Raw genomic sequence first — 66,306 nt, forward strand, 5'->3', positions numbered from 1 at the left:
ACAGTGTTTAGAGGGACTGATTTCTCCCTCAACAATACAGAAGCGCGGCTCCCATAGTGACGTATCAATGCTTCTCCATGATCCCACATCTCCAGGGGCCGAGGTCGTCCTGTTACACAGAAACCTACTTTTTTTTAGCTCCTATATTAGAATTCAATCCAGAGCTCAGATTTCTAGTTATTGTTTATTAGTACAGAATGTACAGTAGGTATTATACATGCACATGATGGAGAATGACCTTGTTGGTTATTATTTCAACAGAAGAAACATGTTAACCATTTCCCAACACCGTTAACAACACTGTATAAAAAGATTACTTTTAGAAAAATGTGAGTTTACCTGCTACTTGGAACTATTAAGTTGATTTAATTTTAACAATTATGCACAGAGTTCATTTAATTGAGGCAACAGATTTACTCAGTTTTTAAATTAAAGTCAACAAATCGCTTCACAAGCAACAGATTTACAAATTTTTTAAAAGTAAAGTCAACGAGTAGTTTAAAATCAACAGGTTTACTCACTTTAAGTAAACCGTTTTAAAATTAAGAGGTCACTTATTTTAGGTTGCCTAATCACTTTTTTACAGTTCATGTACCAACAATAATTCATAATTTGTAAAGTTTAGATCAGTGAAATCTGCTCTCCTTTTTTAAAACCCCCTTTCGTACATTCGTACAGTTCTTATGGCTTCCCTAAATGAAATAATATAATACTTATAAATACTAGAATGATCATTTCTTGCCCATTTCAGTGGACTTCAGGTCAAAACTGTTAAAATTAAATTAAATTTGGACCACAAAACCAGCCGTAAGGGTCTTTTATTGGTATTATTATTATTTTTAAAGTTTAAAATCACTTAAAAGCTGAATAAATAATCTTTCCATTGATGCATGGTGTGTTAGGATAGGACAATATTTGGCTAACTATTTGAAAATCTGGAATTTGAGGGGGAAAAAAAATCTAAATATTGACTAAACAAATTCCCTTTTAAGTTGCCTAGAGTGCTTCGCAATGCACAATTCTAATCATAAATTGTATTGTACAGTTGGACATTTACAAATGTTTATGGAACATGTTCTTTACCTCTAATGATTTTTGGCATAAAAGAAAAATCAATAAATTCGACCCATAGAATATATTTTTGGCTTCCAGAAATACCTGTGCATCATAAGACTGGTCCAGGGTCACAAATTTACACTTGCAGTTTCTTCTCAATGTAAGAAGCTTTACGGTGTAACATTTTCAGGTTTTTGTGTTATTTATTCCACATTTATTTATAGCAGTGTTTATAGTTCTTGACCTTCTAATCTGCACATTTTGTATGTCTCTCCAATCTGACATGCACAGTTCATTGAGTTCTGCTAATTATTTGCGTGAAATTATGAAGTCACAAAATGTGCAGCCCCACTGAATCTGAGAACCACAGGCTCAATGTAAAATGCTGGGTTTATGTAACCCAACATTGAGTCAGATATATGGACAAACGCAACCATTTGGTTAAAAGGTGTCATTTAAATGTATTTTTAAAATGTACCCAGCATTTCAGTTGTCCAATTTGATCAAATGTGGGGTTATGGGGTCCAGGGTCGAACTTAGTGATTTGGGGGCCCTAGCATTGAAACTGAAAATATTCTCTTTCTCCATATGTAGATATTTTCTTTTTCTTTTTTTTTTTTTTATAAATAGCATGTTTAGGTACACAGTAAAACCCAAAAAGTCAAAGTAACTCAAACCATTTGAGGAAACTGATTGCAACAATCCATTTGAGTAAATGAAGCAATTTGAGCACAGTAAAACCCACTAAATGAAGAGAACTCAAACCAACTGAGTACTGTAAAGCCCAATAAGTTAAGGCAACTAAAAAAAAGTTATTTAAAAAGTATTTAATACTTAATAAATATATGTATAAAATATTTAAAAGGAACTTTAATATTAAAAGGAACCTTAATCTTCTAAATGTAAAACTAAATGCAATAAATTCACAAATTAATAAAAAACATGTTTTAATAAGATTTTAATAAAAATAAAAAACAAACATTTAAACACATTTTATTCACAATCAATCAAATATTGATAATATTGTCACCATTTTTTATATGAATTAAATAATTGCTGTTTTTGGTAATCATTGGTTTTGAAAAGAAGTAACAGCATTAAAATCTTAACACTAAACACTCTAACATATGATAGAATATTTCTGAAAGAGCTATGTGATTAATATAGGCTTCTTGGCATCGGTTGGAGTTCTCTTCATTTATTGGGTTTTACTGTGCTCAAATTGCTTCGTTTACTCAAATGGATTAAGTTCACAGTACTCATTAGGATTAGTTTTTGAACTTAAATGGTTTATTGCAATCGCTTTCCTCAAGCGGTTTGAGTTACCTTAACATTTTGGATTTTACAGTGTGTAGAAACAGGGTAGATTCCTACAAACCAATCAATATTGCTATGTCACTGATTGTGCAAACTTCTATTTTATGATATTTGCTTTATCCATTGCAGATTTGTTCATTTAGAACACTAAAAAATGCTGGGTGGTCAAAAACATGGCGTCAAACAGGGACTAATTGCAACGCTGGATCAGTTTTTTCTATTTAGATTCACAAATTTAATCTAGATTACACTTTTTAACACAAAGTTTGCATTTGTCCATATTTGACCCAACATTTGGTTACAACAAACCAGAATAAGCGTGTATTAATGTATACACACCTGAGATACATCCACTGTTCAGAAACTACATGTTCAACAATTTATCCGAAAGCTTGTTTATTCAGAAATCAAATTATGTAATAAATCGTAATTTTGTTTTTAATAATGTAAAAAAGCTGATTTTGTTGTAATGGATAACAAATAAGAAAAAAAGAACTGAAAATGTGTCTTGCTTATTGCCCCAGCAAGCATTTTTTTGTTTTTAAAAGATGTCTAATAGATGTCTAAACATAGTCATCTTGGCTAAAACAAGGCTAAATTTGGGCTGTCAGTGAAAATCTAATAGACGTCTAAGAATCGGCCAAAACTAGACTAGTCATCAAATAAACAGAAATGAATGACTACACATATAAAGTCTGTCTAATCGGTCTATTTGACGACTAGTCGCGTTTTGAGCTATTCTTAGATGTCTATTAGATTTTCACTGACAGCACAAGTTTAACCTTGTTTTAGCAAAGCAGTCTACATTTAGGTGTCTATTAGACGTCTATTAAAACCAAAATTCCCACCAAGCATTTTTTGTTTTTAAAAGATGTCTAACAGATGTCTAATAGACGTCTAAACATAATCGTCTTGGCTAAAACAAAAGGCTAAATTTGGGCTGTCAGTGAAAATCTAATAGACTACTAATAATAGGCCAAAACTAGACTAGTCATCAAATAAACAGAAATGAATGACTACACATATAAAGTCTGTCTAATCTATCTATTTGATGACTAGTCTAGTTTTGAGCTATTCTTAGATGTCTATTAGATTTTCAATGACAGCCCAAATTTAGCCTTGTTTTAGCAAAGCTGTCTACATTTAGGTGTCTATTAGACGTCTATTAAAACCAAAATTCCCAGCAAGCATTTTTTGTTTTTAAAAGATGTCTAACAGATGTCTAATAGACGTCTAAACATAATCGTCTTGGCTAAAACAAGGCTAAATTTGGGCTGTCAGTGAAAATCTAATAAACATTTAAGAGTAGGCCAAAAATAGTCATCAAATAAACAGAAATGAATGACTACACATATGAACTCTGTCTATTTAACGACTAGTCTAATTTTGGCCTATTCTTAGACGTCTTTTAGATTTTCACTAACAGCCCAAATTTAGCCTTGTTTTAGTCGTCTTGGCTATGTTTAGATGTCTATTAGACATCTTTTAAAAACAAAAAAATGCTTGCTGGGGTAATAAGCAAGACACATTTTCAGTTCAAAAGACACAATTGTTTGCTGGGGCCATGCTTCTCTTGTTGTTATTACAACATGCAGAGCCATTCAATTGGATGAGAAATGTCCGATCTTATGGAATACAACTTTAAATAGGGTAAAAACAAGCTGACAAATGACATCTGTTGAAATGGATGCAAGGTCTGACGCAGTTAATGAAGCGCGCACGCCTCTGCCAGGGTGTAAAATGTAATTTGGCAGGAAATCATCAGATGATCATCAGTGACGACAGTACTCACGTCACACCAATCCCCCAGGACACCGAGCTCTTGCCCTCCGTTGTGCACCAACCAGAAAAGCCCTTCCCTCAGGCGCTTGATTCTGATCTCCAGCCTTGTAGTTTATGGCGAGGGCAGCAATAATTCAGAAACAAGACGGACTGCCTGAGCCTTCATAATACGGGTGGCACACAGAGTACAAATCAAAGTGTATTAGGAAATGCGCAAGAGGACATTGTGGATCAGTAGCTGCTGGCTATCCTTCCTGTTTTTATATTTAGTAAATAAAGACAATATCTCATGCTTATAATGCAGCCCTAAATGATTAAAGCCCTTTATTATTGTTATATAAATGTCATACACAGCCTATGCATCTAAAAGTACACTAAAAAGGCTGACTTCCACACAATTGCCTCATGTTGTCCCAACTCAAATTGATTAGTTGACTTAATTACCTTATAGAATTTTTCAGAATAAGTCGTATACACAGCAATGAGTAGAACATAAACAGTATACAGTATTTTTAAGGGAAAAAAGAAATAAAAAAATAATACAAACAAACAGCAGTGTGATCTAATTCAAAACAGTACTACAATATCATAGTGAGCACAGTTAAGGATAAATAGTAGACTTATAATCAATGCCAAGACTGGTCAAAGGAATTTCCCATAGCTTCTGAAATCATTTGGATTTTACTTTTAATATATGTCCGATCTTTTTCATAATTATGGTTTCTTTAATCAGGATCAAGTCCTTGACAAGATTAGTCCAAGAAAAGACCGAAGCTGATGTGCATCTGTAGGAATTGGTGCATGAAGCATGGCATTAATATAATTATGGCATTTAGCTCTGAAGCTAATAAAACTTCTTGATCATGAAATCTTCTTGACTCCTTATGCTTGAGCAACCATTACAGAGGGTTCTGTCCCGAATCATTTCTTCATAATTAATTTCCTCCTCAGCATCAGCAGAGGTTTAAAGACATTTTATTTATTTATTTATTTATTTATTTGTTTATTTATTTATTTATTTATTTGTTTATTGATTGATTGATTTATTTTTATCTGGACACTGAGGTGAAACAGTGAAATTTATTTTACTATATTTGTTTAGGGATATATAAGCTCTATATACAACATTAAATTGCATTTCTTTATCATGAAGTAAAATTTGGAAACAAAGTGCTTAACTTATTATAATGAAAGAATCTGTCCAAAAAGAAATCGGAGGTAATCAAGGTAAGACTGCCGTGCCTAGTATGAACAAAATGTCTTTTCTGCAGATGTTTAAAGAAATCATTTTTAGGGATATTATGCTTTAAATGTAAATCCTCAAATTACATAAAAATATCCTTATGGAAAAGATCATACAGGTGAATTATTAGCCCCCCCTTTGAATTTTGTTTTCTTTTTTAAATATTTGCCAAATGATGTTTAACAGAGCAAGGAAATTTTCACAGTATGTCTGATAATATTTTTACTTCTGGAGAAAGTCTTATTTGTTTTATTTCGGCTGGAATAAAAGCAGTTTTAAATTTATGATCCATTTTATGTTCAAAATTATTAGCCCCTTTAAACTATAATTCGATGGTCTACAGAACAAACCATCGTTATACAATAACTTGCCTAATTACCCTATCCTGCCTAGTTAACCTAATTAACCTAGTTAAACCTTTAAATGTCACTTTAAGCTGTATAGAAGTGTCTTGAAAAATATCTAGTCAAATATTATTTACTGTCATCATGGCAAAGATAAAATAAATCAGTTATTAGAAATGAGTATTGGGTATAGAATTTGGGTTTTCTGGTCAAGGAAGTTGAAGTTTTTACAAATTTAAATTGATTGAACATAAAACAAGGTTCTCTCAGAAAATTCAGGGACTCTCAACACTCAATTGTGTTGTTCAACTCATTTCATTTCAAATAAGCCATTTGAACAAGCAGCTAAAGTCATTTTTTTAATGTGTATAGGCCCTATATTTGGACATGGTGAATCTTTTAAACAAATTAAAATTTTCAAAGAATTAAAAATATTAATTAAACGTTTTTTTTTTTTTTTGCTGTCTAATAAGTAAGTTAAACACATCTGTTTAAGTTTTGATGCCAAAACTTATTTTTTTTAGTAATGTCAAGTTATGTTAACTTAATATCTTTATTAATGACAACAGTGGGTTTTGTTTATAAATGCACTAGCTAGTTTGCTACAAATAGACAATAAAAGTTTATTTGAATTAATAGATTTTTATTTGCCAAGAAGGTTTTCAAGGAGAAAAAGAACCTCCATATCATTTCTATAAGTATTATTGTCAGAATTATTATTATTATTATTATTATTATTATTTAATCACACAATCACTGGGTTTTTGCTTCATTTCAGGTCATAGCCTAAAGCAAATTTTGCCAAAAAAGCAAATAAACAATAATAATAATAACTATTATTATTATTTTTTTATTATTATTATAATTATATAATCTGATGCACACACACAAATGGGAACCAAACAAGAAATAATGGTGTCTGCTAGGATTTTATATAGCCTAAAGCAAATTTTGCCAAAAAATCTAACAAACCACAACAATAATAATAACTATTATTATCTCACACACACAAACAAATCGTAACCAAACAAAAACCATAATGGTGTATTTAGGTCAAATAGCCTAATTAAAGCAAATTTTGCCAAAAAAGCTAATAAATAATAATAATAAATATTATTATTAATAATAATAATATTATTATTATTATTATTATCATCATAATCTCACGCACACAAACAAATGGGAACCAAACAAGACCCCAAGGGTATCTGCTGCGGTGTTATCTTGTTTCAGGTCAAATGAAGTAACTAGAAAAACAGCATTACTGATTCGAAATTAACGAGACATTATTGATTAACCTTATAGTTAAGACATTTTGCTAATCCAGCGCTTTGCGTTTATGGGATCAGTGATTTATAGACTAGGTGTTATTTATTTAAAAAGCGGTTACCTTGTCAGCATTTAAAGTAACCAAAAAAGTCAAATATTCAGAAATTAATGATCAATTAACCTTCAAAATAACATCAGAATCTCTCCGACGAGGCAAACAACGTAGCATTTAGCTAATCAATCGCTATGCCATCAGATGCCGACAGAATTATTCATGTTTATTTACTGTAACGTTAGTGACGTTGATGTTGGTCAGCTGAAGTATTTCAAGCTAGTTAATGTAGGAAAAGTTCCTTGATCAACGCTTTATGTTTATATAGTTTATTTTGGACGATACTAAGACAAAACCTTTGAAAAAACGTATTTTATTTTATGTACGCTTGACAAAAACAACCTTCGTGTTTACTTAAAGTAAATCGTGTTTAACGTTAGCTACATTCAGAAAGCCAACTCAGATAATGTTGCTTTCAGTACGTAACGTTGAATATACACAACATCTGCGTTTTACTTTAGTGTCGTCTAAATAAATGTAGATGGAGAGAGTGTGTAGATGGAGAGAGACTTCCTACTTAAACACCTCCCACTTCATGATGCCCACTCGAGCGCAGGTGAACTGTCACTAGTGCGATCAGTCTGTGCTAAAGGACGGGTATTTGTCCTTTATATGCGTTTTAATCTGCGTCTCTGAGGCTGGCAGGACATATATAAGTTAATGTTCGTTTATATTGGTAGCTGTTACAGCTAATCGGTTATTCATATGGAGTTAACGTCTTAAATATAGCGTAATTTAGAATAAAGCTTTCATGGCAATCTCAAGATGATTATTACCTAGCCAATCCATATTTTTTCTTCAGCTTTTTTGTGTGTTGGACTTTTATGATTATTCGTGACAGGATGGAAAGGATTATATCATAATAACGTCCAGAAATGGGAAAATGGGAGCTGACAATGGTAAGAAGATGAGTGATGTGTAATGCACTGTGTTAATGTGAATGTTTACTTTTTATTTTGCACATAATGTAAGTGTTATGAATGCAGTTGTATGTGTTGAATGTGTTTCTGTGCCATGAATGCACTTAAAATAGAGCAACAGATCATGTTCAGTAAATGTGCTGTCCCAGCACCTGACAGATATACATCAGTGCTGACAGACCCGGCCATTCAATGTGGGTCAGAAAGAGGGTCTAGACGATACTGTGTTCAACTAAACTGTCATTAATCACAGAAAAACAAGAAGAGAGGCTGGATATCAAGTGAAAACCGTTTGTAAATTTGGCTATATGTGTCGAAATCGAGATGTTTCATTATGATTTCTGCATTATTTTCCAAAAGGGATTTTATTTACATTAAAAGTAGTCTATATTATATCAAATAATGTTTAAAACAGGCTAGCTTTTTGTGAAAATGTGTGATATAATTTTCCATTCTCATTCAGAACAACCAATAGGACTATATTCAAGGATAATTGAAACCACATAACCTGTTTGTACTTATTCTTACATACCTGCTAAAATATGTAAAAAAAATTAACATACTGTATATTTTTTGTTTATTTTTCAAGTAATACCATATAGAAATCTGATACATGGAAATGTTTGCAAATAACATATATGGCATAAAAGTTCATATTCGGATTGTACATATATAAAATATGTCATATATGCAAGGTATATTTTGAAATATTGCACAAAATGTCCACTTTGATATATTTACAAATATGTGCATGTTCATCTACATTAGATATAATTTTTTAACATATATGTACATATCTGTAATTCCAGTGGCTGAAAAAATATTAAAAAAAATTTTTGTTTTTGCAATATTTTGAAATATATGTTGCATATATGTTGTATTTTATATATATGAGATCCAAATATTAATTTGAATGTCATATACATACAGCGGCCACTTTATTAGGTACATCTTACTAGTACTGGGTTGAATCCCCTTTTGTCTTCAGAACTGCCTTAATACTTAATGGCACAGATTCAACAAAATACTGGAAATATTCCTCAGAGATTCATCCATTTTGACATGATAGCATCACGCAGTCTCTGCAGATTTGTTGGCTGCACATCCATAATGTGAATCTCCCGTTCCACCACATCCTAAAGGTGCTCTATTGGATTGAGATCTGGTGAATTGTAGCCACAGTTTTCTGTTCTTAGCTGATAGGATTGGCACGTTGTGTGGTCTTCTGCTGCTGTAGCCCATCCGCCTCAAGGTTGGACGTGTTGTGCATTCAAAGATGCTCTTCTGCATATCTGGGTTGTAACGAGTGGTTATTTGAGTTACTTTTGCCTTTCTATCAGCCTGAACCAGTCTGGCCATTCTCCTCTGGCATCAACAAGGCATTTGCGCCCACAGAACTGTTACTCACTGGATATTTTCACTGGACCATTCTCTGTAAACCCTAGCAATGATTGTGCATGAAAATTCCAGTAGATCAGCAGTTTCTGAAATACTGTACACAGACCATGTGTATGTGTATGTAATTTGTTGTATAGTGTCATATATCCGATTTCTATGTGGGATTAAAAACATAGGTAAAATCAACTGGTTTTGTGAATCGTGGCAAGGTACAAATATTTAAAATGACAATTATTAGTATTTTGGGGCTACACTTTAAATAGTGTGTGTGCTGGTTTGGTGGTTTATGGGGACAATCCCTGTGTCCTCATAATTCAGACTTGTTAAAAATCATACTTAATGGTGTTTTCACTTTATAATTTACAACAGGTTTCCTGTGAGGGTTTGTTTTATGGGTGTAGGGTAAGAGTAAGGCGATATGATAAGCAGTTTTTCAAGTATAAATTACATTACGCCAATACATGAGCCACCAAAACGTATGTACTGGTTTTGGTGGTTTATGAGGACACAAGTTTGTATAATGGATAATGTGTAATGTATAGTTTTGTTTTAACCCTAATTAAACACACCTGATTAAACTAATTGAGTCCTTCAGGTTTGCTTAAAACCTACAAGTAAAGCTGCGGTCACACTAGAGTTTGAGCATGCGAAACTCTGTCGTACGTCGCTGCGAATAGAAGCGAGATTAAACAAGATGATTAGAGAGAGGTCCTGTTTTGATCCTCGATTGGTCTCATGCAGTCAAGTGATGCGATTTTGCAGGTCAGAATTCACCAAGCTTGAACTTTGCACCACAGCAACCTGCAAAACTTGACGCATGACCCTGCGTTTCCTGTCTGACGCATTCGATTGCGTATGAATGGAAGTCTATAGGGAGAAAAGCCCAGTGTGACTGCAGCTTAAGCGTGTTGAACCAGGGTTGGAACTAAACTGTGCAGGGCTGTAGCCGTCCAGGAACTGGCTTTGACACCTGTGGCCTAGTATAAGCTTGATTAGCTAGCCCAGGTGGGTCTGATTGGGGTTGGAACTAAACTTTGCAGGACACTGACCCTCCAGGACCGAGATATGGCACCCCTGCCCTACATGTTACAATGTTGTGGTGGTTTATGAGGACTTGTCTTGTGTCCTCGCAATTCAAAACTGTTAAAATTCATTCAGGGTCTTTTCATATTCCAAATTTGACAGTTTTTTTGGGGTCCGTACGCACTTGGGACCCCTGCGAGGGGGGGGGGGGTTGAATGCTGATATTGGAGTGTCTATTTAGGCTAGGTGTAAATAGTGCACCTCATTGACATAAGCTAGTTGAGTGATTCCCGCCCATCACCGTTTGATTAACAAAAACAACATAACTAAAGAGCACAACGGATGGCAGCGTGACTGGCGTAGCTCGTAAAGCGTATGGCTGCATGTTTTGACGCGAATCCAGCGTCTGATGAACACGTTCTTCTTTTTTCCCCACATATCAGATTTTGCCTATACTCTTCATCTCGAGGGAGACAAGCAGGAATCATTAATAAGTGTGTGTATTACGGAAGACTCAGATTCATAGAACTAGATTGGACAGGTGTTATATCCAAATCATATGCATTATAAGTTTGTAGAACTATACATTAAAAATACCCTTAAATATAAAGTTTTAGTACTGCTTCAGTAAACTTAAACAAGTATATTAAAATCCATAAATTCACTAGTTTTATTAGTATTTCTTTTTTTCAAGGTATGCTTTAAATGCTTTAAAAATAAGTTAAATCTTTGTAGACTAGAAATATATGTAGCCTACTGTATATCATTTATTTAAAAAATGCGGGCAATACATTATAGATCAATTTTTTTTAAAAAATATTATATTAATCTTATTTTTTAGTTTAACTATAGGGGTGCGGCCAGCTAGGGGGCCCTACAAGACATTGTGCCCAGGGGCCTCTGAACTCTTAATCCGGGCCTGGTCCTCATAAACCACAAAAATCAACAGGTGTGAGAGAGTATTTAAATTAGGCAAATTTAAACACTTTTATCCCCCATTGTTAATTACATGTAATTGTAATTTAATATAAGGTCATTTAACTAATTTCAACTTAATTTGTGTTGTTTTTTATTCAAAGTCAAATTTAGTCAAAATCAGTTGTCCGACCAATTTTATTTAAAGAAATAAAACTAAAGTAGAACGTTTCTACAACTACATACAATTTTAAACTTCAACACTTCGTACAGTTCTCTGTATTTTTTGGTCATATTAATGTTATGCGTATATAATTAGCTTATTGTGCGCAGTCTGTTCTGAACTGATTAATCAACAACAGCCACTGGTTTATACCCGGGGTTGTGTGTCATGTGCCTCTATTTTGTCTGCTGTGAGATTTGGGTCGCTCAATGTGGGCAACAGACTTTAAGCCAGCTAAATGACCTAGTCAGCAGCAGTTCCAGTACAGCTTTTGTTAAATAGCTCTTTTTATTTGTGTGAGAAAACATGTTACCGACAGCAGACACGGCACTGGACTGTTTGTAGGCCATCATTGGATAGAAAGTAGACTTTATTATTTTCTTTGTCCTTGAATAATAGCCAGTTTTGTTCGTGTGTCATACTATGAGGTGGCAAATGCCCATGACCCAATGCGATCAAGTCAAAAATGTTATGAATGTGTCTATTAATAACATGCAGTTTAGACAAGACAAAGCTGAAAGAGTAATTAAACAGTGATGCTTTAGGATTTATTTAAGACAATAAATAAGAAAAAGGCTTAGAAATGTACATAGGAGTTGCTTTTGAAAAAAACAGAATGATTGTGCCTCATACAGCTTTAATCAAATGCTTTGTATGTATAATGACATGTTTTGTTTCTCAGGCTGAAAATGCAAAGTCCCAGGTGTGTGTGCTTTGAACTGAAGAGCTCTGCCTCTTGAGCTGTGGACAGGTTCTCATTACCTGTAGTGTTCGTGCACTGGAATAAATCAAAACACTCTCCATTTTTGCTATTCAGACTCATGTTATATTCAGAGATAGCGATTGTAAGTAGCTGTAGATATTATTAGAGATCGAAACTGTGATTTTTTTTAAATAGCCACTGCTCTAAAACAAGAGTTAATGTTTTTTTTCTTGGCCACCAGAACACGTGGTGACATCTTAGTTTAGTTTAGTTTAGTTTAGTTTAGTTTAGTTTAGTTTAGTTTAGTTTAGTTTAGTTTAGTTTAGTTTAGTTTGGTTTGGTTTGGTTTAGCTTAGTTTGGGTTTTAGTTTAGTTTAGTTTAGTTTAGTTTAGTTTAGTTTAGTTTAGTTTAGTTTAGTTTGGTTTGGTTTGGTTTAGTTTAGTTTAGTTTAGTTTAGTTTAGTTTAGTTTAGTTTAGTTTAGCTTAGCTTAGCTTAGTTTAGTTTAGTTTAGTTTAGTTTAGTTTAGCTTAGTTTGGGTTTTAGTTTAGTTTAGTTTAGTTTAGTTTAGTTTAGTTTAGTTTAGTTTAGTTTAGTTTAGTTTAGTTTAGTTTAGTTTAGCTTAGTTTGGGTTTTAGTTTAGTTTAGTTTAGTTTAGTTTAGTTTAGTTTGGTTTAGCTTAGTTTGGTTTAGCTTAGTTTGGGTTTTAGTTTAGTTTAGTTTAGTTTAGTTTAGTTTAGTTTAGTTTAGTTTAGTTTGGTTTGGTTTAGTTTAGTTTAGTTTAGTTAGTTTAGTTTGGTTTGGTTTGGTTTGGTTTAGTTTAGTTTAGTTTAGTTTAGTTTAGTTTAGCTTAGTTTGGTTTAGCTTAGTTTGGGTTTTAGTTTAGTTTAGTTTAGTTTAGTTTAGTTTAGTTTGGTTTAGTTTAGTTTAGTTTAGTTTAGTTTAGTTTAGTTTAGTTTAGTTTGGTTTGGTTTGGTTTGGTTTGGTTTGGTCTGGTCTGGTCTGGTCTGGTCTAGTTTAGTTTAGTTTAGTTTAGTTTAGTTTAGTTTAGTTTAGTTTAGCTTAGTTTAGCTTAGTGTGGGGTTTGGTTTGGTTTGGTTTAGTTTAGTTTAATTTGGTTTAGTTTAGGTGGGTTTAGTTTAGTTTAATTTGGTTTAGAATCAAGCCAAATCAGTCAAATCCCTGACTTAAATTTTTTGTTCAAATCTGGGTTGGTGATGATGATCATGAATTGAAAACCGAGGGGGGCGGGATGGGCTGGACAATCGCAGACTGAAGAGCGGGGGGCACTTTTATTCATTTTTGAGGACCTCTTGGAAGTTGGCAACCTCCAATGTTACAGTGTCGTGCAGGTGAACTTTGGAAAGACTTTTCAACTGGCAACCAACCAGTACACCTTAACAATGTCCTAGCAACCACTTAGAACCCTCAAGCAACACGTTAGAAATGCCCTGGCAACCTCCAATGCTATAGTGTAATGCAGGTGAACTTTAAAAACACTATTAATCTGGCAACCACCCAGTACACCTTAAACACCATCATGACAAGCCAGTTTACTTAAGAGGCAGTCTTCACTTGGCAACTACCATAAACACTTTAGCAACACTCTAGCAACCACTTAAAACACTAAAGCAACATGTTTGCAATATCCTAGCAACCAACAATACTACAGTGTCATGCAGGTGATCTTTGGAAAAACTTTTTATCTAGCAACCACCCAGTACACCTTACAGTGGACACTGTCTAGCAACCACTTAGAGCCATGGTAAAGTCCTGACAACTCTCAACACCCTACTGACAAGCTAGTGAACTTTGGATACAGTTTCACTAGGAAGACAACCACACAACACCTAAGCAACCTTCTAGCAACCACTTAGAACACTAAAGCAACATATTAGCAATGCCCTAGAAACCTCCAATGCTACAGTGTAATGCAGGCGAACTTTAAAAACACACTTATAATCTGGCAACCACTCAGTACACCCTCAGCACCATCATGACATAACAGTTTACTTAAGATGCAGTCTTTACCTGGCAACTACCAAGAACACTTTAACAACACTCTAGCAATAGCTTAAAACCCTAAAGCAACCTGTTAGCAATGATCTGGCAACCAAAAACACCATGTTTTCATGCTGGTGCACTATGAATACACTCTTTACCTATGAACCATCTTGGAACACCAACTTTTTTTATACAAACATGTCAGCCACAAGTTCATCCACGTAATGCCTTGGATTTGAACAGTAGCCTCTTGTTTTGCGTGTTTGCCTTTTCACATGTTCAGCTCTCCTCTTGTTTGTCCTTTTACCTCATCAATAATGGCTGTAATTGATGGTCTTAAGCGTCACACCGGCTTATAACAGTTGTTTACAGTCAACACACACAACCCGTACTCAGCAAGAGGACTAATCCGCGCTCAGAACCACTCAGGTGTGCTGGTGTGGACTTGCCCTAATGTTATAGTGGCATCAGCTGCTATAGTCAGCCGGCTGAAGCATGTCATAATGACTCTTTGTCCTCCTGTCTGTGGTTTGCAAATCCATGCTGCTTTTAGCTGACAGGTCAGTACTCAGTGATGCTTTACAAACAATGCATTATGGGGTTGATGCTGGTAAAAACATGTGCAGAGGGTTTGATCCAGAATGTGTGTGTGTGGTTTTTTTGTTCGTGTTTGAGTTTGCGTGTGCTGTTTTTATAAAGGAAGCTGATAAATGAGCTTCAATGTTTTCAAAGTTTATGTAAATAAGATGTACACTAGCTGGCAAAAGTCTTGTCCAAGTTTTAGGAACAACAAATAATAACTTGACTTCTAGTTGATCATTTGGTATCCGAAGTGGTTTATATGAAAGGCAAAGGTCTCTAGATTACGCTTATTTACCAAAATAAAATATGATCATGCCTTGATTTGTAATTATTTAATTAGGACAGTAAGGTCTTACTTTGCTTAGACAAAAGTCTCATTACAGAAATAATGTCCAGTATAGAATTTAAAGTCATGCTGCAGTGGAAAAAGAATGAATATTGTGTATGACTCCCATGAGCTTGGAGGACTGCATCCATACATCTCTACAATGACTCAAATCACTTATTAAGAAAGTCATCTGGAATGGCAAAGAAAGCGTTCTTACAGGACTCCCAGAGTTCATCAAGACTCTTTGGATTCAACTTTAAAGCTTCCTCCTTCATCTTACCCCAGACATACTCAATAATATTCATATCTGGTGATTGGGCTGGCCAATCCTGAAGCACCTTGACGTCCTTTGCTTTCAGGAAGTTTGATGTGGATAGGTCTTCTTTTATAAGTTATTAGTTTTATTAGGCAAGGCAAGGCAAGTTTATTTTTATAGCACATTTCATACACAGTGGCAATTCATTAGAGCAACAAGTTTTTTTTAGTTTTTTTTTAGTTTATTAGAGCAACAAGTTACTATTTGTTGCTCTTACAACTGGGATTGACTGCAAGACTTTTGTCAGGTAGTGTATGCATGTATGTATAAGAGAAAGTGTACTACCGTTCTAAAGATCGGGAGTTTCATTTAATTTTTTTAAAGAAATCCAGGTTATACTTTATTTTAAGGCTCAGTTCTTGCTGTTAACAAAACCTTAAGACTTTTAGCACAATAAAGTACTAATTTGCTGATTGTTGTTAGTTAGTAGGGTAGAAGTTGGGTTTGATTTAGGTAGGATGAGTGATGTAGCATAAGATCATGCACAATGTATATCACAAGTAGGCATGGGGCGATAATCGGTTTTAAGGTTTACCACGGCTTTGAAAAGTCAAGGTTTTAAAACTGTTAGAATTTTCTATTATACCTTCCTAAGGTTTTTGTAAGTTTTTTTGTTATTTAAGACAATTTTCTTGAGTTTTTTCAGTTCATGATTCAGGAAACAACTGAAAAACAAATATAAACCAACATCCAGCACGCTGTAGAGCTGACCAGTGCAGTGGCTTACTTTATATCCAAAGAAAAGAAAGATATCCAAAGATGCCTTTTCAAGTTGAAAAGAAATCTGTTTTTGAAACTAATTAAGACAGCAGAAGTCATTTAATGTTTGCTGATGTTTATTGTTTTAAAATATTTTAAATGTTAAAAAAATATATACCAGATTGAATGGGGAAAAAGTTGTTGTTTTTTACCCAGACATTTAAAATAAACATATTTTAGAGCAGTGATTACAGTACCGTGATATCGTGAAACCGTGAAATTTTTACCCAAGGTTATCAAACCGTCAGAATCTTATACTGGCCCATACCTACATAAGTACTAATAATCGGCCATTTTCTAAATAGTAAGCATGCTAATATAAGCAAGTTAGCAGTGAGAACTGGTCCCTATGCTAAGGTGTTACCCAAATCAAAACTTTTATTCAGCAAGGATGGATTAAATTGACTGTAAAGTGGTTTATAATGGTACAAAATTTACAAGATGTAAGATGTTACAAGATTTCAAATGCTTTATTTATAAAAGCGTCCTGGGGAAAACAATACCCTTAATTTAATTTAAATCATTAATTATTTAACATTTTATAAGTATGGATTTGGAACATTCATTCATTTTCTTTTCGGCTTAGTCCCTTTATTAATCAAGGGTCGCCACAGCGGAATGAACCGCCAACTTATCCAGCATATGTTTTACGCAGTGGATGCCCTTCCAGCTGCAATTTATCACTGGGAAACACCCATACACTTTCATTCACACACATACACTACAGACAATTCAGCTTACCCAATTCACCTATAGCGCATGTCTTTGGACTTTGGACTGTCTTTGGAGGAAACCCATGCCAACACAGGGAGAACATGCAAACACCACACAGAAATGCCAACTGACCCAGCTGAGGCTCGAACCAGCGACCTTCTTACTGTGAGGTGACAGTGCTAACCACTGCGCCACCGTGCCACCCTTGGATTTGGAACAATACAGTAAAAACAAAGATTATTCAGACAACAAATATTTATTATTATATATATATTTTTTTTACTTGTGATATAGTTAATTTATGTAAGTGAGGATAGCGAATTAAAATAAACGGTGACATATTATACCCTATATATTTGTTCATATAGTGGATTAAAAAATTCAACATGAACTGAAGAGTGGGAAAATATTGACCTTCGGGTTTGCATGAATCTGGTTACAGACTACAGGCTGACATTGAGTCTCAGGGTGAACCAACTAAGGATTGATAGCAGTGTAAATATTGTCATACTAACAGTTAGTGTTTTTGGTTGATTGTACTCTACATTGTACTGCATCTTTTTGTTTAAGTTATCTGACATTATAAACATTAGATTGTTCTGATGCAGTTTAACTGAGGGCTTATAATATTTTATGACCATTTTCAAAGCTAAATCCTATAAATGTGGTAATGTGAGAACTGTTGAAGATGTCTGAAGTATTTTGGGTTTGAATATATGTAAAAGGAACACTTCGTTTTTGTGAATATATTCTCATTTTACAAGTCACCCAGAGTTAAGCAGTTGAGTTTTACCGTTTTATAACCCATTCAGCCTGTCACCGGACAGCACATTTAGCTTAGCTTAGCATAGATCATGGAATCAGATTAGACCATTAGCATCTCGGTCAAAAATGAGCAAATAGTTTAGATAATTTTCCTTCTGTAGTTACATTGTGCACCAGGAATGACAGAAAATGAAAATGGAGCACTTTTAGCTTAGCTTAGCATAGATCATTGAATCAGATTAGACCATTAGCATCTCGGTCAAAAATGAGCAAATAGTTTAGATAATTTTCCTTCTGTAGTTACATTGTGCACCAGGAATGACAGAAAATGAAAATGGAGCACTTTTAGCTTAGCGTAGCATAGATCATTGAATCGGATTAGACCATTAGCATCTCTCTCAAAAATTACCAGAGTTTTGACACTATTCCTATTTAAATAGATATGATATTATGCAGTACCTACAAATAGCCTCTTGCTTGATAACTAGGTAACAGTGCTGCGTAATGTCATTGTATCTGCTGATGTATATGGTACAGCAGTAAAGTTCCTTGATTATTAATCCAAAATGAGCATATGGTTCCTACTCATATTAACCTAGAAAACAGCAGCTTTTAATTTTCTGTCCTGAGATGGAAGGAAATTGAAAACAGCTCTTTTCTACAGAAGAGTCATGCTTTATTTATTTTTTAAACGGCTATCAATGTGTCACTGAATTATTCTTCAAAATGGATTCATCTAGTATGAAGCATGAAGGTACATACATTAGTACATGCTTAAGTTAAGATCATAATCATCATTTAATAAACAGATATTGGGGTATTTAGAAATAAACGTATCACAACATTTTGATATAATTTGAAAGACCCTATCCCAACATCCTTGTGGATCAGTTTATAGTCTATAAGTTGATAGGCTGGGTTCCTAAGCAGGTCGCACACCAGAAGGGCCGCTCGGCGACACACAGCATCGGGTCACGCAGCGCCTTGCATTTAGAATTCAGGGTACACACACCGGCGCCGCAAATCGGCAGCTGTCCATGGCGCCCAGCCATGACTCAGGACACTGTTCATATTTCTGCCGCGCCACAAAGCGCCATCTGAATAGTTTCATTTTAAATATCATGCGAATTTGCGCGTCTGGTGTGCGATACTTCCAGCGGTCATCTGTGCGCCGTGTTGCGGCAGCGAGCGGCGCATCCGGTGTGTGACCTTCTTTAGACATCACCTGGATACTTTCCCACATCCAGTCCCAATTCAGTTTGTAATGGGGCAGTTCCTTTTCCCATAGTGTGATGATAGGGAGTGCAGTGAAGAAGATTTTTTTTTAAGAAAACCTGTAACCATTGGCTTCCATAGTATTTGTTTTTCCTGCTGAATTTCAGCGTTTACAACTTTTTAGCTTTCCAAATATCTTCTATTGTGTTCAACAGAAGAAAGAATCTCAGCTTTTTATTTTTCAAATGTTTCCCAAGTGATGTTTAACAGAGCAAGGAATTTCTCACAGTATTTCCTATAATATTTTTTCTTCTGGAAAAAGTCTTATTTGTTTTATTTCATCTAGAATAAAAGCGTTTCAATTCTATTAGTCCCCTTAAGCAATATAATTGATAGTCTACAGAACAAACCATCGTTAATGACTTGCATAATTACCCTAACTCGCCTAATTAACCTAGTTAAGCCTTTAAATGTCACTCTAAGCTGAATTCTAGTGTCTTGAAAAATATCTAGTCAAATATTATTTACTGTCATCAAACTATTGTGTTTAGAAATGTGTTAAAAAAAACTTTTTGTTGGCGACAAGATATACAGGGCGGCTTTAAATTCAGCAGGGCTACTAATTATGACTTGAACTATATGTTTAATACAGGAGCCTGTTCAGGAATGGGGTGAGGAGCATGAAGATGGGGCGGTGTTTGGGGTCACCCTGCGCAGAGAGCCGGTCCAGCAGTCCGCCGAGCCCACGGAAGCTTTCGTTCATTACCGCACATGTAAAGTGCGCAGGTTAAAAGCAGCCACTCTGGACAAACTGGTGTCTCACCTGCTGGACCCCTGCTGTCAGGAGCAGGACTACGGCTGCATTCTGCTGTCCACGTATCGCTCTTTCACCAGCACCAACAAGCTCATCGAGACGCTCTTCCAGAGGTCTGTGTTTAGACAGGCAAATGTGTGTTTGTGAAAGTCAGCCGCATTTGGTTATCTGGAGTTTGTGTGTGCCGTATTTTCACTGTGTCATGAGATCCAATCGATCATTCTATCTATCATTACATTCATCCATCCATCCATCCATCCATCCATCCAACCATTCTATAGTTCAATCCATCCAGTCTATCATTCTATTGTTCTGTCTATCATTCCATCCATATAAATCATTTTATTGTTCCATCCATCATCTATGGTTTTCTCATTCTGTCTTTTTCCATCCATCCATCCATCCATCCATCCATCCATCCATCCATCCATCCATCCATCCATCCATCCATCCATCCATCCATCCATCCATCCATCCATCCATCCATCCATCCAATTTATCATTATATTGTTCTATACATCATTCCATCCATCCATTTATCCATCCATCCATCCAACCATCCATCCATCCATCCATCCATCCACCCACTCACCCATCCACCCACCCATCCATCCATCCATCCATCTAATCTATCATTCTATTGTTCTGTCTCTCATTCCATCCATCCATCCATCCAATCTATCATTCTATTGTTTTATAGATTATTCCATCCATCCATCCATCCATCCAATTTATCATTATATTGTTCTATACATCATTCCATCCATCCATCCAGCCAAACATCCATCCATCCATCCATCTAATCTATCATTCTATTGTTCTGTCTCTCATTCCATCCATCCATCTATCCATCCATCCATCCATCCAATCTATCATTCTATTGTTTTATAGATTATTCCATCCATCCATCCAATCATTCTATTGTTCCACCCATCATCTATCCTTTTCTCATTCTGTCTTCTTTCATCCATCCATCCATCCATCCATCCACCCATCCAATCTATCATTCTATTGTTTTATAGATTATTCCATCCATCCATCCATCCATCCAATTATTCTATTGTTCCATCCATCATCTATCCTTTTCTCATTCTGTCTTCTTTCATCCATCCATCCATCCATCCATCCATCCATCCAATCTATTGTTCTATATATTATTCCATCCATCCATCCATCCATCCATCCAATCTTGCATTCTATTCTATCATTCCATCCATACATCCAATCATTCTATTGTTCCATCCACCATTCATCATTCTCTTATTCTGTCTGTCATTCCATCCATCCATCCATCCATCCATCTCGCCATCCAATCATTCTAGGGTTCCATCCATCATCTATGATTTTCTCACTTTGTCTTCTTACATCCATCCATCCATCCATCCAATCTTTCATTCTGTTGTTCTATATATCATTCCATCTATCCATCCAATCAATCTATTATTCCATCCATCCATTGTTCTCTTGTTCTGTCTATCCATTCATCGATTCAATCTATCATTCTATTGTTCTATCATTCTATCCATTCATCCAATCATTCTATAATTCCATAAATCCATCCATTGTTCTCTTATTCTGTCTATAGTTTCATCCATCCATCCATCCATCCATCCATCCATCCATTCATCCATCCAATCTTTCATTCTATTGTTCTATCATTCCATCCATCCTTCTATCCATCCAATCTATCATTCTCTCTTTCTATCTATCATTCAATACATCCATATATCCACTCTATCATTCAGTTGTTCATTCTATTGCTCTACCATTCCATGCATCCAATCTATCATTATATTGTTCTATCATTCTATCCATCCATCAGTCCAGTATATTGTTCTATTTATCGTTCTATCCATCCATCTATCCACACTATCATTCAGTAATTCTATCTATCGTTTTATCCATCCGCCGACGTATCCATCCATCCATTCATCGTTTTATCTATCATTCCTTCATATCTATCTATTAACAGAGTGACATGAAAAATAATCTTGATTGAAGGTATAAAGTACTGAAATGGTGTTAATGTATTTACATTTTTGTTATCAGTAAGAAGTCCTAATATTGAGATACAGTTTCATGTCAATCTTAAAACAAAAACTGTTAATGTTTACATACAAATAAAATATATAAACAAATATATGTTTCTGCTTTCTTACAGGAAGAACCTGGCTTCTGTGCTTGACAGCATTAATTATCCTAACAGGTAATATATATACACACACTTACAGTCAAATGTATGGTAACCCTTGATTAAATGATCAACGATTTCCATTTCCATTAAAGCTGATACGAAATGGAGTAAGAGTATTATTTTGCTAATTTCTTACATTTTTAGTGGCACTTTAAATGAGTTTTTTTTCTGTGATACTATTATGAAAGGACAGCTTCATTTTTTTGCTCATATCGTCTCTTATTCCCCCATATAGCTATTTGTGGACAGTGCTTCAGCTGTGGCTGGACGAGTACAGTGAGGATTTCAGGGATTCTCCTATGCACTCTTCACTGCGTCTCATGTGTTTACAGCTAAGAGGTCACCCGCCTCTCTTCCCGCTCGCTAAACAATATGAAGCTCTCCTTAAGAGATTCCAGACTGAAGGTCATTACTGGATTAATTTATTTGAATTATTGCTTTTATATTGAGATGCACGTTTACGTTTAAAAGGGATAGTTTGCATATAAATCTATCTATCTATCTATCTATCTATCTATCTATCTATCTATCTATCTATCTATCTATCTATCTATCTATCTATCTATCTATCTCTCTCTCTCTCTCTCTCTCTCTCTCTCTCTCTCTCTCTCTCTCTCTCTCTCTCTCTCTCTCTCTCTCTCTCTCTCTCTCTCTCTCTCTCTCTCTCTCTCTCTCTCTCTCTCTCTCTCTCTCTCTCTCTCTGTCTCTGTCTGTCTGTCTGTCATTTTATGTATTGTCCTATCCATCCAATTTATTATTTAATTTTTTTGTTTGTTGGTCCATCCATCCATCCATCCATCCAATCTATCATTCTATCATTCTTTCTCTCGTTTTATTCCATTGTTTTCAACATCTTCATTTTCTCTCCATTCACCTCTTTTCCATTCATCCATCCATACATCCATTCTCTCCATCTATCACCCATCAATCCATTGATCCATCTGCCCTCCATTGTTTTCATCATCTTTATTTTCTCTCCATTCATTATTTTCCTCTCCATCCATCCCTCCATCCATCCATCCATCCACCCTTCCAGTCTATCATTTTGCCATTGTATCTATTGTTCCATCCATCCCTCCATCCATCCATCCATCCATCCATCCATCCATCCATCCATCCATCCATCCAATCTATCTATCTATCTATCATTCTATCATTCTTTCTCTCGTTCTATTCCATTGTTTTCATCCTCTTCATTTTCTCTCCATTCACCTCTTTTCCATTCATCCATCCATACATCCATTCTCTCCATCTTTCATCCATCAATCCATTGACCCATCTGCCCTCCATTGTTTTCATCATCTTTATTTTCTCTCCATTCATTATTTTCCTCTCCATCCATCCATCCCTCCATCCATCCATCCTTCCACCCTTCCAGTCTATCATTTTGCCATTGTATCTATTGTTCCATCCATCCATCCATCCATCCATCCATCCATCCATCCATCCAATCTATCTATCATTCTATCATTCTTTCTCTCGTTCTATTCCATTGTTTTCATCCTCTTCATTTTCTCTCCATTCACCTCTTTTCCATTCATCCATCCATACATCCATTCTCTCCATCTATCATCCATCAATCCATTGATCCATCTGCCCTCCATTGTTTTCATCATCTTTATTTTCTCTCCATTCATTATTTTCCATCCATCCCTCCATCCATCCATCCTTTCAGTCTAGCATTTTGCCAATGTATCTATCGTTCCATCCATCCATCTATCATCCCTCCATCCATCCATCCATCCATCCATCCAGTCTATCATTTTGTCATTGTCTCTATCTTTCCATCCTTCCATTCACTCTATCATTCTATATCTATTTATCTATCTTATACATGTACAAATATGTAATCTATCAGCTGTAAAATATGTTGTTTGTAGGATTATATCATGTACTCTAAATGATCACTTTTTAATCAATTTGCATGTCATTTTAATTTTTTATTAATAGTAAAAGAAATGTGTATTGATGTATCTCTGACTGTCTTCTGTCTTTTGTATATCCAGATGTTGTAGCAGCTGTTTCAGCCGATCTTACAGAAGAATCCAACTTGAATATGGAGATGAGAAGCTTTGAGTTTGACAACATGGAGGATTTCCTGGATTTTTCCATCCTGGGTGTTGCTGAACAGCTCACACGAATAGATGTTGTGAGCCTGAGTTTTATTGCTTGCTTCTGATTGGCTCTTTATGGTCATGCAGACTAATAATCTGCAACACTGCTTCATCTGATGTTGTAGGATTTATTCATGAAGGTGGTCCCTTTCCAGTGTCTGGGCTGTGTGTGGTCCCAACGAGACAAGAATGAGAACCTTTCGCCCACTCTCTGGGCCACCATCACACAGTTCAATGCGGTCACCAATCGGGTCATCACGTCTCTGCTTCATTCCCCATCCTCCACCGCCTCACAGAGAGCCAGAGTTATAGAAAAATGGGTTCGAGTCGCTCAGGTAAACACTTCAGCTCATGGAATTCCTGGATTATCTATATATAATACAGTGCTTCCCACACATAGGCTTTACTTGAACGGGCTGCCCAAGTATATTAACGGCTGCCCAAGTATTTATTTATATTATTATCATCCTTTTACACTTTTTTGTATCCATTCAATGTAAACAAACATCCACGAGCGATTAAGTAGTGGAAAATCGTCTCTCCTTTACCCGTTTCATAATGCTTGTTCTGTGTGCGCGAGACCCGTCAACACCACAGACAGTCACGTGTTCTGCAGACCCACAGAGCCCTGCACCTTTTTGCATCCCGCCGGGGTTTCTAAATCTACTAAAATGTCCGAGATTTGGTTTTGCTTACGTTTTCTAAGCTGTCGTAAATTTCATGCGCATAGCCGTAAGAGCGAGAGAGACATTAAATTATTCATTATTTAATCTAAACGACTCTTTACTAAAAAGCTTTACTTTTCTGAAAGTAAAAACAACTTCACTAAATACTCTGAGAGGACGAAATTATCTAAATTGGTTACAGAATATTTCTACGCCTTTAGAAATGGGTAATCAACTCATTTGCCTTATTTAAATAATCTACACATTTTATTATTGTAAATATTATAATTTCGGTAATTTAGTTCTCATTTGCTGTATATTTTATTAATTTGATGGTAATATATTATATATTTTATACATCTAAAATGCTTTGGCAATACTGTACAAAATGTCATGCCAATAAAGCAAGCTGACCTTGATTGAGAGACAGAGAGGAGAAGATTTGACCTGTCAGTAGGTGCACACGACTCCGAAATAGCATAAAAGTAGGTGAAATTTCTTTTTTTTTACTTTAACCCATTGAAAAGGAAAGGTTTAAAACAGATCCCTAATAAATAAAAATAGTGTTAAATATCAAATTATGTTTTGTTTGTCGTGTATAGTGAACTATTTATGTGATGTGGGTAAAAAGTGTGTTTCAATCGGGCTACCACCGCAAGTATATTTCAAACCTGTGTGAAGCACTGTAATGTTTTTCAGACTTTAAAAATTGGGGGATTTTATACACAGTTGGGGGCAAAATTAATCGCCCTCCTGTGATTTTTATTTTTAAATTTAAAATTGTATTAATTTTTTCAAATATTTCTCAAGTGATATTTAATTGAGAAGACAGCTTAATTTTTCCAATAGTATTTTTTCTTCTAGAGAAAGTTTTATTTGTTTTATTTTGGCTAGAATAAAAGCAGTTTTTAAAATCATTTTAAGGTCAATATTATTGGCCCCTTTAAGCTATAATTTTTTATTGGCTACAGAACAAACCATCATTATGCAATGATTTGCCTAATTACCTTAACTTGATTGACTGCCACATTTTCCATGTTTTTAGTTTTTTTTTACATCGTTTGATGTGTTCTAGCCATTGTTTTGGTTAGGCTATTTTTAATTGCTATTTTATTTCCAATAATCAACCAGCAGTCATGTGCAGTCACCAGGCTGTATAGCAGGGGTGTCCAAACTCGGTCCTGGAGGGCCAGTGTCCTGCATGTTTTAGTTACAACCCCAATTAAACACACCTGAACCAGCTAATCAAGCTCTTTCTAGGTATACTAGAAACTTCCAGGCAGGTGTGTTGAAGCAAGTTGGAGCTAAACTATGCAGGACACCGACCCTCCAGGACCCAGTTTGGACACCCCTGCTGTGTAGTATGGGTTAAAATACTGTTTTATGTCTGCTCAGTGCTCAAATAGTGCCTCCATGATTTTGGCTGGTAAATTTGTGATTATTGCCACCTAAAATGACTTATTTTGTGATTTTCTCAAAATTTGTGGCAACATCGAGCACCGGAAATAGTGTTATCTAAAATAAAACAATGCAGATGGTGCAGAAGAAATTTGGACAGTGTCCCAACAGGCCAAAATCCTCAGGAAAAAAATATAGCAAACTCCTTTTGAACTATTTGCTTAAATTTGCTTTCTAATTATTTAATTATTTGCTTATTTATTGTAATTATTAGCTTTTTAATTATTTGATAATTTTGCGGGGGCGTCACGGTGGCGCAGTGGGTAGCACGATTGCAGCAAGAAGGTCGCTGGTTCGAGTCCCGGCTGGGTCAGTTGGCATTTCTGTGTGGAGTTTGCATGTTCTCCCTGTGTTGGCTTGGGTTTCCTCTGGGTGCTCCGGTTTCCCCCACAAGTCCAAAGACATGCGCTATAGGTGAATTGGATGAGCTAAATTGGCTGTAGTGTATGTGTATGAATGCAAGAGTGTATGGGTGTTTCCCAGTGTTGTGTTGCGGCTAGAAGGGCATCCGCTGTGTAAAAAACATATGCTGGATAAGTTGGCAGGTCATTTCACTGTGGCGACCCCAGATTAATAAAGGGACTAAGCCAAAAAAAAAATGAATGAATGATAATTTAGCAAAATTCTGGAAGTTCTCCTCAACACAAAAGCTGCCTGTTTTTCAGTATAGCCCTTGGAAATTCAGGTTTGTAGGCAGTGGTAGTCAGAGAAAAGTCAGGAAATTTGGCTTAGAGTGAGATAATGTTTCTTAATTGTTTCAAATCACTCTTAAAGACTCCTTTCAAGACTGTTAACAAACTATTATTCTCCTCACACAGGCATGTAGAGAGCTGAAAAACTTTTCCTCTCTGAAGGCCATTTTATCTGCCCTTCAGTCCAACCCCGTCTATAGGCTAAGAAAGACCTGGGCTGCTGTGAGCAGGTACAGACATACCACACACATAAAAGTAACTTGTTACTGTTGTTTACTGTTTTTTTTAGATGTTAGTATGAATATGCATGTCTTAAGTATATCCATAAGCTAGTGTGCTCCAAACAGTGACAAAATTAGCATTTAGATGTCTTCACATTGAACAAAAGTGCACATTTCAACATTTTCAGTTAATGCAACCTCGTACATAAATTCAACAGTTCTATAGAAACATAATAATATATATTTTGCAGAATAATTATATTTTCTTACCTAAAAAGCATTTATTGATTATCAAGACAGTTGCATGTTCATTAAAAAAACTAATTGAGAAATTAGTAAAGACAATATAAGGAGTAATTGTAAATATATATAAATATATTTTCTTTTTCATATATTTTGCATATCAAATTAAATTGCATAAGAATGTATAAAATTGTAAATGTATGCCAACATATGTCATGTAAGAAATATGGTGTCATTTATTTGAAACTGTTAGTGTTTTGAGACCTTTAAAATGTAAAAAAAAAATGTTAAAAATCTTAAAAAAGTTGTTTATTTGTAAAGCAAATTTAAAGGATTAAGAGTTTGATTTGCTTTGAGATTTATGTGAATTGTTAGTATCTAGTATCAAGTAATTAGATTACTTTTTGCGTAAGTTACTTTTCAAGTTACAAAGTAATTAGAAAAGTAATTTAAATACAAGTCTTGTGACTTCAGCGGTTCAACTGTAAATATACCAAGCTTCAAGAACACTTTTGTGTGCTAAAAAACTTTAAATATGACACATGCATCTATAATACATCTATAATTATGTTAGTAACTTACCCCACACTGAATTCAGACAACAAAACTTACTAGTTAAGACAACAGTGGCCATACTTTGATTGCTACTGCAGTTTCAAACAGACAATTTTGTTGTCTATTTAGTTATAGTCTATATCAACCATGTTCCTGGAGGACCATCAGCTCTGCACATTTTTCATAGCTGAGTCCGAAATCGCATACTTTCATACTACATAGTACGCTTAAAACAGTATGCGAGCTGAGTTGTATGTCTGAATTCATAGAATTCGAAAAACAGAATGCGAGAAGTAAACGGATGACCTACTACTTCTGGCGAGTGCGCATCAAATGGACGCTACGCTGGTCTATATGAGCAAGTACTTAGAAAACACTGTGCGCTTTTGGTGAAAAACACTGCAGTCAAACCATATTTGAATGTAAATTTCTGATTTGGTGTTTCCAGAGAGGCCGTGTCTGTCTTTGAGAACCTGTGTGAAACATTTCCAGATGAGAACTCTGTTGTGACCAACCGAGAAATCTTTATGGAAGTAAGTCACACTGTGTAGACCTATCATTGATAAGTTGGTATTTGTTATATACTACATAAAACATAGTGCTTCTATAGACAACAACAGAAAAAAACACTCAGCTTGGGAAAAAGGCTTCAATGGACATGCCCCCTTATATTGTCTATTATTTTTTATTGTTAGGTAATTTTTTTGATGAAATGCTTTCAGTACATATACAGTTGAAGTCAAAATTATTAGCCCCCCTGCTTATCTTTTCCCCAATTTCTGTTTAACGGAGAGACAATTTCTTCAACACATTTCTAAACATAATAGTTTTAATAACTCATTTCTAATAACTGATTTATTTTATCTTTGCCATGATGACAGTAAATAATATTTGACTAGATATTTTTCAAGACACTTCTATACAGCTTAAAGTGACATTTAAAGGCTTAGCTAGGTTAACTAAGCAGGTTAGGGTAATTAGGCAAGTTATTGTATAACGATGGTTTGTTCTGTAGACTATTGAAAAAATATATAGCTTAAAGGGGCTAATAAATTTGACCTTAAAATGGTTCATAAAAAATAAAAACTGTTTTTATTCTAGCCGAAATAAAACAAATAAGACTTTCTCCAGAAGAAAAAATACTATCAGACATACTGTGAAAATTTCTTTGCTCTGTTAAACATCATTTAGGAAATATTTGAAAAAAATAAACAAAGAAAAACAAAGGGTGCTAATAATTCTGACTTCAATTGTGTATATATATGTATATATATATATATATATATATATATATATATATATATATATATATATATATATATATATATATATATATATATTATTTACAGTTTAGTAGTTTTATTATATACATTTGTTATTTTATCAGTGTTTTATTTACCTTGTAGCTTCAGTTTCAGTCATTATAATATTATTTTTATTTTTATTTTATTTTAGTTTATATAATTAGCTTATATCATTTCATTTGTTTCACTGATCTTTATGTCTATTGTCGGTCAGTGGTTTGTTTATTGTGTTGGCCGAGAGAGCTCAAACACACTGCAAGTAAAAACAAACAAACATGCAAATAGAGTAAAATCAAAACAAATTAAGAAAACATCAGTTTGACGTCACACACGCGAACACAAATTCTCTAAACACATGGAAATAGAGCAATGCTGAGTGGCTCAGTGGTTAGCACTGCCGCCTCACAGCAAGAAGGTAATTGGTTCGAGTCCCAGCTGGGTCAGTTGGTGTTTCTGTGTGGAGTTTGCATGTTCTCCTCGTGTTGGCATGGGTTTCCTCCGGGTGCTCCGGTTACCCCCCAGTCCAAAGACATGCGGTATAGGTGAATTGAATAAATTAAATTGGCCGTAGTGTATGAGTGTGTGGATGTTTCCCAGTACTGGGTTGCAGCTGGAAGGGCATCCGCTGTGTAAAACATATGCTGGATAAGTTGGTGGTTCATTCCGCTGTAGCAACCCCTGATGAAGAAAGGGACTAAGCCGAAGGAAAATGAATGAATCTTACGGTTCCCTACTGTTTGTCTGGTTTGCCACATTTCTGCTGTGGCCTGCACTATTTTTATAATGCTTCTGTATTTGCATGTGATTTATGCACACGTGTCGCCAACACTTTTTTTTTCATGTGTGTTTTTTTTACCTGCAGCAACTTTGAGCTATCTCAGCCACCATATTTTTAATATACCAATACACTTGTTATTCATTTTATATGTAAATGTTACATAAATATGTTCTGCATGCTGAAAAATCTGTCAGTGTTGAGGTCTTTTTTAAAACCCTGTAAACACGATAATTCAATGTGCCTTGAATAGACTTGGTCTTGGTGTCTTTTATTTTGACGTCAGTCCAGGCGACATGTGAATTTAATTCAGTGCTCTTTTGTCAATTCACATAGAACACATTTAATCACATCTTTGGCTCCTTTATTATATTCTAGGCTGAGAGACAAGAGTTGTTTGTCTAACACATGTAATTACATATTATATATTATATATTGATATATATGGGCAACATGGTGGCGCAATGGGTAGCACAAAGGTTGCTAGTTCGAGTGCCGGCTTGGTTAGTTGGCATTTCTGTGTGGAGTTTGCATGTTCTCCCTGTCTTCGCTTGGCTTTCCTCCGGGTGCTCTGGTTTGCCCCACAGTCCAAAGACATGCATGATAGGTGAATTGGGTAAGCTAAATTGTTTGTAGTGTGTTTGTGTATGTCCTGGTCTTTCAGGTTGGGGGTTGATACTTTGATATAAATGGCCCTGGGAGTAAGTAAGTAGGTAAGTATATTGATATATAAAAAATACGATGGCTGAAACTTGCTGCAAGTAAAAAAAAACTGTTTCAGTTTGACATGCAAATACAGAAACATGATAAAATAGCACAGGCCACAGCAGAAATGTGTTGGGGAAAACCAAAAAGTGACAAACCAGACAAACAGCAAGGAACCGTGAGATCAGTACGTTAAAATAAAGGGAAAAAAAAGTATTTCTGCACTTTCATGTTTATTTCTATAGCGCTTCCCTACTGAAAAAAACAGCTTAAACCAGCCTAAGCTGGTTGGCTGGTTTTAGCTGGTTGACCAGGCTGGTTTTAGATGGGTTTTGGCCACTTCCAGGGTGATTACCAGCCATTTCCAGCCTGGTCTTAGCAGGTCAGGCTGGGAGATGACCAGCTAAAAACAGCTTGACCAGCCTAGCCAGGCTGGGAGCCCAGCCAAAACCATTTATGTCCAGCTTAAACCAGGCTGGTCAAGCTGGTTTTAGCTGGATTTAGCTGGTCATTTTCCAGCCTGACCAGCTAAGACCAGGCTGGAAATGGCCAAAACCCCTTTAAAACCAGGCTGGTCAACCAGCTAAAACCAGCCAACCAGCCTAGGCTGGTTTAAGCTGGATTTTTCAGCAGGGTTTTACTGTGTCAAAGCAGCGTAACATTGAAGTTCTAGTGAATTGAAACTGTGTCAGTCCTGTTTTCAGAGTTGAAGTTCAGTTTAATTTAGTTCAGTTCAGTGTGGTTGAATTTTCGCTGCTGAAAGTCCAAACAATGAAGAACAAATCTATCAATGCGCAACTCCACAAGTCCCAAACCAAGCAAGCCAGTGGCGAGAAACAAACTTCACCAATTGACAAAGTGAAGCAAAAAAACCTCACACTACTATTGTTACAGCATCTGTGTGTGATTCAGTATATGACTCTGTGTGTTTAAAATTATGGTTAATACCAGAGTGTTACATCCTAGCTTAACTACATGTTGTTTTTTTCACATGCTGCATTTAAGGATGGGAGTCAAGCTGACGAAGACAGCAGCACTGCCACAAAACCCTCCAAGAGATGCCCTTTAACAAAACAGATGGTAAAGCTGTTGTCTTTATTTGTCAATGTTTTACAGTGACACTGTTCAGATGTTGATTTGGTGTGTGATTTCTTACAGAGCACAGCTGGAGGGATGGTTCCATACCTGGGAACGTACCTTACTGTATTAACCATGCTGGACACTGCCCTACCAGACACTATAGAGGTCAGCTTGTTTGTTCACCCAAAAACGACAATTCTGTTATTAATTAATTCCCGTATGCCATTCTAAACTCCTTTGTTCGTCTTTGGAATACCAATAAAGATATTTTAGATGAAATCAGAGAGCTCCCTCATCCTCTAAAAACAGCAAAGGTTCAGAAAAGGAACCAGTAGACTGATTTCACATGGCCACCATTTTAAAAATGAAATCGAGGCTACAGTGGGAAGAAATTCAGATGTATCACCCAGAGTCACATTGGAACATTGTGTACCTGGCTGTATATCTTATCAGCGAAGAGAAAGTGACACAAATTTGTACTTTTCCCTGCCTTCTGAGTGAACCGAAGGTCTGTTCGGAATTGAAAGTGAAATTAAAAAGGGATATCAGACCTCATTTTTGGCTGAAGACATCCTCATTCACCTCCATTGATTTTTAAATGTTAAAATAGCTCGTTATGCTGCTTGATGTTGCAATCTGATATTTTAAGTAGTTTAACTGTTTTCTGCCCTTTATTATTCTTAGTAATTTCTCCCATAGGAAACTAAATCGGAAGTTCTAAAACAAGTGCAAAAACAAGCGCACCTCTACATTGCCAAATAAGATCAATAGAGACACTTGAAACACCCATATCCACCACATAACAAAAGACTAACCGTAAGCGAGCAACGCCACTGATGGAGCGCCAACGGATCTACAATTCAGTTCGGCAACGATTGACGTCATCCATTTAAAGTGAATGGGAAGCATTGACGCTGACACCCCGTGTGAATAGGACGTAATATCATACAGAACATCCTAGCATCTTCCTTATAGCAACTTGAAAATCAAATGTTTGAGGAATGTTTGAGTGACCATCTCACACTCACTCACTCACTCACTCACTCACTCACTTTTAGCTTTCCTGTTTTATCAGTGGTTTCCACAGTAGAATGAACCACCAATATACTTGGCAATATCTGGCAACCCTCAGTGCTGGGAAACACCCACACACTCTCTCATTCACTATCCAGAACAACTAAATGATATAACCTGGCACTGTTTTCTAGTTTCCTAGCTGGGGACTATTTTCAGGTACTGCATAATATCCATGCACCTGCTGCAGCTATGGTACTGCAGCAAAGTTCCTTGATTGTTATGCCAGAATGAGAGTATAGTTCCTAGTCATATTGACCTATAAAATAGTCACTTTTTCTTTTACTTTTCTTTGTAAACAATGTCATTTCATGAGTCAAGCTTTAAATAGAAAAAAGTTCTTTTAAAATCTTTTTGGATTTTATTGAGCATGATGCTAACGGTCTAATCTGAATCAATTATTTATGCTAAGCTAAGCTAACAGACCCAGAGATCGGTTGAATGGATTCAAAACTAATAAAAATGAGCCTGTTTCAACACAAAAAACTAATATGCTCCTTCAATCATCATGCAGATCTCCCTAGCAACAAGCTTGAGATAAGTCTGAATAACCTAGCAACCACACAAATGCTATTTAAATCACTTTTGCAGACTACTACCTGGCACAATTTCTTTTAAAAATGAAAAGATTGCATTTATTATTCATTTATTCATTCATTTTCCTTCAGCTTAGTTCCTTATTTATCAGAGGTCGCCACAGCGGAATGAACCGCCAACTATTCCAGCATATTTTTTACCCAGTGGATGCTCTTTTAGCCACAACCCAGTACTGGGAGACACCTATACGCTCTCACACACATTCTCATACACTAAGGCCAATTTAGTTTACCAAATTCACTTATAGCACATGTCTTTGAACTGTGGGGGAAACCGGAGCACCCGGAGGAAATCCATGTGAACACGGGGAGAACATGCAAATTCCACACAGAAATGCAAACTGGCCAAGCCAGCACTTGAACCAGTGATCTTCTTGCTGTGAGGTGACAGTGCTAACCACTTAGCCACCGTGCTCCCAAATTTGTACTTTTAAATCAGTGTTAATACTGTTGCACATGCAGAAGTGTGTAACATGCTTTTGATTGATATTCTCTGCATTATCTTCAACAGGGTGGCCTCATTAATTTTGAAAAGAGGAGACGGGTGAGTTCTCTCTGTATTTTACCTTCCTAACTGCATAAATGCTAATTAAATGTTAGTGTCTTTGTCAGCCTAGTCGCTGTAGATTTGGTGTGAGCCCATCCTCAATAGCCATGAAGTCCCCTTTAATGCTTTAGTTTGACACTGGCGCCGTAGAGAGAGAGACTTTTGTTTATAGAGCTCTCTCTTTTTCTGAAGGCAGACTGATATTAATCTCATGACTGATTATTTGTGAGGCTGTGTTGCGTAACAGTCTCTGGCTTTGTTTCTCTTTAATCTCTTGCTCTGTATGTTGATGCCCCTCTGTTTTTTTTTTCTTTGGAAACACTCTTGTGCTGCTGTTTTGCAGGAGTATGAGATCTTGAGGCAGATCCGTCAGTTGCAGGCCTCGTGTGTTCAGTATGTTTTACCTCATCATTCTTTAGTCGCTGCCTGGCTGCAGAGTCAGAAGCTGCTCTCAGATCAGGAGAGGTGAGACTCTAACAACTGGTGCATCAGTCTTGTGAAATTAGTCATAAATTATTTAGGAAATTGTTGGTATATATATATATATATATATATATATATATATATATATATATATATATATATATATATATATATATATATATATATATATATATATATACAGTTGAAGTCAGAATTATTAGCCCTCGTTTATTTTTTTCCCCAATTTCTGTTTAATGGAGAGCAGATTTTTTCCAGCACATTTCTAAACATAATAGTTCAATAACTCATTTCTAATAACTGATTTATTTTATCTTTGTCATGATGACAGTAAATAATATTTGACTAGATATTTTTCAAGACACTTCTATACAGCTTAAAGTGATATTTAAAGGCTTAACTAGGTTAATTAGGTTAACTAGGCAGGTTAGAGTAATTAGGCAAGTTATTGTATAACGATGGTTTGTTCTGTAGACTATTGAAAAAAATATATAGCTTAAAGGGGCTAAAACTTTTGACCTTAAAATAGCTGTTAAAAAAATTAAAAACTGCTTTCATTCTAGCCGAAATAAAACAAATACAACTTTCTCCAGAAGAGAAAATATTATCAGACATACTGTAAAAATTTCCTTGCTTGTTTAATAATTCTGACCTCAACTGTATGTGGCCAAAAACAAAAAGTATATCCAGGTTGTTTTCTTCAGATTGTAGAGGTAATATCAATTAATGTTGTTTGCTAAAAATAACAAATTGTAATTTAGAATTATACATTTTCATCTTCTAATATATATTTAATTAAAAATGAACAATAAGTAAAGGAAACTTTGTGTTATAAAATAACAGTGAAAATAAAATAACAATACAGTATGAAATACAAGTCTAAATGTATGATAAAATATAAATAAATCAAAAACAAGCATTTTACATTGACAAATTTGTCAAGTATTTAAATTGTTTGTTTGTGCATTAAATAGCATAGCATTTTATTTTATATATCTAAAACAATGTTAAGTGTTTAAAGTGACTAAGTGTTGTTCTTATATATAATTATATAATATCTTATATTAACATTTTATTTAATATACATAATTTTTTTATTGAAGGAAAATAAATTTTTCATACAATACAACAGTAAACATTACAGTTTTCTTCCTTCTGTCTTTTTTTTTAACCCAAGCTCGACCCCAAAGACCTGAACATAATAATTAGGGTCAAATATAATAATTTCTGGAGTCATGCATGTCGTAACATAACAGTGATGATGAAAATAAAATTTTAAAACTTACAAATAACAGGGAAGAAAAGATTTTGTAGGACAAACTACATTCAAGACAAAATTCAACGATACAAATAGATATACAGATTATTTAACAGCTGGGGAATTCTTTCAGATGATTAAAATATGATAAAATAGGTTCCCAGTACGTTTAACTGGGTGTTTTATAACCATTTGAAAACAAGCCTATAATGTTTAATTAAAAATAAAATTAGAATGAAAATATATTCCTAATCAAAATTAGGCTTAAAATGAAATTCAACAGGATTAAGTGCAATCTTAAATGAAAACAACAAAAGAGTTCATATTAATCTCAGTGTCATTTAAAGTGTATAGAATGTGTTTAAACAACAAATTGTAATTTGTAATTATAAATTATTATTATTAAGTTTAATATATTTAATTAAAAACGAGAATTAAGAAAATTAAACATGATTAAATGTAATAAATAAAATAATAATATAGTATGAAAAATATATATATTAAAATAAAAAACAACTGTTTTACATTTAAACAAAGCATTTTTACTCTAAAATTGATCTAAAACAAAATTAATGTTCAAAGTGATTTTGAATCATAGCCTAAAATGTTTCATAAAATGTAATTATGTTAAATAAATAAAAAATTAAACATTAATTAAAATTAAAATGTATTTTAAATCAAATAAAATGTATTCCTAACCAAAATCAGACTTAATAAGATTAAGTGTCGTCTTAAATGAAAATGAAAATAGTCTTAAATAGTACACCTAAAAATTTGAATAAAATAAAATATACCTTAATCTTCATCCTTAGGTTAATAAATAAGTCTAAAAAGGCTCAAATGATAATAAAATGAAATATTTTTAATAACAAAAATGAAAATAAAAATATAGCTTTAAAAGGAGCTACAGTATAAACAGGGTCAATTGAATTAAACTCAGCTAAAACTGGAACTTTCCAGCCTGATCTCACGAGAAAACGTAAGTATTTTACGTTTTGACAGTTTAGTGGCTAATTCGTACGAATTCGTACGAGTTCATTCGTACGAAATTGTAAGATTTTAAAAAGGAGGCGTGGCACCTAACCCCACCCCTAAACCCAACCGTCATTGGCGGATGAGCAAATCGTACTAAATTGTACGAATTAGATCGTATGAAATCATACGAATCAGCCACTAAATCAAAAAGTTACGAATTGCCGTGAGATTGTGTTGGAACTTTCTGTAACTTTAAAAGAGATTCACTAAATTAAGGAATGACATCATATCCTTTTCCTAATGTTTGTTTCTGTTGTGTGTCCTCAGCTATGAGCTTTCCAGACAGCTGGAGTCTCCCCAAGACACTTCGCCATCTAGCAGCGGCTGGAGCCACCGAATGCTCACCAAGAAACTCTCATCGTGAGTATATCAGTCACTAAATGAGCTCTCACATAGAATTTCTTGTCTTTTCTGCACTCGTCCTATCAACTTCAAGCTTTCATTAGCATAATAGATGCTACACCAGAATGAATGTGACGTAATATAAAACAATCTTTTATGTATATTGATTATTAAATTGTATATTATAATATACTATATAATTATTTATTACTTGCAGGCTTCTGTCCGGGAATGAGGGATCCAGAAAGAATGCAGATCAGATCAGCGTGTCCTCGTCAGGATCCAGCAGCTCTGAAACTGAGGACATGTCTTCTCAATCGTCAGCTTTTATATCAACGGTACTTGTGTTCACATACACTTTTACTTTCATTGTTTTATATGCCATTATTATTATTATTATTATTATTATTATTATTATTATTATTATTATTATTATTATTATTATTATTATTATTATTATTATTATTATTATTATTATTATTATTAAATGAATGAGTTAAAAAGTTGAGTTTTACCATTTTTTAATTCATTCAGCTTATTACTGAGTCCTGTAGGAGCTCTTTTAACTTAGCTTAGCATAGATCATTGAATCGGATTAGACCAATAGCATCTTGCTCAAAAATGACCAAAGAGTTTTGATAATTTTCCTATTTAGAAAACTTTTGCAGTTACATTGTGCACTAAGACAGAAGTAAAAATAAAAGTTGCTAATTTTTGATATGGCTATAGCAACTATTATCTCATTCTGGAATAATAATCAAGGAACTTGCACCGTGGCTGGAGCAGGCACAAATAGTCCTCAGCACTATTATTAGTCCCCAGCACCAAGCCCTACACTACCACTACCTAGACTCTGCATTATATCATTGCACCTGGAAAAGTACCAAAACTCTTTTTTAAATTTTTTGAGTGAGATGCTAATGGTCTAATCCGATTCAATGACTTATGCTAAGCTAAGCTAAAAGTGCTCCTGCCAGACCTGGAGATCAACCTAGTAAAATTCGACCATATTTATTGGAGTATTCCTTTAATACTGATCTAATTAAACAAAACTGGTAATTAAAACTATTTGTAAAGCATCCCTGAATTCTAGTTGATGTTCATTTCTTAGTGAATGTTTAATAACTCATCCTAATTCAAAGTTGTAATTGTTTTATTGTTTAGGGGAGCTAATAACTATTAAGTTCAGTGTTAAAGCTTCAGTAATCATCACAACAAGAAAAAGTTTTGTGTTTATGTTTCAGACATGAGTAAAGCGCAGTATGAGAGAAGTGCATTCTTTGTCAGGAGTCATGCTCTCTGAAACCGCAACGTACTCAGGGACACACAGACGTCAGCGCTCACATGCTTTAGATTCTTAGAAAATATTTGTGCTAATCTACTCTACATCATCATTTCAGTGAATCTTAAAAATACACACTTTGAAGGCTTTCTTTCCACAAGTTCGAAACAACACGCTACGAAAAAGCCAAATATCCCAAATTCCTCAAATACAGAGCCTGTTGTTTTGCATGTGATGTTTTGCCTTAAAGGGATAGTTCACCTAAAAAGTTTATGAATTTCCTCATCATTTACTTGCAGTCTTGTGGTTCTGAACTTTTAACAGTTTCTTTCTTTTATTAAACACAAAAGAAGATTTTTTGAGGAATGTTAGAAACCGGGTACCATTGACTTCTATAGTAGAAAACTATAGTAACAGTAGTGGTTACTGGTTACCCCATTGGCAGTTTATGGGGTAAGTAAGTTTTAAAGCGAAAACAAGATTATTTTGCTTGTTTTAAGGAAAGATTGACTTAATTTTGACTTATTTTTTCTGATAAAAATACTATATATTTTTATTAGTCTAGAAAATGCTTCTTGATTTAAGATTTTTTTGACATTTAGACTAGAAACAAGACACAAACTCTAAGTATGAAAACCATTTTTTTTGTAGGGAGGGGATTGGGATGACACGAGGGTGAGATAATTAATAACTGAATTCTCATTTATTTATTTATTTATTAAAATTAAATTAAATTAAATTGTATTTAATAATTAAAATTGTATTTTATTTATTTAAACTAAATTAAATTAAAATGTATTTATTTGTTTAAATTAAATTGTATTTATTTGTTTAAATTAAATTGTATTTATTTATTTGTTTAAATTAAATTAAATTAATTTAAATTTTACTTTAGTATTTATTTATTTAAATTAATTTATTTAAATGTAATTTTATTTATTTAAATTAAATTAATTAAATTAAATTGTATTTATTATTATTTTTTTTTTTATTTTAATATTCATTTGTTTAAATGAAATTTAATTTATTTATTTAATATGGGTTTTGTTTATTTTTTCATTCATTCATTCGTTTTCTTTTCGGCTCAGTCCCTTTGTTATTCTGGGGTCGCCACAGCGGAATGAACCGCCAACTTATCCAGCACATGTTTTAAGCAGCGGGTGCCCTTCCAGCTGCAACCCATCTCTGGGAAACATCCATACACACTCACTCACACTCATACACTACAGACAATTTACAAAATTCACCTAAACCACATGTCTTTGGACTGTGGGGGAAATCGGAGCACCCGGAGGAAACCTATGGGAACACGGGGAGAACATGCAAACTCCACACAGAAACGCCAACTGACCCAGCTGAGGCTCGAACCAGTGACCTTCTTGCTGTGAGGCAACAGCACTACCTACTGCGCCACTGTTTTGTTTATTTAAATGAAATGAAATGAAATTGTATTTATTTATTTAAATTAAATTTATTAAATTTATTTCATTTGTGTTTTATTTAAATTAAATTAAATTAGATTGTATTTATTTATTACAATTTTATTTTATTATTTATTTACTTAAATTAAATTAAATTAATTTTTATTTATTCATGTATGTATGTATGTATGTATGTATGTATGTATGTATGTATGTATGTATGTATGTATGTATGTATGTATGTATGCATGCATGTATGCATGTATGTATGTATTCATTCATTCATTCATTCATTCATTCAGGGGCAATGTTGACATGTTGTGCCAGAGTTGGGTATAAAGCTAATTCACATCTGTAGTCCCAGGATGTTGTAACAAAATTAACAATAAAGACCCTTTTCACATCATAGTTGGGAAAACTTAGAGTGCAGTGAATGGGAGAATACAACAAATTATTTTTTTACAATCTTACTTGCTCAAATAATAAAAGAGAAACTCCACGATGATGTTATAAAGACTTTCAGAAAAAGGAAAAAAACATTGTGTGAGACTGATGACAGCAGCCAGAGGAGAGAATAACGTCAAATTAAGCTGTCCTGTCCCATTTGAAACCCCTCACACAAGAGGTAATTCGTTTTTTGTCATTTGAAGCAAAGATGATATACTACATACATAAATACATATAAATGCTCATACATTTTTAAAAATAAAAATACTAAAAACTCTAAAGGATTTAAGATGCTGATTACTGTTAAACGCGTCATAACAGGCTTGTGAAAACGGTCTATTCAATTTAAAAAATAGTACAATACACACTTGCAGTACACACATACAATACATCATAGCCAAAACGACTAAATCAAATCAATGACTGCATATTGGATTTTCCTTGAGCCAAACGTTAAGCACAAATATTAAACATGGTACTCTCTAATATGCACTGAAAAAATGATCGTCCAAAAACAACTCTCTTTAGTTAAACTGAACTATTTTTATGTGAACTAACCCTTCAATGATATTTTATTTTGTGCATGCATGTACAGTTGAGGTCAGAATTATTAGCCCTCCTGAATTATTAGCCCTCTGTATATTTTTTCCACAATTTATGTTTAACAAGGAGATTTCATTTTAACACATTTCTAATCATAATAGTTTAATAACTCATTTCTAATAACTGATTTATTTTATCTTTGCCATGATGACAGTAAATAATATTTTACTTGATATTTTTCAAGACACTTCTATACAGCTTAAAGTGAAATTTAAAGGCTTAACTAGGTTAATTAGGTTAACTAGGCAGGTTAGAGTAATTATGGAAGTTATTGTATAATGATGTTTTGTTCTACAGACAATGTAAAAAATATAGCTTAAGGGGGCTAATATAATTGACCTTAAAATGGTGTTTAAAAAATTAAAAACTGCTTGTATTTTAGCCGAAATTAACAAATGAGACTTTCTCCAGAAGAAAAAATAATGTAGGAAATACTGTGAAAAATTCCTTACTCTGTTAAACATAATTTGGGAAATATTTAAAGAAAAAAAAAATAACAGGAGTGCTAATAATTATGATTTCAACTGTAACTGGTTGTTGATAAACGAAAATATGAGTGACGTTATACTACTAATGGTATCTTATGATGTCTGGCTCTAAATGCGCCTCTTTTTTACCTCTAGTCTCATTCTAGCTGCGGTCAGAGCTCGACTGAGGCTTTTCCATCATCTTACACTCCTGATTCCTCCATCATGTCCAGTTCGTCCTTCAGCTCTCAGCAGGACCTCAGCCTGAGCCCGTCCTCTTCATCATCTTCAGCTTCATCAGACCCTCAGCACGTCTCGTCTCATAAACGCTCGTTCTCCATGACCACCCTGCCTTTCTATAACCGACAGGTGGACGACTCCTGCATCATCAGGGTCAGCGTGGAGTTCTGCAACAATGGCAACATGTACAAGAGCATACTGGTAAGAACTTGAGTATCGCACACATTTAAATGGGTCATAAAAAACATAGCATCATAAAAAATGCTAGTTTCAGTTCGTTTTAAGGATATCTATAAGCTAGTGTGCTCAAAAACAGTGACAAAATTCACATTAGGAACTATATAAACTCATATAAACATCCAAAGCTTGCAGTTTGTCACTTCCACGTCATCTCATACTTCAGTTTCTCATCAAATCTTCTGACCAATCAAATGCTCTCGAGTATCTGACATGCCCTGCCCCTTCAGGACGCTTCACATTTGTTTTCATTTGATGAACTTGAGCTCAAACACTCTCACTGGCAGAGCTGAGATAAAACCAAACGCTATTGGCTGTTTTCAAAAAAGGGGAGGAGCTACTCTATGTCCTGCCCTCTCTTCATTTTTTAGTTGAGATTACGTCAAATCGATTAAAAATGCACATTTCAAAGCCCTTTGTGAGGATGGCTAAATCTCTCCAGAATATCAGACCCTGAGAACTGTTATATAATTTCATGAGATGCAATAAAACGATAAACTTTCTGATCTGAGAAGAAGATCAGGAAACCGGCTGTTCCACTGTTCTATTCAAATCACTGTTGACAATACAAGAATAGGCGATTTGGGAAATGGGTCTTTAATTATCTAATCGCTGAAATTAGCAAGTTGTACGAAAGTGGGTAAATCTACTACTTTTTAGGATGATTGAGTAGTTTGCAACCAGACAATTTAAGTATTAGCTAACCCTACATCCTCTGACTAACTTCAGTGTCGACATACTGTCCGTGAGAAGACACACAAACCCGGGGCGTGAAACTCTGAGCGGCGTTTGGTTCCTAATGAACGTATAACTGAAGAGTAAGGGAACAGATATAGATCAAAACTCTAAATTGAGTCATGAATGATGAATGTGATCCATTCATACAAACAGAAATACAGTCTTAATTTGACGATCACTTAAAATTGGAGTCAGATTAAATTCGGAGCTGAAAAACAAATGTAAATAAATTCTAATAAATAACACAATTCTTTTCAGAAGCACTAGAAAAGGCTTACATGCATTCAACCTTCGACCATGCTGTTAGTTTCATCATCGGGCTAATAGATGGACTTCAACTTCACAAGTAAAACATATCAATAAGATTTAAAAAAGTTAGGTAAGATTATTTTGCTTACCCCAATGGCTGATTATTTAGCTTGTTTTAAGGAAAAGCTCACTTAAATTCGACATATTTCTCAAAACAAGACTAGATTTTTTACTTGTCTGAAAATGCTTCTTGATTTAAGAAATTTTAGATATTTGGACTACGAGTCAAAAACTCTAATGAAAAAAAGCATTTTGTGCAATGTGGAAATGTTTTAATCTAGTGTTTTCAAGGCTTGAAAAGTGCTTAAAGTGTGAACAAAGGGATTAAATGTGCTTGAAATGGTAATCATGTTGCTTTTGTAGTAGTTGCTCTTTCTAAATAAGTAATAATTATTACCTGATTAAATAACAACTTTTCATAAATTGCACATTATGAAAATTCTAGAGCATGTGCCTGTAGCGTGATCTGCCTGCCATCAAAATTCTTACTAAATACTATACTATACTATACTATACTATACTATACTATACTATACTATACTATACTATACTATACTATACTATACGATACTATACTATACTATGCAACACTATGTAAGGACATCTCTATAATCCCACCCATTTCGAAGCGATATTAAACTGCAGAGGAAAAGCAAAATGGTGCAAAGTAAAGCATGCCAAGCCAAGCTGTTTTTTTCATGCAGTGGAAAAGGGGGCTTTGTATTGCAGTACATGCAAAACAGCATAATACAGTGTGACACCTTTAATTGTACAAATATTTTTGTGAAACCTTTAATGCACTGGACTGTCATTAAAAAGTTTTTGTGTAATTTAATTTATTTAAAACTTTCATTCAGAGCCTATAAAGAATGATTTTGTTGCTTATGAAGTCATAATTATTAAAATGATGATCTAGGAGACACTTCTGCTGAAATCCACACACAGACACACCACTCAAAACCTGTTCTCTATATAAACATTCAGAACCTCTTCCACAGAATATCCGCTAAAGATCATTGCAGGAAAACTGCAGTTGTTTTATTTGGAATGCATTCTGTTTTACTTTCATTCTTATTCTTATTCTATTCTTATTATCTTACTCTAATTCTTTTTATTTAATTTTTAAAATAATTTTTCTATGACATCTTGTGCAGTTGACCAGTCAGGATAAGACGGCACAGGTGATCCAGAGAGCGCTGCAAAAACACAACCTGGAGGATGTCAGTGAGCAGGAATTCACCCTCATACAAGTTCTGGCCCAAGGCAGAGGTACTGAATACTGATTCAAAGCAGTACAGTTTATCATTACCAACTCGCCTATTAAAACCAACTGTATTTATATATATATATATATATATATATATATATGAAAGCTGGGAATTAAAAGTGAGGGTTTTCAGTTTATGTGACTCATTCTAAAGTTGCGGGTACATTTCAGGCTGTTTTCCTTTCATTTTCTTAGAACTGGAATGACATACAACTGTATGCTGTTTATACAGTATATTTACAGTACACTGAATCTATTAATAATGTAAATTGTTGCAAACGCATAAATAGGGAACATTTGATTACTAATTGTAATTTAACTTATTGTTAAACTTTTTAAACACTAACAGAGTTGACATTTTCCACCATGTTGTGCTTTAGCTCAAAGCAAATAAAACATGGCATTCCTAAAACAGAATTTTATGGATTTTCATATTGTATTATATTCATTTATTCATTTTCCTTTGGCTTAGTTCCTTATTTATCAAGGGTCGCCACAACAGAATGAACCGCTAACTATTCCAGCATATGTTTTACGCTGCGGATGCTCTTCCAGCCGCAACCCAGCATTGGGAAACACCCACTCTTACATTCACACACACACTCATACACTACGGCCAATTTAGTTCACCCAGTTCACCTACAGAGCATGTCTATGGACTGTGGTAGCACCTGGAGGAAACCCACGCCAACATGGGGAGAACATATAAACTGCACACAGAATTGGCAATAATTTTCTATTGAGCTTTGTTAATATTTTCAAGACACAACGTTCCTAAATACACATACAAACATCGTTTTTTTAGAGATAACTTTTAATAATTATTTGTGTTATTATTTAAAACTGTTTCTGTAATGACCAAAATTAATAACACTAATTATTGGTATAACCAATAATGTCACTTGAGGTGTAATTGGGTGTTTCTGACACGGTAAGTCCAAATAATTAAGATTATCCTCCAAAATATTTATTTTCTGTGTTTATTTATCATACAGTGGGTACAGTTGCATTTTCTACCCACAGTTCATACATTTTATCATGCAGTCATGAACCACAGTTTTCCATGCTGCTTTACCACCGTCATGGTCAAAAAATGGTTGTGTGAATGCCTTCCCTTCACATTTGCCTATATATATATATATATATATAAGTGTATATATATATATATATATATATATATATATATATATATATATATATATATATATATATATATATATATATATATATATATATATATATATATATATATAAGTGTATATATATATATATATATATATATATATATATATATATATATATGTTTATATATATATATGTTTATATATATATATGTTTATATATATGTGTATATATATATATATATATATATATATATATATATATATATATATATATATATATATGTGTGTATATATATATATATATGTGATTCCGCATTCTAGTGGTCAAACACAGATTTACAATACAAAAAATGTCTCTTACAGTTTCATTAAAAATATAATTTAAGGTTAATCTTGGAGAAGCCTGCAGTTCCAAAATACACGCTGTACAATTCTAACTCATATTTTTGTTGTTGTTGTTGTAGAGTTGCATATCCCCGAAAAGGCCAACGTCTTTTACGCCATGTCTACATCAGCCAACTATGACTTTGTTCTACGCAGATGCCCAAAAGATCAACGCAAACAACTCATACGCTCCATTTCACTCTCATCAGGACGAGCAACAAAATAACAGCTTCGATTTCTGGAGAATTTACTTCATTCGGACGCTAATGGAGATTTTTTCTCTCGTGAAATTGCATCCACAAGCTTTTTTAAAGGGGACCTATTATGCAAAAATCACTTTTTTAAGGGTTTAAACACAGTTGTGTGCCAACAGTCTGTAAATATAACCAGACTCCAATGGTAAAAATGTATTAATTTTATTTTTTATAATCACACTTGATAAAAACAGTCTGCAGAAACACTTTGATTGACATTCGAACTTTGTGCGTGTCATCAGAGAGGGAAAGCCCCCCCTATTTTTGAATAGATTTGAATTTAAAGCGACAGTCACCAAAATGGCACAATTAGGATCAAAGTGTAAACGGGGCAGCTTAAAAAACATTGTTTGTGGTTTATTTTAAGCTGAAACTTCACATACACACTCTTGGGACATCAGAGACTTATTTTGCATCTTGTAAAAAGGAGGCATGATAGGTTCCCTTTAAATGTCCATAATGACTTTCATTTCAATGCATCAGGAAACCCAAGATGAGATTTCTCTTTTTTTTAATGCATGCATGTTCTTAGTAGAAAACGTGAGGACATTTTAAAAACTTGAACTTGATTGTGGGTCTGCAGTGGAAAGGCAAATATCACGGGTTCAGTTTCATGAACTCGTAACCCTGTCCCAGCTGCTTTGAATTGTTTTAAGTGACAAGAACACGATAACAAACGCTGTACCTTCTTGAATTCCTCACATTCAGTGCAGTGATAAAGGGATGAAGCAATGTTTTCGGTGACCTTCAGCTCTCATTCTCTGCCTGTCATAAAGAGATGTTCAAACCAGATACACTACTATAATGCGGCAAACCTTGAATAGAAACACAATCAGACACCCATAGGCCTGGGATGAGACTTTTATAAAGGTCAGTGTGGTTATGATCAGTTTATTGTGATTATACCATACGACGATGGCTTGTTTGTGAAAACAAGCTTTCATATTTCTGTCCGCTTTCATGTGGGGTTTTCATTCGAAGGTCATTTCATGAATTTGTTGTTAAATATCACTATATGAGGTAGTTTTGCAGCATTACTGAACATTCATTGGATGTTTTTAATGTCAGCTAACAGAAAACATTCATCTAATGTTATGGCAATGTTCTTTCAATGTTATGAACAAACTTTTTCATTTTTATTTGCAGATTTTAGCAGGGTTAAGACAAATCAGAAACATCTATACACATTGTGTCATCTACACTGTAAAAAATGCTGCCCAGCAGGCACACAACGTCATGAGATTTTAATATTAGATTAGATTTAGGTCGTGACAACAGGTGATCCAAATTCATTGTCTAGCCAGCATCTAAGGACAACGCTATTTTGACGTCCAATAATGATGTTGATATTTAGTTGATTTTAGGTTGTGACCAAAAGTCCAACATCTTAAACCAGCGTCATATTGACATAAAATACTGACATTTATTCGTCAGGTATGGCAACCAAAATCCACATCTTATATACATCGTAGTGGTAACGTCCAAACAACGTCATGCTGTAACATCATTAGACGTTGATATTTGGTTGATTGTAGGTTGTTAGAAAGTGACCAAAATCCAACGTCGAGCTAACATCTTAAACCAATGTCATATTGACATCAAATACTGATGTTTATTCATCACGTATAGCAACGAAAATCCAACGTCTGATAGACGTCATAGTAGTAACGTCTACACAACTTCAAGCTGTAGAATCATTAGACGTACCAAAATCCAATGTCGAGCAAACATCTTAAACCAACGTCATATTGACATAAAATACTGACACTTATTCTTCAGATATGGCAACCAAAATCCAACATCTGATAGACGTCATAGTGGTAACGTCCACATACAGTAATGTCAAGCTGTAATATCATTAGACGTTGATTTTGATTGATTTTAAGGTTGCGTTCTAATGTGACCAAAATTCAACGTCGAGACAACATCTTAAACCAACATCATATTGACATCAAATACAGATATTTATTCATCAGGTATGGCAACCAAAGTCCAATGTCTTAAAGACATCATAGTGGTAACATCCACACAACGTCAAGCTATAATATCATTAGATGTTGATATTTGGTTGATTTTAGGTTGTGTTGGAAAGTGACCAAAAATCCAACGTCGAGCCAACATCTTAAACCAATGTAATATTAACAGCAAATACTGACATTTATTTAACCAAAATCCAATGTCTGATAGACATCATAGTGGTAACGTCTACACAACGTCAAGCTTTAATATCATTAGACGTTGAAATTTGGTCAATTTTAGGTTGGACGTTGGACATTGACGTTGGCCTGATGTTGAGTTCTGACATTAGCCTGATTTTTATTTCCAAACAAAATGGAACGTTCCCACAACGTTGAGGTACAATGTCAACCTGACGCCATGTTGACGTCCTGTACCTGCTGGTTGAGTTGCACAGAATTCCTTTGTGTTGTCACAACACAACATAAGTCAATTTTTGTTTTGTTTGGACTCATTTTAAATAAGTAGTTTGAACAAGCAGCAGGAAATATATGTTTTAAGTGTATCGACTCCGCAAACAAACAGAAAATGAAAAAAAAAAAATCACTATAATATTATTAAACAAACAAATAAAAAACTCAAGGGATATGAAAAGGGGTGGCATTGTGGCTAAGTGGTTAGCAATGTCACCTCACAGCAAGAAGGTCGAACAGAACAGAACGTTCATGTTATGTGGTGTTTAAAATTCCTTTCAACGACATATTTTCTGTACATTGTACATGTTTTTTTTACGTCACTGTTTTTTCAATTAACATTCAAAGCAATGTTGCCATAATGTTTGCGAAATGATAAAATGGAATGTTCCCTAAACATTTGAATAACCAAAACAAACCCAAAAGGTGCAAAGAACTTTTGGAAATGACGTTTGCATAACTTATTAGGAACGTTATCAAAACATATTTTTGTTTGCTGGGTTATATCTGATCAGAATGGAGGTAACCTGACTCTCCACAATCAGTCTGTGTGTTTTTACGCACTTATACAAGCTCTTGCAGAGTAAAATGAATGAGATAAATTATATTATCACTGTAAGGTAGATATTTTAGCGCTAAAATATTTATTTTTACCAGTTTATTATGTTGTAAATGATGTAATGCAGTGTAAGCAATTTGAAAGTACTTCTTTTACTAATTGACACCATTTCATATTTTATTGTAATGTATTTTGACCCCTAAAACATTTCACGGATGGACACTTGAAGCATTTGTGTGTGAAATACACTGCTTTGACCTCTGCTTCTGTCTCTGTTGAACGTCTGTTATCCCTCAGTGTACATTAAACAGTCTCCAACAAGAACAGTGCTTATCAGAACCGGTTATACCCATATTTTGTGGTGTAGATTTGTTGTTATGTAAAAGATGTGAACTGAAAATGACATAGCAAAAAAGCTTACAATCACTGAATATACTTAGCAGCCTATAGCATTAGCATGAAACACCTTATGGTATTTATACAAAGCTCTTCTTGTGTATTTATATAAAGTTTAACTTCATATTTTTAGTCTGTTTGACTGATGTAAGTTCAGATGACTAGAACTTTATTTGATTCAACTAAAACATAAATGGCAACAAGATTTTTGTTTACAGTGTAGGCTAGAGTCAATATATAGAAGGTAAACTTGTGTAGCCCAGTTAAGCCCTGCTCATAGATATATACACTAGATATCACATACGGACGCCGAGCATGCGTCAATAGCGTCGCCACATTTGTACAGTGCTTCTAGGACAAGTGTCATTCAACCGCACTAGTCAAGACAGTGTTACAACGTGAAGATGCTGGACTTTAGCGCTGTGTACGGCTGTAGGAATGAGCAAACAAAGAAAACAAAGCCTCTCTATGTCTTTAGCATCCTTGATAGAGCAACTGACTACCATGCGGAAGGTCACCGGTTCGATACCAGCTCGGAGCGGGTTGGGTGGCGTAGGACCGGCGGGGTAACACATGTAGTGTTTCCAGATGTAGCTGACTGATTCCAGCCCCAAAACTGTCCGAAATGCAAAAAGACCTACCCAGTCATCTGGAAATCACGCTAAGTGGCGAGGGTGGGTTTGGTGACGGTTACGGAAATCATGCCAAGTTTGGGGGGGGGGGGGGTGTGACAGTCGCGTGAAGTCACGCTAAGTGGGGGAAGGGGGGCGTTGCGTTACAAAACCGCCAAGTTTTTGTATACCAGCCTATGTAATTTTTCTCCTGCACAATCGTGTTCGAAACCGCCCAATTGGGCGGGAAACCCTGGTAACACTGTTTGCGTCTTCTGTCCGCCTGCGAGCGAGTTGAAGCCAAATAGTCAATGTTGCCATATTGGGAGGTTTTGTATGTATTTTTGCGGGTAAAAAGGACATAGGCAGCTAGTGAAAATTTGGGCCCTCCCCACTTAGCGTGATTTTGGCGACCGTCACCCCACCAACCCACACTACACCCCACCACCCCCCCCCTGCCCGACCTTGATTGTGGCGACAGTCACAACCCCCCCCCTGACTTAGCATGATTTCTAGAGGACTGGGCGGGTCTTTTTGCATTACGGCGGGTTTTGGAATGGAATCAGCCAGCTACATCTGGCAACACTGCAAATAGTGAGAACAGCGCCTTCTACGAAATATCACAGAATTTGATCTAACACCGGCTCAGTGAACGAGTCAATCATTACGAAGATTCATTCACAATGAGGGGTGGGGGTTTGACGGTAGCCAGAATCACGCTAAGTGGGGGGGAGGGGCCCTATGTTCCATGGGGCGGGCGTTGCGTTGCAAAACCGCCCAAATTTTCACTACCCGCCTATGTTCTTTATTACCCACAAAAAAAAAAAAAATTGTAAACCGTTCAATTGGGTGGGAAACCGCCCAACATGGCAACACTGATCGCTCCCTCTGTCAGAATGAGAAGTGAAAGCAGCAGAGGGGGTGTGTTTCAGGACACGAATTAGATCAAATTAAACAAAGAAAGCGGATAGTACATTTCCATGCACACAAGCACACGTTCTTTGTCAGGAATACCTGTGCGATCCCTTATCCATCAATATATAAATGTCATGGAAAAGGATAATTTTCATAATTAAAAAAAAATATTTGCATATTAACCACCGGGAAAACTCCCGATCATAGATATATGCATATTTGTGTATTCAGTCCTCCACTGCACCTTGGTCATGCATTCATTTCAATGGAGCGCTACACTGTATGAAAATGGCGGCTCTATCTATACATTCCTTCTAATAGACAACAACAGGGTAGGCGACATCTAATGTAAATATCTATGATCCCTGCTAAACAGTGCTGACTATATACATTTCATTTTATTTAGCATTTATAGCATTAGTATATAATAATTAACCGCCAAAAATAAACGGCGCAACTGGGTTGTAACGTATTGCCAGATTGAGGTACTGCTTCGAGATTTGAATGTTTCATCAATTAGTGAGGGAGTGAGCTTCATACAAGATCTGGCAACTTGACAAACATAGACAAAAATTGATTTGTTTTTGTAACTAGATTGAATTTCCGGGAAAAATAAAAAACGTAAGACATACATGAATTAAGACAGACTCTCGGGGAAAACGTGTTGGCAGGCATGGTTTAGATAGCACTTAAAGCAATTGTTACTTGAGTTAATGCAGCATATGTGTTCCACTAGGGGGCGGAAGTAGGCTACTGAAGCCCATGTCACCCCATTTAAGGCTTTGGAAAGTTTATTAACGAAAAAGAAACGGGTCAAAAGTAAAACTTACACTATAAAATAATAAGGTTTGAATTTACATTATGGCATAGGTCTGCAAAGATATATTTTTAGATTGAAATAACTAGCATGAAAAATATTTTTATTGTCATAATTATGACTAGCATTTGATTGTACACTTTTTGTATATTTTTAATTTTTTTATTGAAGATGCTGTAACTTTTAAACGTTTTAAACAAAATACAATGCATTGTGTAAGTAATTTAATTAAATTTAATTGTTTTATCAAAACTTTTTCATAATAACATCTCATTATTTTAACTGCTGTTTCAGTTATTTTGGTTTCCAAGTAATTGCAAATACCAAAAGATTGAATATGCAAAACGTAATATATATATATATATATATATATATATATATATATATATATATATATATATATATATATATATATATAATTTCTTTTCATTATTATTATTATTTTTAAACTAATGCATTTTTGCCGTTTACAACAATGCTATCATTTTCAAAACTTGCATTTAACACTTGTTTTCAAAAGATTGTATTTTCAGCATTCTCAAATGATGTTATCATGCTGTCGACTAAAATGCATATAAAGCTATCTTTCTTTTAGTTGAAAATGCCATTATAGAATTAATACAAACAATAAAATTGAGCGAATTCATCCGAAAAATAAAAATACACTTACTAGCCTATTTATTTTTCCTCAAGTTGTTTAAAACCTTCATGGGTTTCCTCCCACTGTTGAACAAAAATAAGATATTTTGAAGAAAGCTGAAAATTGAAAACCACTGACATCTATAAAACAAACAAAGCCATGAACCAATACCGGTTTCATGCTTTCATCTTCTTTTTTTGCTCATCAGAAGAAAGAAAGTCCTTTTTTTTGGAGATTTTTTATTTTTTATTTTAAACAATTTTTAGTTTCTTTAACACAAATAAAGAGTGACACAAATAAAATCTTATGGCGTCATAATTGCTTACCACGTGATTTCCAGTGATTGACAGGGGCCTGATTGACAGATTGATTTAAAAGCCCTAGTGACGCGCGCAGATCCGTTTGAAAGTTCGCGAAAGATATATATTTTTTTCATTTTCGCAGCCTTACAGGAGTAATTTATTGGTCGTTTATAGAATGCTCCTCAAGGACACCACCAACATATTACTATTACAACACATACAACATGCTACTGGTTTTAATAATATATATGAGCGAGATTGTTTGAATGATGAGCACATGGCGGACGTTAGGCCTTTGTTTAAAGTGCCAAAAGTTCACGTGAGTAGGGAAATTGTTTACAAATTTGGCTAGTCTTTAAGTGATAGTCAGATGATAGTCTATTGACATATTTGCCATATCTATCAGGTCAAACAAACGCCTTGAAGGAGGAGGGAAACTAGGAATCACTTCAAATGGAGGTGAGTGAGTCGGACGCTAATGTTTTTTTCTCCATATGTGTTTTTTATTCAGCCTGGTCGGTATGTTTTAGTAGAATACATCTTTAGTAGATTTTTTTTTTTACCTATCTCTATTTTTTTTTATAAACGTGACTGCCTTGTGGGTCTGTTTACACGGTTAGCATCCAACAGTGCTATTAGCCGATCGTTACCTAACATACGCTACAGTTCTGTGGCAAATTAGAGATGCAACAAAGCCAGAATAAAAACACAACCCAGAAAAAAAAACTATTAATAGTAATTAATTATTGGTGTCACGTAAAAGAATAACACATTAGTGTTTTTGTTTATTTTGCACACCCCGTCCAGAACACAACAATCCACCAATGGCGTATTTTTAAAATAAAATAATAATAGTGAAAAAAAGCTTTTTTATATATTATCAAAAATAAAACAATATAATTAGCTGCACGATACACAATTACAGCAACTCTGGGAATTTCATAAGTGCAAATTAAGTCATGGAGAAAATAAAATCTCAAAATAATCAGTTTTTTTGTTGTGGTCAGAAATGATTATTATTCATTCATTAATTTTCTTTTCTACTTAGTCCCTTTATTAATCTGAGGTCACCACAGCGAAATGAACCGCCAACTTATCCAGCATATGTTTTACGCTGAGGATACCCTTCCAGCTGCAACCCATCACTGAAACATCCATACACACTCATTCACACACTCCTTGTACACTACGGACAATTCAGCTTACCCCATTGACCTATACCACATGTTTTTGTCTTTGTGGGGGAAACCGGGAGGAAACCAACACGAACGCGGGGAGAACATGCAAACTCCACACAGAAATGCCAACTGACCCAGCTGAATGAGCGACCTTGTAATGAGGCGATTGTGCTACCCACTGCGCCACCGTGCTGCCTATTATTATTATTATTATTATTATTATTTATGCTTTAAACAACAAATACATGACATCAGAACAAACAACATAATGCCAGGGTGATAGAAGATAAATAATAATAACAGCACAAAAAGAAAAAGAAATAAAACAAACACCAAAAACATGAAGATAAATTAAATAAAATTCTTACAGTTACAAACAAGCAAGACCTTTACATTCATCAATAATTTTGAAAATAAAGCAGAAATGGACAGCTTTAATTATTTTTCTGTTAGCACCATGTTGAATAATACAAAAGGAATTTGATCATTTTCTTATAAAATGTTTTTTTTTGTTGGAAAATTTACACTTATGAATATGAAACTTAATCAACAAAAATAATAGATTAATAACAAAAACTTCATTATTCAGATTATCATAAATAAAATAACCAAAAATTACGTTTTCAAAATGCTAATTAAAATGTAAGATTTATTTATTTTTTAAAGACAAAAGCATCATACCAAAGCTTTTTAACTTAACTTTAGTGCCAAAAGATGTGGGCTACAGTTTCCAAATGCAAAGGGCAATTTAAAGCAATATCTAAGCTAAGATGGAGGCTTTTTAAAATTACTCAGAAAATGTTTAACCTTGTTTTAAATGTTTTAACTTTCTCATTTAGGAATCGTTTCACAATTTCCCTATAGGTCAGGGGTGGGCAAACTCGGTCCTGGAGGGCCGGTGTCCTGCACAGTTTAGCTCCAACATTAATCAAACACACCTGAACATGCTAATCAGTGTCTTCAAGATCACTAGAAATCTATAAGCAGGTGTGTTTGATTAGAGTTGAAGTTAAACTGTGCAGGACACCGGCCCTCCAGGACCGAGTTTGCCCACCCCTGCTATAGGTAATAGAGCTAGGCTTGGAAACAACTTTTGTTTTTGGTCAGAAATGTCGTTATGCTTATTAACAGTGACTCTCTCTGTAGTAACATTATTACACCAGTAGGAGGCGGCATGTGACTGTCTTTTATGAATGAGGTAATGTACAGAGTTTGTCAATGTTAACATGAAAAAGCTAAATAAATGGGAACTGACAGTCATTTCTGTTTATTTAGTTGTATTTAGTTATTTGTTTCCTGTTTTAGAGTCATAAGCATTTATTTAATAATTGTTCAGGCTAGTATATATTCATCTCTCTAGCAAAACCTTGATATTTTATGTATTATTGTGGTCCAAATGGTTTTATTATACACTGATATAACAAACATCTGTTGCACAAACAGAACAGAAACCGGCAGAAAGTTGAAAATAGGCAGGTTGTGAGTGAAAAGTACACATAATATCATAATGTGTCCACTAGATGGCGGAAGAAAAAGCTTTATGGAAAGAAAACAAGATGACGATGTACACTAAAGCGTTTTTGCTTGTTCCTTTAATTTTTGTTTTAGTAATCTAAAGTTAATTTACTGTGTATTCAATTACCTTGTCCTTTTTTGATACATTATTATCATAAGTATATTATTATTAAATGTTGTTGTTATCACTTCAAGTAAATCTTTTTGCAGTTGCAGATAAGGTGATATTGTCATTCATAATCTACAGTAGGTTACAGTGGATATTTGCTGCTATACTGAAGTAATGTTGACCTTTTCAAGGTGAAGTGAATGAATTTAGAGTGAATGTGAAATAGTGTACGATAGAGCTCTGCATTCCAGCATGTTCAGTGTGTCTGGGTGGAAAAGCGTGACTCAGTCTCTCTGGCAGGTCAGAGGGGTTTTCAGGCCAGGCTCTGAGCCAGATGAGAGCAAGGTCTGGAGTCAGTGAGTGTCCTGAGCGGATGGGGATACTGGGCACTCCTGTCTTAATCAGAACCAGAAGCCTGCCAGATTATATCTATCTATCTATCTATCTATCTATCTATCTATCTATCTATCTATCTATCTATCTATCTATCTATCTATCTATCTATCTATCTATCTATCTATCTATCTATCTATCTATCTATCTATCTATCTATCTATCTATCTATCTATCTATCTATCTATCTATCTATCTATCTATCTATCTATCTATCTATCTATCTATCTATCTATCTATCTATCTATCTATCTATCTATCTATCTATCTATCTATCTATCTATCTATCTATCTATCTATCTATCTATCTATCTATCTATCTATCTATCTATCTATCTATCTATCTATCTATCTATCTATCTATCTATCTATCTATCTATCTATCTATCTATCTATCTATCTATCTATCTATCTACCTACCTATCTATCTATCTACCTACCTATCTATCCATCTATCCATCCATCCATCCATCCATCCATCCATCCGTCTGTCCATCTATTATATATATATATATATGCATATCTATCTATCGATCTATCTATCTATCTATCTATCTATCTATCTATCTATCTATCTATCTATCTATCTATCTATCTATCTATCTATCACATATGCATCTATCCATCAGTCATATATATGCATGCATCCATCCATCCATCCATCCATCATATATTTGCATCCATCCATCCATCCATCCATCCATCCATCCATCCATCCATCCAATATATGCATTCATCCACCCATCTATTTATCCATCTATCTACCCACCCATCTATCATCCATCCATCTCTCTCTCTCTCTCTTTCTCTCTCTCTCTCTCTCATCATATATATGCGTCATCCATCCATCATATCCATCCATCCATCCAACATATGCATCCATTCATCTATCTATCCTATATATGCATCCAACTACCCATCTATCCATCCAATATATTCATCCATCCATCCATCCTATCCATCCATCTATCTATCCTATATATCCATCCATCCATCTACCCATCTATCTATTTACCCATCTATCCATCCATCCATCTGTCATATATGCATCTATCCATCAATCATATATATGCATGTATGCATGCATCCATCCATCAATCATATCCATCCATCTATCCATCCATCCAACATGTGCATCTTTCCTATATATGCATTCATCCATCGACCCATCTATCTGTCTGTCTGTCTGTCTATCTAGCTATCCATCTATCTACCCATCCATCCATCCATCCATCCATCATATCATCTATCTACCCATCCATCCATCCATCATATCCATCTATCTATCCATCCATCCATCCATCCATCTATCATATATGTCCATCCATCCATCCATTTATCCATTCATCCATCATTTACAGTATATGCATCCATCCATTCATCATTTATATGTGCATCCATCCATCCATCATATACAGTACATGCATCCATCCATTCATCATATATATATATGCATGCATCCATCCATCCATCCATCCATCCATCATATATATATGCGTCCTTCCATCCACACTGTAAAAAAAAGCTGGCTTCCACACAATCAATTCGTATTGGGACAATGTGAAGGAATTAAGTTTACCTGTTAAATAGTTTGTCTGTCTGTCTGTCTAAGATGCATATAAAGTTTTCTTTTTATAGCAGAAAAAGCAATCTTATAATCAGACAGAACTGAACATTACCTGTGGGTGGCTCAGTGGTTGGCAAGAAGGTCACTGGTTTGAGTCTTGGCTGGGCCAGCTATAGCTGTATGTAAGTGAATGGGTGTGTATGGGTGTTTCCCAGTACTGGGTTGTGGCTGGAATGGCATACGCTTTGTAAAACATGCTGGATAAAATGGTGATTCATTCCGCTGTGGCGACCCCTGATGACTAAAGGCATTAAGCAGAAGAACAATGAATGAATGAATGAATGAATGTACATTAGCTGTATCTGCACTGAGAGTAGCCAGCCAGTTTAGCGGCTAACTTGTAGGAATGCATACAAGTTCAGGCTTTCAAAAATGTACAATGGAGGTGTGGCACTAAACCCCACTACTAACTGAACCGTCATTGGGGGATGAGCAAGCCATATTAAATTGTATGACTGATATCGAATTCATACGAATTAGGCATTAGATGGAAAAAGTAACAATTCTGTGACATAGCATTGGAGTAGTAATGCACAATACATTATTTTAGCGTCGATATCACAATGTGTGAATCCACTAGTCCCATCATAGGATCTGCAATGTCGAGTTAATATTATAGTTGATCGACATTACAGCTCAGAACAAAGTCACTCATCAAAGTCATCAAGTTTTAACATTGGACTGAAAGTTTATTATTAGCATGTGATTGTAAGCATTTCAAGCAAAACAGAGAATAATGGTGCATTAAAAAAATAATTTAATTGATTCAGAATTAATTTCTAGATCTTTTTTTTTTTTTTGCAGCAGCTCTTGTTCTTAGAACTATTGCCTGGATGTATTTCTTTATTTATTTAAGATTCAAACAACAACAAAAGAGTAGTCTTTTATCACTTCCATACCATCATAATAAATTCAACTATTTAAAGCACCAAACATTGCACACACTGAAAAGTGTTGCATGCAAAACTGTTGCAAACAATTCATTTGTGTTGAATTTAAACAAATTAAATTTTATAATGTTCAACTTAATTTGTTTGTTTAAATTCAGCCCAAATAAATTGTTTACAACCACTTAACGTAAAAAATTGAGTAAATCCAAGGAATCATCTTTAAATATTTTTTTTCAGTGCAGTAAATGCCTTTTATCAGGTTGATTAAGTTTTATATTTATATTAAATATTTTATATTATGTTTTACTGACCTACAGCTTTCAGATGTAGGAAGTCAGTTAATTACTCTTTCAGCATATCACGTGGCTGTTCCTGTAATCTGTTTTGTTGTTCTTACCTGACACACACGTTCTATTTTAAGAGGGCGATGGGCTTTTTTCTCATTATTATTATTATTATTATTATAAGGAAGCATGCACAAACACAAGCACGTGCCACATAAATGTTTATAAAGGAAGTGTACGTGCAATATTAAGCACACATATTTACTCCTGCTGTTATGTATGAACACACCCACACTGATCATTACATGCTTTTGTTCTGCATCATTTAACATGGGCTCACACACAAACACAGAGCAGAATGAGCTGAATCACAGGGTGAGTCCCTTCAAACAAGAACACAAAATCATACCGCACGTGTGCTTGCCTCCGATGCATCACTGGTCACAGTCAGAAGGCTTAAAAAGAAAATCTTATTGTTTTAAAATGCAGGCATAATTCATACATCCTTAATTATGTAGTAATTGCAATGCAGTGAAATATTTGACCTGTATTAAATCAGTGCATACGCAGTATTGTTTCATGTAGAATTTAAGCAGTTAAATCAGTATAATTAGGAAATATAAATTACCCACATATACTAGAGAGAGAGAGAGAGAGAGAGTGTGTATGTATGTGCATTCAAATATCAACACCCAACTATTCATAACTTTTGCATTTAATAAATTCTGAAAAATAGCAATATTGTAGACTATTTATTAGAATTTAAATCTTTAAAAGATGAAATTTAAAAGTAATTTATTAATTTTAAATTTAATTAATATTTTAATGTGCTACTTAGTTATATTACATCTATTTTTATTATGTATATCTATTTTTATCTTTTTTTAACGGTTTGATTTGACTTTTTTCACATTTTTTTTGTCATGTTTAATTTTTATACATATGTTTAATCATTTTAGTGATTTAAAAGAATTTAATTACATAAAGTGAATAAACCCATTGCTACTTGTAACTGTTAAACTGTCTTATCTGTTTATATTTTTGTAATCTTTATAAATAATACATAGTTAATGAATACATAAATACATAGTTCATTTACTGTTTTACTCACTTTCTTACTTTAAAGTGAACTAATAGTCACTTTTTTTTACAGTGTGTACACTACCTGACAAAAGACTTGTCGTCGATCTCAGTTGTAAGAGCAACAAATAATAACTTGACTTCTAGTTGATCATTTGGAAAAGGGGTAGAAGGTCGATTTTTCTGATGAATCATCTGTTGAACTGCATCCCAATCATCACAAATACTGCAGAAGACCTATTGGAGCCTGCATGGATCCAAGATTCTCACAGGAGTCAGTCAAGTTTGGTGAAGGAAAAGCTTGGTTTGGGGTTACATTCAGTATGGGGGCGAGTGAGAGATCTGCAAAGTGGATGGCGACATCAACACCCTGAGGTATCAAGACATTTGTGCTGCCCATTACATAACACACTACAGAAGAGGGCAAATTCTTCAGCAGGATAGCACTCTTCGTCATACTTCAGCCTCCACATCAAAGTTCCTGAGAGCAAAGAAGGTCAAGGTGCTCCAGGATTGGACAACCCAGTCACCAGACATGAACATTATTGAGTATGTCATGGGTAAGATGGAGGCATTAAAGATGAATCCAAAGAATCTTGATGAACTGATAATGTGGGAGTCCTGTAAGAACGCTTTCTTTGCCATTCCAGATGACTATTAATAAGTGATTTGAGTCATTTCAGAGATGTATGGATGCAGTCCTCCAAGCTCATGGGAGTCATACACAATATTAATTCGTTTTCCACTGCAGCATGACTTTATATTCTATACTGTGCATTATTTCTGTTAAGTGACAAGACTTTTGTCTAAGCAAAGTCAGATCTTACTGTCCTAATTAAATAATTAAAAATCAAGGCATGATCATATTTTATTTTGGTAAAATAAGCGTAATCTAGAGGCCTTTGCTGTTAATATAAGCCATTTCCGATACCAAATGATCAACTAGAAGTCAAGTTATTATTTCTTGTTCCTAAACGTGTCAGGTAGTGTATATTTTACCTTTTAAGTATAGATATTCAGTTCCATTTTTATATGATATACAAAATATGAAATGTTTATTATATCAAATTCACTTTCTCATGTGCAAAGTATTGTTTTTTGGGTGCATATTTTCTATTGTTATTAGCAGATATCCACATACTATACTTTGTGTGCCAAAGCTGACCCTGTGATAAAATGTTCATGGCCATGTTGCAAAAGTTTCTGTAAATCCTGTAATCAGCATTTCAGAGAATATTAACAGCTGTAGTTCTGCTGAAAACCAAATAATAGCATGTTTAAAGGCTTCTGGTGTGTGTGTGTGCGCGATCCGCTGGGACTGAAGCTCATGTCAGCACTGAAGGGAAGATGGATGATACAAATTACAGGCAAAACTAAAACCTGCAGCAAGGAAGCTGAAAATGGTTCATCTTTAAGCATGACGACACACTGCCAGATCAGCCATTCAGACAGACAGCATGATCAATGTCCTGCAGACATCCTAAAATCCTGTCAGTCTGTGAAATAACATCCTGGCTGACCAAAATATATTCTAAATATGTTTAGTTAACATTCACATTAAGAAAAAATATTTCAGCATTTTCTCTGAACAATACTGTCCGATTCTCTTTGACAAAATGTAATCAAATGTTAAATGTTAATTATTTTACTGAAATGTTTAACAATATACAGTATGCTAATTTGTTTTAATTATTTAAAAAACAATATTTAGCATTAATTTTATTATTATATTAGTTGACAGTATGGAATACTCTCTTCTGATTGGTCAGTTGCAACATTCCAAGGTATGTTATTCCCAGATAACAAACACTGAATAACCAGGTTCATCCGAGATCTTTGAATACTTACTATACTATGCTATGCTATGCTATACTAGGGGTGGGCGATATGACCTAAAATTAATATCACGATATTTTTCATCTTTTGAACGGTGACGGTATAATATCATGGTATTACATTAAATAGCAAAATAATATACATCTCAAGGAAGAACGGACAAAAAAAAAGTCTCACTTCTATCACTCTTTAAGTTTTGGTTTCGGTTTGTGTCATTTTAAATGCTCCGTCCCGTTATGAGCTGATCTTCATTTTTCTCTGTTTGTGGAATAAAGCGGCACCAATTTATGAGCAGACAGAGCAGGATTCTCGCGATGACCACCGGCGCAATACTGCTCTTTGTTATGAGCCGTAGTTTCAGTGTAAACTTAGTAAAGGTGAGTTTCTTTGGTGATGATGTGTACAGTATTAGATTTTACATTTAGCGGACATTTGCGCTGAACACGCGGTGAATGCAACGCAACAAGATTCGGGCACCTTCTCCGAAAACCCTTGATTGATCTCCGCTGGTGGATCAACATTTACCTCATGTCATGATCGCTGTCATCTGCGCCATTATTATTATTATAACTTTAGGTGAGGTTTGCAAACCTGTGCACTTTTCATTCTTCAGCCGTTTGCATTTCCTGCGGTAACAAAAGCTCCCTGTTATCTGACAGCGGGAACCGTTGAGTGGTTGACAGCTAATATGAACCAATACAGCGGCAGCGTAGAGCGATTCAGCAAGTTTGTAGAGAAAATCAAATGCTCCCAAATATATTATGAGGGCGCATAGATTAAATTTCGGGCGCTCATGCGACCAAAATGGTTGCAATTTCGAGCCCTGTAGTATAAGGACATGTATTCAGACCACAACTGAACATTTGAAGAAAATTTAATGCCTTATTATTTAGAATTAGCTATTATTGATGTAAATGCAGCTGTTCAAGGCACATAATTGATTTATTACGGTATTGACGGTATTAGAAAATCCATGTCGTGGCGCAATGTCACACCGGTGATGACTATGACACCGGTGTACCGCCCACCCCTATGCTATACTATACTATACTACACTATACTATATTACATCGGTATTCATATGTATCCACTTGTCTGTCACGCTGCATTATTTGTCCGTTTTGATTTGTTTTTGACTGTTTGGCGCCATCTAGTGACTGAATAACGTGCAGGTTACTGTATACTCTATCAGCTGTTTTTGGTTCTTTCAGCTTTGCGTTTTTCACTGTTTGGCGACATTTTGTGAGTGAATAATGCCCAGGTTAGTGTATACTCCATCAGCTGTTTTTGTTTCGGTCAGCTTTGCGTTTTTGACTATTTGGCTCCATCTTGTGACTGAATAATGTGCAGGTTAGTGTATACTCCATCAGCTGTTGTTATATTGTTTGTCTCATTTTTATGTTTTGTCAAGTATCCATGTAATAAGCTTAAAGTACATCCAAGATGATTCTTACAGAATAAAGGCCTTCAGTCTTATACAACAGCGCTCCTCTTTGCGTCTTGCTGCTTTTAAACCTGTCAAGCTTTATTCTGCAGTAACAACTTTGTGAATGTACTTTATCCCTTACCTAAAATCTTTTTTGAAATCTATTTAAATCTAATGTTCCTCTGCCTTCAAGATGTTTATATCAGCCAAGTCAATGTGACATCAAAGTAATCTCAATGCAAAAGATGCTTGACTTGCTTGCATTAAACAAAACACTTTGTTGTTTTACTTTGTTAAAATGTACAAATTGCCAGTATATTTTTTAAAAAAATGCTGCACGCTTTTGTAATCTGTATGTGTTATGAAAATTTGCAGCACGTTTTTCTATTTGTGTTTGCATTGAGGCTTTGCAGCACTTGTGTTGTGATGTTTTCTTATGTTGCAGCACATTAAACTGTCTCGACCGGCATTTTTTTTACCACAAAACAATCAAAAAACACATAAACACACATTCAAGTACTTTTTATATAAATAACCTTTGAGGAATAGACTTCGTTGCATACTAGAGATGCTCGATTTTGGGAAAAATCATGATCCCGATTATTTTGGTCATAATTGTAATCAACTGATAATCGTTTTGAATAATCGTGAAGTCAAAATTATTCGTCCTTCTGTGAATGTTTTTATATATAAATATTTCTCAAATGATGTTTAACAGAGGAATTTTTCACAGTATTTCCTATAATATTTTTTCTTCTGGAGAAAGGATCATTTGTTTATTTCGGCTAGAATAAAAGCAGGTTTAGAAGCCAAAATCGAAATCGGATTTTCGATGAATTGCACAGCTCTATTGCACTGTTTTCAGACACTAGGTGGTATGTTAAATGCAATTCAATAAGTTTTTAAAAAAACTTTATTTGTAATTTTAGACTTATTTCGGTTATCTTACTACAAAGTATTACACTTTTTTAAAAATGACTGATTGAATTAAAAAATATATTCATGTAAAAAAAAATCAACCAAAATAAATTCAGTATTGCTAATAAACACTGAACATTCAGGAGTCTTCAACAATGCTGTACATTTACTGAGATGAGACAACATAGCCATGTTGAACTTTTGCCCAGATCTCTGTAGCTCAACCCGTGTGTGTACATGCTATTTCTATCCCTTCTCTGAAAGAAGAGGATGAAAAACACTGTTGTTTTCTTTCCACTTCTCTCCTTGCCATTCTCTCATTTGGGTGATGGCTTAATGTGTTTTCCGTGCTTTCGTTTACCGAAAGAGTGTGTGTGGAGGGCCTCCTTGAAAATGAGTCATTTGCTTACACAGGCCTCTTTCTCCCTCTCTGTCACACACACACACGCTTGCCTGCAGCACATGGCCTGAAGGCAACACACACTCTCCCTTCACGTGTGGCACTTCTTTGTGTGTGTGTGTGTGTGTGTGTGTGTGTGTGTGTGCATCTCTCTCTCACTTTCCATCAGAGCACCTTCCTCTTTGTGCCATTTCCTTTAACTTGTTCAGCTGTCATAACCTAGTTTCCTGGCAGAGAACGTGAGCTACCTGCAGGGATTTATTTGACCACCTTTTATCAACAATCTAATTCCAAACAAATCCAAATGCTGTTATTCCTGCTGGATTTGCCTTCAACTTGCAAATGAATTTGCATTTAAAGAAATACCAGATTTTTTTTGTGATTACAGTAACTGAAATAACTTTGAAATAATTGTAAAATTATTATAAAACAGAGATAAATTGGGATAAAACCCTTTAATATGGTGCACTTTTGTAGACAATAAATACATACACACACACACACACACAAGGTGCCAGTATGGATCATTTGTACAAATTTTTACATGTACGCAGAAAAATGCTGGATTCCTCACAATTCATTTATGTTGTCCCAGCACAAATCGCTTAAGTTAACTTAAATTTAAGTGAATTGAATATAAAATTACGTTGTCCCCCCAAATCTTGAAATTGTGTTGTTTCTGGTCATTTTTAATCAGTAGTTTATTTTTAATAAGCAGCAAAAATAGTTTTTGAGTCTACCCCATTTTCAGATTTTGTGCCTTCTAAGAGTGTAGAAGCACTCAATTGAAGATCAATGCATATTAATCAGGATCGTATGATACTACTTTACCTACAAGATTTACTTAGTCTCCATTTTGTGTCTTTTTTTGATTAGCTGGACCTGAGTGTGTCCAACCTCATGCTTTTATGAGAGTTTGCATTTTATTCTTAGTTAAAGGTCAGTAATGTGTGGTATTATTTATGTAGGTCACGGCCGAAATGTCGCGTCTGTGAAGATTTGTCTGACCGGTCTTGTCTGCTAACCGCATGATTGGGAATGAAACGCTACATTTGGTTGCAGTGTACTATTGTTTCCACACACGGGACCAAAATAAACGGAATCTCCCTTGTGGGATGATGCAGTCTCTGTAATTTGCATCCAGCAAATGAGTCACATCTCCTGACGCTCATGCCGGTCTGAACTGACATGAAACAACTGGAAAAATAGCACCTTTATTTAGTGTCTTGCAGGTTTTCATGTCATTTTTTTCTCCCTTTAAGCCTGCAGAGCAGATTAATGCGCACCACAGTATTAAAAGAAAAAGAAAGGATTTGTTTTTGGACGTTTGCTTTCATTGTGTGCAATCAGTTTAAATGTACACATTTAACAGTAAGATTCATCCGTAAACTAACAATGATTAATGCATATTGCAGTATTTATTAATCATTGTTGTACTGTTAAAAAAAAAAACCCTGGATGCCTTAAATTACGTTAAATCAAAGTAACTTTTAGTCATTTAAACTGAAATTCAATCAAACTCACTTTGAATAGCCAGTATAACTTAAGAAATCAAGTTAAAACAATTATTAACTTTAATAAATTAATTAAAAATAAAACAAGTGTTGTCATGACTTGATGATCTTATTAATCTTATTGATTATGAATATTATTGTTGTTATTATTGGTTAATTGTTATTTTTATTATTGTTTATTATTATTATTAATATTAAAGGGTCTACATTAAGGGTATATTTTTCAATGCCAGAAAGAAATCAGTAGCCAGTGTTTAATGAAATGGATTTAAAAACATGTATATATCAGGGCTTCACAATATATCGTTTGAGCATTGATATCGCAATGTGTGTGTCAGCAGCAGTAGTCATCACATATCAAGTTGAAATTATAATTGATCAGAAATAACAGGTCAAAACACACAAGATTTGTGGATGCACTGCAAATTCGAACCATAAGAGTGAAATTAATCATCTGTGTTTGTTTTAAAGGCTTGTGACCGTGTGAGTATTTTAAGAGTTCAAATAATTTTAGTAGCGCATGAAGTTTTGTAAAGATTAATGTAATTGATTTATCAAGGCTATGCTATGTTATTTTATATTTGATTATTGCAT

At 34.6% G+C, this 66,306-nt stretch overlaps 1 protein-coding gene across 1 annotated transcript; it reads left to right on the forward strand.

The window, feature by feature from the left end:
• Positions 1–7,681: 7,681 nt before the first annotated feature.
• LOC130220898 (ral guanine nucleotide dissociation stimulator-like 1) lies at positions 7,682–49,200 on the forward strand. Its single transcript, XM_056453161.1, has 17 exons — positions 7,682–8,022; positions 19,640–19,914; positions 21,963–22,007; positions 22,231–22,400; positions 24,002–24,144; positions 24,235–24,444; positions 27,051–27,154; positions 28,392–28,476; positions 31,733–31,807; positions 31,886–31,972; positions 33,989–34,021; positions 34,368–34,489; positions 37,026–37,118; positions 37,318–37,438; positions 41,477–41,761; positions 43,999–44,113; positions 45,700–49,200. The coding sequence occupies exons 1-17, from the start codon at positions 7,999–8,001 to the stop codon at positions 45,843–45,845; spliced, it is 2,133 nt and encodes a 710-aa protein (XP_056309136.1). The 5' UTR covers positions 7,682–7,998; the 3' UTR covers positions 45,846–49,200.
• The last annotated feature ends 17,106 nt before the right edge of the window (positions 49,201–66,306 follow it).

This window comes from Danio aesculapii, chromosome 3 (genome assembly GCF_903798145.1).
Source record: "Danio aesculapii chromosome 3, fDanAes4.1, whole genome shotgun sequence".
Taxonomy (NCBI): domain Eukaryota; kingdom Metazoa; phylum Chordata; class Actinopteri; order Cypriniformes; family Danionidae; genus Danio; species Danio aesculapii.

Coding starts and splice junctions, on each gene's coding strand:
- LOC130220898 (XM_056453161.1), top strand. CDS start 7,999: ATGGGAAAATGGGAGCTGACAATG. Junction 31,973..33,988: donor CCCTACCAGACACTATAGAG/GTCAGCTTGTTT, acceptor TATCTTCAACAG/GGTGGCCTCATTAATTTTGA. Junction 41,762..43,998: donor ACATGTACAAGAGCATACTG/GTAAGAACTTGA, acceptor CATCTTGTGCAG/TTGACCAGTCAGGATAAGAC.